Source organism: Acomys russatus, chromosome 1 (assembly GCF_903995435.1).
Source record: "Acomys russatus chromosome 1, mAcoRus1.1, whole genome shotgun sequence".
NCBI classification, from domain to species: domain Eukaryota; kingdom Metazoa; phylum Chordata; class Mammalia; order Rodentia; family Muridae; genus Acomys; species Acomys russatus.
In genome coordinates, this window is record NC_067137.1 from 36,530,086 (window position 1) to 36,601,469 (window position 71,384).

The window sequence follows — 71,384 nt, forward strand, 5'->3', positions numbered from 1 at the left end:
GCAAGAAACCTGGAAGGAAAACATTAATAAACACAAAACACAGTGGGCAGGAGGGATGGCTGGGGGCATGGCGGATGTTGAGAGCACCTGTGGCTTTTACAGAGGACCTGAGTTCAGTTCCCAGCACCATGTCCACCAGCTCACAACCACCTATAGCTGCAGCTCCAAGGGATCCAATGCCCTCTTCTGACCTCTGTGGACACCTTCACATATGTGGCATACACACATAAATGGAAATAAATCTTTTAAAAAACACAATTAAGACACCACCACATACCTTGCAGAATGACTAAATAGGAAGTAGTAATAATAACAAATACTGAAAAAGACTCAGAGAAATTAGAACCTTGTGCCCTACATGTAGGGACTATAAAGAAGCATAGTCACTTTGGGAAACTGCTTCACAACTTCTCATAAATTAACCACGCAGGGGCTGGAGACATGGCTCAGCAGTTAGGAGCACTGGCTGTTCTCCCAGAGGACCGGAGCTGGAGTCCCAATGCCTACATGGTGACTCACACCATCTGTAACTCCAGTCCAGGAGATCTCATGTCCTCTTCTGGCCTCTGCAGGCACCTGACATGAATGTGGTACACAGACATACACACCGAACACGCATACCCACACAACAAAAAAATAAAAATTTTAATTTTAAAAACACGACTAACATAAAGCCTAGCAATTATGACTTTAGGTATTATCCTATTTGGTTTACTATTGCTATGATAAAACACTATGATTAAAAGCAAGTTGGGGAGGAAAGGGTTTACTTGACTTATACTTCCACATTGTCCTCCAGCACTGAAGAAAGTCAGGGCAGGAACTCAAACAGAGCAGGAATCTGGAGGGAGGAGTTGATACAGAGGCCATGGCTTTCTCCCCATGGCTTGCTCAGCCAGCTTTCTTATAGAACCCAGGAGCAGCAGCCTAGGGATGGCCCCACCCACAATGGGCTGGGCCCTCCCCCATCAATCACTAATTAAGAAAATACCCTACAGGCTTGCCTACAGGCCACATGGTGGGAAACACCTGATCTGAGTGGAGGGCCAGGAACTTCAGGGAGGAAGAATGAGGTTGATGTGTCCCCCTCTGGGTGGAGCCATCTTCAGGGAAAATCTGGTGTGGAGACTTACAGAGAAGCAGGCACTGGAAACCCTCCTCACCTAAGAGGGACATTTGGCGGGTCTGTCCTAGTCTTACAATTGGTCACCTTGGGAGAGCACCACAAGGAAGCGATTCAGGTTTAATCAGGTTCTGATCTGCTAATCATTGTAAGAAGAGGCACCAGAGGGGTCGAGAGAGGGGCAGGGAGGAGTTCAGCAGGTAAAGGTGCCCATAACGAAGCCGGACAACTCGAGTTCAATCCCCATAGTAAAATGGGAGAGGAGAGCAAACTCCCACAAGTTGTCCCTCTGATCTCTACACCTCCTCGTGCCCCTCCCCCAACTCCCAGGCCCAAGAAAAAGGCAAAGGGGTGACACTCCTGTAATCCCAGCCACAGTACTTGGGAGGCAAAGAAAACAGCCATCAAGCTGGGTGTGGTGGTACTCACTATTAATCCTAGCACTCAGGAGGAAGAGGTAGGCTGTTCTCTCTGAGTACAAGACCAGCCTGGTTTACATAGTGAATTCCAGGCCATCCAAAGACACAAAGTAAGACACTGTTAAAAGAAAAGAGATAAGAAAAGGTAGACAGAATTGAAATTAAATAATATCCTCACTCAATTACGTCCAGCCAATGAGGGACAACCTGTCATTTCCAGGCAGTAAAATCAGCATTCTAATGAACTGAAACTTTGAATTTCTGCATCATAACATGCCACTTAAGAGAGTTAAGAAAACAACTCAGTTGGTAAAATACTTGCATGAAAGCATGAGGACCTGAGTTCAATTCTCCAGCACCCATACTAAAACAAAAACCAAGAGATGCCACTGTGCCCTGGAGGCAGAGACATGAAGATCCCTCGGGCTCATTGGCCAGCCAAGCTAACCAAATAGGGAGCCCCAGAGTTCAGCAAGAGACTGTGTCTCAAAAAGTAAAGTGGAAAAAGATTAAGGAAGTCACCTGATGTCAATTTCTGACCTAGACACACACACACAAATATAACAATATTTAGTAGAAGAAAAGAGACATAATAACTGACAATTATTTTTACATTTTTCATATTTATTACTTGGTTTTTTTTAAGATAGAAATCATATGCTGTAGGCAAGATTGGCGTCAAACTTGCAGCAATCCTCCTGCCTCTGCCTCCAGAATGCTGGGACAGGAATCCTCCACCAGGCCCAGTGACATGTATTTTGAAATGACATTTATTCCATCTTCACTCTATGCAATTTATGTCCAATAGCGATTTGGTGGTTTGGGATGCCCCTTCAAGATGTCTTGGTGAATGGGTCTATATGCTCAAAATCTCTGGAGATATCTGAGCCCCTCCTTGCCCCCCCCCCCCCCCGTGCTCCCTTCCCCCACTCCCACCCTCAGTCCTAGGCCACCACTTGACACCAGTTCTTCTGGTGACAGTGTGGTGGCTGCTTCCTGGGGTGCTTTCAGCAGCTGCAGCCTCCACTCTCCAGCCTGGGTCTCCCTCACCCCTATGGTGTCTTTGCTCAAACTGATCCCTACCCCCAGAGATAAAGAACTGTTTCCTAGCTACCACCACAGCTCCGTGACAGACCACTCAGCAGGGCTGTCCTGGGGAGTCCAGATGCAGCTGGACTCACTTTCTCACTGTAGTCCCCTTCCCAGGACAGGGATGTAAGTCACTGAGGCTGAACTGGACAGTGGCAGTCTCTCACAGCAAACCATTTTTTTTATGATTTTTTTTTTCTGTTTTATGTGCATTGGTGTTTTACCTGCATGTGTGCCTGTGTGAGAGTGTTGAATTCCCTGAAGTTGGAGTGACAGACAGCTGTGAGCCACCATGTGGGTGCTAGAATTGAACCCCAGTCCTCTGGAAGAGTAGCCAGTGCTCTTAACTGCTGATCTATCTCCCCATCTTTGAAAGCCACTCTTATCAGACCAAACTTCCACCCTTTTCTCCTCTCTTATACTGACTCCAGCAAATGCATTCTTGAGAGCTAACCCTGGCCCTGCCTTCACACATACTCTCCTACGACAGCCCAGCACAGGGAGGACTCTACCCTCTCCCCAAAGTAAGCCTTTGTCTCTCCCTGTCACTTATCTAAACAATCCCGAAACAGTCACAGAGGCTAACAGAGGTGCAAGGCTTGGAAAAGAGTGACAGCACACAGTTACTGCTAATGGGTCCTGATTTCCTTTGAGAGTGAGAAAAAGATTCTGGAACCAGACTGTGGGAAAGCTGCACAACTCTGAATGTATTTTTCTTTCAAATTGAACTGCATACATTAAATTATGGAATGTAAAATATTTTTTAAAAATATTGACTACGGAGCCAGCCAAATTGGTTTAGTGGGTAAAGGTGCTTGCTGCCAAGTCTGATAACCAGAACTGACATGGTGGAAGGAGAGAAACAACCCCTACAAGTTGCCCTCCCCTCCACACATGTGCCATGCCAAGCATGTGCACACAAACAGATAAATAAATACATGTAAAATATTCAGTGCATACAAAAAAGAGCTGAATGGTATAACCCAACATAGACACACCTTGGTACTGATGGCCTTGAGGTGAGTAGTCTTTTTCTCCTTGAAAACTCCTTTATTGAGGTAGGTACTATTTAATCCCTAACAAACCACCTAAGCCTGCTCACCTATAGCATACAAACAACAATCCCAACTTTGCTGGGTTATAAGGCCAATGTTGAGTCGCCAAAATAGTTTTGCATAAGGTCAATCATCAAGAAGAGGCGCCTCAGCTTTAAGTCAGAAGGGCACTCAGGGAAGCAGCCATGAGCCACAGAACAAGCTTCTTGTTACTCCCATACTTCCTCTCAGGGCTCATGACATCCCTAAACACACAAAGGATACTTTAAGGTCTGGAAAGATGGCTCTTCTAGAGGACCTCCGTTCATTTCCCAACATCCGCATCAGGTAGCTCACCTGTGTGTGACTCCAGCTCCAGGTAACCCCCCATCCTCCACACATGATACTAAACTGGATGATATTTTTTCTCATACATACAGCCAGTAGTACTGTCTACATTTACCATACAGGCTTCCATGCAGGGAAAGGAGGAAAACACACTGTTCAGGGGGGCCCAGGTATCAAACCCAGGTCCTTATGCTTGCAAGGCAAGCACTTTACCAATTGAGCTATCTTCCCAGCCTTGGTTTTATTCTTTCAAGCTCATAGCTACCTTGGCTAGGTCCATGGAGTAATGGTTCTTAAACCTGACCACACATCAGAGACACCCAAAGTCACATTAAACCAAAGAGTTTCTGGGTAGGTCTATGTGAGGGACCCAAGAACCCACATATTTTAAATGCTAGGTCTAAGCACTACAGTTCATGAGTTATCACAGTAGCTTAAAGGGCAAAGTTTACAGAAGACCAGTAACAAAGTCAGAAGGAAGCTTGTAAATGACCTAGGCAACTTCCTTAAAGGAGAGATGGGAACAAGTGTCTTGAGAAAAGAACCAGGTCCCTCAGGGTCAAAGTGAACTGTAAAGCAGGTTCCCTGACTCCAGAACCTGAGCCATTCGGTTACACAGCCTCGAACCCAATTTACCACTGTCTGCTTACAAGGGCACACTGATCTAGCTTTGTCCACGTTTGTAATTTTCCACAACGAAGAGTCATGAGAATCAATTGTATCAAGATTTACATGGGGGGAAGGGGGGGGGGTTCATGCTCTTAAAGAGTCCCTGAGTTCTGTTCCCAGCAGCCATGTCAAGCGGCTCACAATGACCCTTTAGCTCCAGATCCATGGGATACAAATGCCCTCTCTTGGCCTCTAAACGTAACTGCACTTATATGTACAGACACACACGCTCACACATTTGGTTTTGGTTGGTTGGTTGTTTTCTGGGTTTTGGAGACAGGGCTTCTCTGGGTAGCCTTGGCTGTCCTAGAACTCATCTGTAGACCAAACTTATAAGAGATCCACCTGCCTTTGCCTCACAAGTGCTGGGATTAAAGGTGTATGCCACCACCGCCCAGCTGCATACACACATTTTTTTAAAGTCAATTTTTAAAAAAACATTCACATTGTGTGTTTCCAAGACAGCTGAGTTTTCCCATACAAACACTGAACTACATCTCTTTCCCTCAAAAGAAAACAAAACAAAAACATTATACACACATCCATGTTTCACCAAACTCGAGTAGATAAAATTAGGGCACAAATTTCTGTTCCCAAAAACCCTTAATTTGGCAGCATAAATAAAATAAAAATTGTATCCCATATGTCCTAGGAATGGATAAGTGACTATTGTGTCCTAGGGGATGGATAAGTGACCAAAAGGTTGGTTTAAAAACAAATTATTTGCACAGAGACCAAAAGAGCCAAAGCTAGACTTTATTTTACCTCTTGTCCCAGAAATCAAATAGCTTCCTTTTTTTTTTATCTTTTGCCACCTCCTAAGAGGAGGCAAGTTTGAGATATATTTATTACCATCAGTCAGGGGTGTTTTCTCATTGTAGAAAAAAATGTGGGGGCTGGAGAGATGGTTCAGAGGGTAAAAGCACTGGCTGCTCTCCCAAAGGTCCTGAGTTCAATTCCCAGCAACCACATGGTGGCTCACAACCATCTATAATGAGATCTGGTGCCCTGCTCTGCTGTGCGGGCTCACATGCAGGCAGACCGCTGTATAAATAATAAATAAATAAATCTTTTTTTAAATGTCATTAGTACATAGGAAAGTTGTAAAAAATGCTATAGAAATGGTTAAATTATAATTTTTCTACACAATAAAATATACAATCATTATATAAAACAATAATATAAAAAAATAAGATAGGCAATGCCATAATCATTATACAGAGAATTCAGATACAAGATGATATAAATTGAGTATCTTATAATTTTGACCAGCTTTGGGTTTTGTGGTGGCATATACACCTTTAATTCCAGCACTCTCAGGGCAGAGGCAAATCACTGAAAGTTCAAGGTCAGCCTGGTCTGCATAGGCATTCCAAGGCAGTCAGAGATACACATTGAGACTTTGCCTCAAAAAAAAAATTTTTTTTTACCAACTTTTAAGAACAACCAGAATTCATTTTTATGCCAAGAAAACATACGCCAAAGAGTTCAAGTACTTAAATGTGGATAATTATAATTTCTGGTTTGCCTTTTTAATTCCTCCGCATATTTGGGAGTGGGGGTTCAGACAGGGTCTGTGTGGTCTCAGATGTCCTGGAACTCACTCTATAGGACAGGCTGACCTGGAACTCTGTCTCCAGAGCACTGGGATTAAAGGTGTGCATCACCATGCTCAGCTCCCCTATATGTTCTTTTGGTTTGTTTTTGTTTTTGTTTTTCAAGACAGGGTTTCTCTGTGTAGCCTTGGCTGTCCTAGACTCGCTTTGTAGACCAGGCTGGCCTCAAACTCACAGAGATCTGCCTGCCTCTGCTCCCACAAGTGCTGGGATTAAAGGCATGCACCACCACACCTGGCTTCCCTACCTATTCTTAAAATTTTGGTTGCAAATGTGTATTACTTCTGCCATAACCTTCCCCTGCCATATTTTCAGTATTGTTAGCTTTAAAGTACTGCAAGTTATCAGTGTATCTAGAAACCGAACCCAAAGCCAGAATTACCCACTAAACAATGTCCGACTGAGAGGATTAACAGCCTGGGGTCTTTATGGCAGGATTAGAAGTCCACAGACCCTCTGGAAGAGCTTCTCAAATCTCAGCTCCGTGGAGACCACAAAAGCTCTAAAGGCTTGCCACGCATGCCTGGTGCACCAAGCTCGGAGGGAAAAGTGTGAGGTGTTTCAAAGCAGGCTCCCTTCAGCAGATACAGGGCTGTGGGGGAGTAGCCTTGCGGTCTAGCCCTGGACTCAGTGGCTCCAATTATCACAGGGGGCAGGGGACAGGAGGCAGGGGGCTTGCCCTCTCTTAGTCACCCTCTCCTTCCATCCCATTTGAGTTTTCAGACGTGTTATTGGTTCCACTTGGAGGTTGCCTCAGAACCTCTAAATAATCCAAAACACTGAAGTCCCAAACTGAACCCTTGTGATGGCAAGTGAAATGGCAGGGCCAGATGGAGCGTGGGCACGGTCACACGGGCTCCATGAGCGGGTTCCTGAACAGAAGAACAGCCAATGCTGCATTAAGCACAGAAACCTCAGCTGGACTAGAAGATCACAACATCTGGTTAAAGTTATTAAACAAGAGTACAGATACAAAGCCACATGAAGGACAATTTCAAATTACCTACCACTCCAAGATTCCAACTGTTGTCCCCAAGTTTAAAAGCCACTTTAGCCACCTCAGTATCAAGAGGGGACAAGGTGGGATGCCGGTTTCAGACTAAAATGACTTCTTCTGACTCCATGAAGAATACTTGTACTAACGTGAGAAGGCACACAACACCTAGAGCAAATGTGTCGGTGTAGCCAAAATGTCACAGATCCTATTGTAAACTTTAAATGAACCAGAGTTCGGCATGGGAGGGGGAAGAAAGGTAGACATGTCCCCTCACCTACGAAGGTGTTTCACATTTAAATCTACTTTGCTTGTTGGAAATAAGCTTCTGGTCAAGCGTTAGAACAGGCACTTCCCAGCGGGCCCTGAAAAGCTGCCGAGACCAAAGAAACACTAAGAAAACCCAGATGGAATCTAAGTGCTGTTTAAAACACCCAATAACATCCTTTCACCAAGCACTGCAAACCTAGACCGGAACATGTCTTTTCTAAGTTCAGAATCCTCTTGTGAGGCTTCCACCTTTAAAGGCGGAAGAATATCCTTGATGGAAACAAATGAGTGTTTGTTTGGGTTAAATATACACACTCATCGTTTTAAAGGGCTAATAAATTTTTTTCATGCCCCGCCCCGAGGCAACACTTGACTCTATAATAAAAGTTGATTCAAGAAAAACTTCAGTCTATTAAGTAGGTAATTTCTTTTGGCTGCTCCTCAGGACCAGGGATCAAATGAGATTTGACAGCAAAATGACCCAGTGTCTTTCTGCATGGAGGGTCTCCTGGCTTCCCCCAAACAACCCCACCCCTGACCGCTGGTGGCCTGATGGGCTCGCACTCGCAAACACACACACACACACACACACACACACACACACACACACACACACACACACACCACTTACTTTCTCGGTCTTCAGACTAGTAGCCTTTGTTTCAGACTCCTAACTAGGATCCAGTTTTTAAACAAGCTCCTCAACCACGGTTACAGCCTTCCACGGGAGTTCTCTGGCCACTAGGGTTAGAAGTCTCGTTTCTCCCATGTCCCACGTGCTGCAGAACACACGGCTGCCACCTTGGAGATAGAGGGCACACACAGCCTTCCCAATATGGAGCCGGGGCGCACACAACCCAGAGCAATGCTGTCTTTTCCCTAAAGTTCTTACCTAGGCAAGAGGAGCTTTCACCATGTGCCAGGCGCGCTCAGGCTCTGTCTCTGTCCCTTGTTCTGGCTTTGGCTCTGAATGTCTGTCTCACTCATACATACACACACACACACATACACACACACACCCGGACACGGACACCTCCCACCCCCTTGGCGCGCGACGCCCCTCACCCCCGCCCCCCCCCCCTCCCCACAGCCATCCTCACCTCTCGCCCTTTGTCCTCGCCCTGCGTCCCGGGAGCCCGCGCTGCCCAAGCCGGCGCTGCGCAAAGCCCGGAGCCGCGGAGCCACAGAGTCCGCCGGTCCGGGTCTTGCGGGCTGCCGTACTTGGGAGGGGGGGACCTGAGATGGGGCAGCGGCTCAGTCCAGGTGTGGGCGCTGGAGAGGACTGACGGGTGTCGCGCTTGCCCTGTCCCAACCCCGCTTCACGTACCCACAGCTTCGCTGGGCTCTCAGGGGGTTCGCGGGTTGGGAGGGGTCCGCGCGGAAGTCCGCAGCTTCAGGGACAGAAGTCATTTGTCGCTTGGCTGCTGTTGCCCGAAGAGGGGGTGGGGCTGGGGGGGGGACCGCCAGTGAGTGAGACCCCCACCCTCCGGGGAGCTACACCCGGCACAGGGCGTGTCTGTGTCTCCTCAGGATGACACCCTGGCAGTTCAAGAGGTAGGGGACTGGTCTCCAATGGTGGAGGCTGATAAGCCCCCTGCAAGGAGGAACCTACCTAAGACCAGCAGAGGAAGATTCTGGAACTCTGGGGGACACGCGAGGATGGAACCCGAACTTTCCCTGGTGTGAGTGTGTGTCAGAAGGATGAAGTAGGAGAGAAGGAACAAACCAGCAATTGCCGGTGCAGACCTTTTTGGCCTCTGCAAAACAGAGGTGGCTGGCTACCAGCAGCCCGCAGAGGAAGTGGAGAAAATTCAGGAAGCAGGACAACAGAAGGGCTGGGGCTCAGTGAGTGGCTCCTGCCTGTAATCCCAGCACTCTGGGAGACAGAGGCACAGGCAGTTGGATCTCTGAGTTTGAGGCCAGCCTGGTCCACAAAGGGAATCCAGGACAGCAAGGGCTCCACAGAACAACTGTCTTGAAAAACAAAAACAAACAAACAACAGAAGGTACCCATGACCACCACCACCACATCATCATCACATCCTCCTCTACCACTTCTTTCTGGGAAGCCCTTGTGTCATCAGAACTTAGCAAAGACAAAATAGCTCCTTGTACCCTCCTGCCATTTAACAAATCCAGCAGAGCTAATGAGATAGTGATAGCTCAGTGGGTACAGGAGCTTGCAGCCAAACACTGAGCCCCAATGTTGGATCCCGGGTGCTCTCATGAGGAAAGGCTAGAAGCAACTCCCAAAAGCTGCCCTCTAACCGATTTTTAAAAATAAAATTAAGCCGGGCAGTGGTGGCGCACGCCTTTAATCCCAGCACTCGGGAGACAGAGGCAGGTGGATCATTGTGAATTCGAGGCCAGCCTGGTCTACAAAGTGACTCCAGAATAGCCAAGGCTACACAGAGAAACCCTGTCTCGAAAAACAATAACAACAATAATAATAATATAATTTGAAAATTAAGGGTATCAGCAGAGGGCTTGCTTGAGCCAGTCTTGCAGCCAAAGATCCTAGAAAAACAGAAAGATGGTCTGGCTAGGAAAGGGAGACAACGGGAGAATACAGGTCAGTCTCTCGCAAAAGTGGGCAGGCTGACAAATGCTCCCTTGTCTCCATTTTCAGGATGGCAGTGGCATCAGCTTCCTTTTCTAATTAGGAAATATTCCAAGCACAGGCTAGACTAGGGACAGTACCATGATGAGGCCTGTGCCTAAGACCCAGCCAAGCCTAACTGGCTGCAGATGGTTCTGTAATAAAAGTATTTCAAGAAGCTGAGACTGGAATCCTGTTGACAGAGTACCTAGCATGCAATGAGTTCCCAGCACTGCATGAGCATGAGCCAGCCCTCCAGGAAACGGGAGCTGGAGGATCAGACGTTCAGGGTCATCTTTGGCTACGTTGAATTTGAGGCCAGCCTGGGCTAAGTAAAACTGCAGCTCAAGGCAGAAATATGTTTTTCCTATGCAGTTGGATCCCCTCCACAGCCCTCTAGGCTGCAGCTCTTTCCTCCCACCCAACCTTCCCAGCTGTACCAAAAGGTGCTCACGCACACAGCTGCTGTAAGGTAGACTGCCCTCATCAGCACTGCAGCTCTCCGTGAAAGATCACACTGCTGCATTTTGTAACCTGGACCCTTTGTTCTGCTTTGCTCAGGAGTATGTTTGCAAGATCCACCTGATCTTAGAGTTCCTTCGTGGAACTGCTGAATATTATTCCCTGTCATGAGCCTGGCACAATTTCTGTTTCTACTCTTCTGTTGATAGGCATTTAAACTTCTCAAGAGTATGAACAAGACTGAAATGAACACTCTCCAGTTACAGAGTCACTGTTGCCTTAATGGTGACCAACACGTTTACTTCATGGTTTGGGTTAGAAAACTGCAGTTGCTTTTAAATTTGCATACATATATAAATTTAATTTATATAGTTGTATATGTGTATAGATAATATACTTTGATCATATTCCCCCACCCCAATATCCTTTCATCTTCTTCCTCCCCCTACTGGATCCTTTCTTCATAAGTTTCTCTATTGTTTTCGTGTGTGTGTGTGTGTGTGTGTGTGTGTGTGTGTGTGTGTGTGTGTGTCTGTCTGTCTGTCTGTGTGTTCCCTATGGGCATGGATGTCTGTGAATATGTATGTCTGTGGGGGTGTGTTCCTGCAGTTAATTCAAATTGCCTGCTTGATCCCTGATGGGAGAGTTATTCACCTGAAGGCACCCTTACTTTTTGACAATTTACCTGCCAAACAAATAAGATACAGAGCGGAAGTCAGCAAACTCTTTAATAAAGGCGAAGAGTATTTTAAGTTTTCCCAGCATAATTAAGGCAAAGTTCTTTTATAAATACTTAAACTGTAACCTTTTAAACTTGGGAAGAGGCTGGGGTGTTGCTCAGTGGAAGAATGCTTGCCTGGCAAGCACATGGCCCTTGGGTCTATCCCCAGTGCTGTAAAATAAACAAAGAAAGAAAGAAAGAGCACCAGACTCAGCTCATGACTGTAAAACCAGACCCTAAGAAAGCTGATCAGGCCCACCCTCCAAGGCAATTCGCTGCCGGGCCTGGTGGCGCATGCCTTTAATCCCAGCACTTGGGAGGCAGAGGCAGGTGGATCACTGTGAGTTCGAAGCCAACCTGGTCTACAAAGTGAGCCTAGAACAGCCAAGGCTACACAAAGAGACCCTGTCTCAAAAAACAAAAACAAAAAAGACTCCAAATGGCTTCCTCCTGTTCACAACCACCCCCCACCGCCCCGCCCCAAACACACAAAAGGGCAATCACTTTCAATTAAGACAAAGTACAATTGGGCTCAACATCAACTTAATATGGCCACAGTGTTGCACTTAGAGAAAAAAAAAATTAAAAACCCACTCTCTCACACATATATCCCCTTCTCCTCACTCACCCCCATCCTCAATACATTTCTTCTTCGTGCATCTGTGTATACCCAAGGATGCCTGTACACACAAACGCATGGATGCTACCTGCAAACCTTCACTGGTTATTGTAATGACTTTGGGAGAAACACTGAATCCTAACTTTGAAAATCTCTAATGAATTTTAGAAATGCATAGATTCTTACCAATTAAGAATTAATTAGAAAACAAAGTGGGGCTCACTAGAAGAGGCATTGATTGTTTTGCAGCCTAATGAACAAAGAGAAATGTGTTGGTTTCTTTTTCATGGAGCTGAACATGACCCACTTGAACCAAAACTTGAAAATAAAATAAAAAAATTAATTTCAAAATACTTTCTTAAATGAACTGAATCAACCTGATTTAAAATGTTATTGACAAGAATGGGACCAACCCCAAATCTGTGGTGGTCAACCTCAAACTTCCCAGGGAGCTGTCAGTCTGGGCCCATTCAGATCTGAGGTCTTTCCCCAGAGGCTATGAGGTCAGCCAGGCAATTAGACATGGCTTCTGTGCACCTTTGTCTCTTTGCCTAGCATTATCCTTTAAAACGTGACTCTCTCTCTCTCTCTCTCTCTCTCTCTCTCTCTCTCTCTCTCTCTCTCTCTCTCTCTCTCTTCTCTCCCCCCGCCCCCACTCTCCCTCTCCCTCTGACTCATCCTCCCAAGCATTTTCTTCTCACATATCTATTCTCACATATCTAGGGTTTGATTCCCTACACATCTATAAATGTATACAACACAATCTCTCTTTCCCACATACATCCATGGCTTTCCATAGTATTTCCTTACATACACACACACACACACATACACACACACACACTGAGATGCTCTTCCATATATCTTGTGACACAAACATTTCTCCATTTGATGACATACTTCAGTTTGTGTCCCTGTACTCCCAGCTCCTCTCATTCCTTTTACTTTTTACCACACATGTGTTTTCACATCACTTTGCCAAATACAATTTCATTCGCTAGCCTCTTTGTGCATTTGTATATCTGGACACACACACATACACATTCTCTCTCTCTTTCTCTCTCTCTCTTTCTCTCTCTCTCTCTCTCTCTCTCTCTCTCTCTCTCTCTCTCTCTCTCCTCTCTCTCTTTCTCTCTCTCTCTCTCTCTCTCTCTCTCTCTCTCTCTCTCTCTCTCTCAGTATTTTAAAATAAATAAATGGAAATAAAGCCTTCATCCAGTTCCACTTGTGGCAGTTATTAAGCAGTTGTACCCAGCATTCAAGTGGATATGGCTTTTGAAACGTGCAATTGTGTCTGTCAAGCAGTTTAGAATCATGTATGAGTTGCCTGCCACTTGTTTCTATACAAAGAAGGCTTTTTAAATGGCTTGAGGGTCCTTGAAGTTTGTTCTCTGATCTCTGTAAATTGCATCCCATTTATGTAGTTAACTGGCACTCCCGGGGGGAGGGGGAGAGTATGATTCTCTCCCCATAGGGAAACACTTACATCCAGCTTCCTTAAGTGATCCCGATTTAAGGGTGAATATTTCCTAAGGCTGCCATAACACAGGGCTCCCAGACTTACTGGCTCACAGGTAGGGACTAAAAAGATCCCAGATCAAAGTGGGGGCAGATTGGGGCCCTCTTTTGGCTTCCAGGAATAATTGTTCAACCCCTCTTGTTGGCCCTCTTCTCCATGTTCCTTCACTATGTCTTCCCTCTAAGCCTCTCTGTGTCCCAATTTCTCTCCTTCCCCCTCCTCCCCCCTCCTCCTCCCCTTCTTCCTCCCACTTCTCCTCCTTCCTCGTGATTTTTCAAGACAGAGTTTCTCTGTGTATTCCTGGCTGTCCTGGACTAGGACTGGCCTCCAATTCACAGCAATCCACCAGCCTCTGCCACTCAAGTGCTGGGATTAAAGGTGTGCACTGCCACGTCCGGCTTCAATTTCTTCTTATAATAATACAAGACATATAGGATCAGGCCCCACCCTAACAACCTCATTTGATGTTAACTTTTCCAATCTCTCCTCTCTACAAAGGCCACATGCTAAGGTACTGCTGTGACTGATGGGGGTTGGGGGAAGGGACGCTTGACCCATAGCAGCAGGCTTTTACTTGTTTCTGCATACGGTGGTTTATTACCAAGAGGTATTAACACTAAACTCTACCTTTATCAGTCATAAGTCTGGGCTGGGGATGTATCTCAGTAGGCAGAGTGCTTGTCCAGCATGCACGAAGTGCTGGGTTCAGTCCCCAAAGCAGTGTTAAACCAGATGAAATGGTGCACACCCTCCGAATCTATACAGCAAGTTTTAAGGCTAATCTGGGATTGGCCTATCACAAACAAAGAGTTTATCAGGGGCCTGATGTGGCATTTCCTCATTTAAACCTTAAGTCCAAATCTAACTGAATCCCCTCCACTCCACCTCACAACTACCTTTCAAGGGATATAGCCATCTAAAACAAAAACAAAATGAAAAGGAAAACCAGAAGGGGTGGGAGTGAGGAAGGAAGAGGCTGGACACCTGAAGTGAAGTGGCTCCACCTGGTGGAGAGCTAAGGAACTTGCCGGTGCATTCTCGGGACCTGGCAAGCTGGCCCTAGGAGATGCCCAGTAAGGGAGCACTAGGTGGACAAGCGAAGGAAGCAGAGGCAAAACCAGGATAGACCCCGGAAGCATTGTGAAGAAGAATATCAGTTAAACAGAACATATTTAGCAGCCCGGCGTGGTGGCACACGCCTTTAATCCCAGCACTCGGGAGGCAGGGCGATCGCTGAGTTCAAGGCCAGCCTGGTCTACATAGTGAGTCCAGGACAGCCAAGGCTGCACAGAGAAACCCTGTGTTGAAACCCCCTCCCAAAAAACTCAAACAAAACAACAACAACAAAAACACAGAACACATTTAGCAATTAACAGAATATCATCAAAGAAGCTAAAGTATGTGGAACAGAAAAAGACTCCTCTGAGAAGGCTCTCCTTCAAAATCTGGGTGCAGAATTGGGGCCAATTGCACTTCAGAACTGCACTTCTATAAAAGAAAAGTCACTCCAGACTGCAAATTCCAGGGCAACCTGGGCTACATAGGGAGCTCAAGATGGGCCTGAGCTACAGGCGCATCTGGGCTACAAGGTAAGGCCTGGTTTTAAAGAAGAGGAGGAGTAAGAGGCAGGGATGGGGTGGGGGAGCAGGAAGAGAGGAGGAAGAGGAGAGGGAGGAAGGAAGGCAGAAGGGAGAAGCTGGAAAAGGAGAAAGGAGTTGAAAGGGAAGAGAGGAAGAAGGAGAGGAGGGAGGGGAAGAGGAGAGGGCAAGGGAAAAACAAAGGGAAGAGGAGGAGGAGCAGAAAGGAGAAAAGGCTGGGCCCTCCGACATCAATCGCCAATTAAGAAAATGCCAGACAGCTGGATCTTATGGAAGCCTCTTCTCAACTGAGGTGCCTCTCCTATCAGATGACTCTAGCTTGTGTCACGTTGACATAAAATGAATCAGGAGACCGTCCATGTTTGTTCTAAGTCTTTAATCTCCAAATATCACATCAGAAAAGGTAACCTGCCTTTGATTTAATAAAGGGGGATTGCGTGGTTGCAGAGCCACGCAGAGCTAGTTTCTTATTTGGACAATAGGAAACCAGACCAGGACCTAGCCAGTGCCTGACAGAGTATACTCAAACCTTTGCATCTTTAGTGTGATGGTTCTGAGTAGAACCATAGAACCTGCTCCCACACATACCAGGCAGTGGCAACGCTGAGACTCATGACTCAATGTTATATGGTAGAAGAAATAAGATGTCTCTCCTGTGTTCTCATATTTCTCTCTCCCTCTCCCTCCCCTCACCCTTTCTCTCTCTCTCACTCATTCTTCCTCCCTCCAGCCCCCTCTAGACTTCAGGTATCCCAAGCTGGCCTCACTACTCACTATTTAGCTGTGGATGACCCTGGACTCCTGACCCGCCTACCTCCACCTCCCAAGTACTTGAGATTAAAAATGTGCTACCACATCTGCCCTATATAGCAATGAAAATGAAATCCAGGCTTTGTGCACACTCAGCAAACACTCTACTAATTGATCCATGCCCTCTTCGGTGTCTTTTATAAGGGCATCCCAACTCGTGAGAGGTTTTGCCTAGTTGCCTCCCAAAGGCCATGTCTAACAACCAGTTCATTGAGCACTGGTTTAAAGAGCATGATTTCAGAAGGGAATAGGAGCATGCAGTCCCTAGTGAACAGCGCAAAGTCTCCACTGGCCGCAGGCACATTGAGTCACCACAAAGCCAGTAATCGAATTTTCCAGAGTCTCTGGACCTTCACTTACTGTCCCAGATAGATCCCCTTCACAGGGTGATGCATGAACAAGTTCCCAAAGCCCCTTATTTCTCCCCGCTCTGCATTGCCGCGGTGTGTTAGACTTGTTCAGTTTGTTCTTACACTTTCTCGACACATATCTTCACCAACCTGAGAGTTCCTAGTACTCCAGGAATGTCCCAATCAGTTAGGTGTCTCTGCAGCTCCCGACCTTCGGCCCAGCACACAAAAGACGCTCAAACAAGGCAGGAAAGATTTAGCCCTCAGGCTACAACCACTTGACTGGGGGTTTTATGTGACTGTGGGAAAACTGAACCACTGTTCTCCCTCTCCCCAGCTGAGTGTTCAAGCCCATTCCTTAGCCTGGAGTGCCTCTCACCTGTCATAAGCCACACCCCTCCTTCCCAGGCTAACTCCTAGGCCCTAACTCCATAATTGACTGTAGAAATTATGGTCAGTCTTCAACAAGCTGCTCAAGGATCCGAATACCAAATGAATTATCCACCTGTGAGCTCAAATCATGTCTCTACCATGAGCTAGCTAGCCCCCTTGGGTAAATTTTGTAACCTTACTGATCTTCGATTTTTCTAATCTGTAAATTGGGAAGAAAACTATCCTTCAGGATTTTGCTGGCAGTAAAAGTTTGTTGTTGTTTTGGTTCTTTAAGACATGATCACTCACTATGTAACCCTTGCCTGTTCTCCAGCACTGGATCTCTCTGAACTCTCTCTGGCAAAGGCTCTCCTAGTTACTCTGAGAATCTCTCCACTCTGCACAAAATGTGCTCTTCCTCTTCTAGAGATAACCTCCCCACAGCTGTATTCTATTTCTACAGATCTTTGGCAAGCCTTTACTGAGCACTTGCTACCTGCCGCGCTCCAAGTTAAACACTTCCTGCCCTCACTAAGCCCCAGGTCTGACTCGTGCAACTCAGGAGGTTCCCTCCAGCCCAGAATTTCCACGTTGTGTTACCCTTTCATTCAAACACATAGGGGCTGGAGATGTGGCTTAGTAGTTAAGAGCACTTTCTGCCCTTCCAAGAGGGCCAGGCATCCATACCCAGAGGATCACAACCACTTGCAACTCCAGTTCCGGAAGAACCTGAAGCCTCAAGCTTCCAGTCACTGCACTCATGTGCACATACTCACACACATACACATAATTTGAAAGGAAATGGACAGGGCTGGATAGATGGCTCAGTGGTTAAGCACACTGACTATTCTTGCAGAGGACCCAGGTTCAATTCCAAGCACCCACATTGGTGGCTCACAACTATATGCAATTCCAGTTCCAGAGGATCTGACACCCCTAATGCACATATGCATGCAGGCAAAACACCAATGCACATAAAAATACATTAATTTTTAAATAAAGTAAATCTTTTAATAAGTATATGTCTCGGGGCCAGGTGTGGTGGGGCATGCTTTTAATCCCAGAATTCAGGAGACAGAGGCAGGTGGATCTCTGAATTTGAGACCAGCTTGGTCTACAGAGTGAGTCCAAGACAGCCACAGCTAAACAGAGGAACCCTGTATCCCAAAAAAAAAAAAAAAAATGTATCTCTCACCAAGTATGGTGACACCTGCCTTTAATCCCAGTACTTGGGAAGCAGAGGCAAGAGGATCTCTGTGAGTTGAAGGGAGCTCCAGGATAATGCAGAATACATAGAGAGTCCCTGTCTCAAACAAACAAAAAATAGCTATATCTATTTTAAGTGAATTATCCTTTAAGTCATTTGATTTACATAGAGACTTGATTTGGTAAAGAACTCTCCACTTTACAAATTTAGGCACAGAAAGACTCTTAGGAGCTGGCTTAAGACCTTATGATTTGAAAATATTACCTCATGGCTCCAGGTAACTTTCTTTTTCTAGTTTAGTTTAATTTATGTGTATAGGTGTTTTGCCTACATGTACGTCTGTATAACATTTGCGTGGCTGGTGCATGTGGAGACAAGAAAAGGGTATTAAATACCCCCTGGGCCTGGAGTTAACAGATATTGTGAGCCAAGCCACCATGATGTAGTTTCTGGAAATTGAACTAGGGTCCTCTGGAAGGGCAGTCAATGCTCTTAAACACAGAGCCTCCAGCCCCACCGCACCCTGCCCCCACGCCCTTTTAAAATGTTTTATCTATCTCCTACACTGGAATTTGAGATCCAGTCTGTCATATTTGAAACAGTATCTTCCTGAGCCTAATCCAATACTTGATACAATAAGGAATCAAAATTTGATACAGAGAAGAAAAAAAAAAAAAAAAGGTTTGTAGTTTCGCAACAAAGTATACTCTCGCGATGTACTTCAGCTGGCTTCGAATTCAAACACATGATCTCCCTGCCTGGGTCTTTAAGGGATTAGAAGCATGCGCCTTCTTGTCCCTCCAGGATGGCTTGCTTATGAGCATGTGCTAAGCACCTTTAGATATGTGATGGGTCATCGTCCCTGGGCTTTCCGCTCCGATCCCCCTGAATCCCTACTCCACCTCTTTCTTTTCCCGCGCCATCCTCTCCGAGGATCCATCCTCCGGTATACCCGGGGCGCCAGCAGCAGGCGAGGACTTGTGTGCGCGGGAGATTTCCATGGAAGGCGGTGCGCATGTGCAAGATCCGGCGCACTGCGCATGCGGGAAGATGGCCGGCCCGGGAACCTGAGCACCTCCGCAGTCACCCTGGTCCCCTCCGAGCTTGAGCGCAGCGCTAGGCGAGTGGGACCGCGGCGCTCCGTGGGTGGAGCCGCCTTGCTTCGTGGGTGGAGCGGGCGGTCCGGGCGGCGCTGAAGGGGCCGGGAACGTGCGCGCCGAGCCGCCGGGGAAGGCGGGAGGGCGCGTGGGGCGCGAGGGGCTCGGGGCAGCATGAGTCAGCAGCGGCCGGCACGGAGACTGCCCAGCCTGCTAGTGGACCCGGCTCAGGAAACCGTGCGCCGCCGCTGCCGGGACCCCATCAACGTGGAGAGCCTACTGGTGAGCGCGGGCCGGGGGCCTCCGGGGATTACGGGGCAAGCTCCTGGCGTCTGGCCCTCAGCTTCCGGTCGCTTGGTGCCCTGGGGCTCTCTCTGCGGCTCCTGATTCTTGAACCGCCCTGTTTTTACATGTTTCTATTGCTTTTACTTACTTTGTGCGGGCGGGCGGGCGCGCGCTTGGATTCCACGAGGAGCTTGTAGATATTAGAAGACAACTTGGAGAGGTCTATTCCTTGCTTCCACCGTAGTGGTTCGTGGGATGGAACTAGGGTTGAGTTTGTAGAGCTTGGTGGCAAGTGCCTTAACCGACTGAGCCATCTCCCGGGACCATCTTTGCTGTTTGACAGGGGAAATGAAAGAGCAACAGTTGCCTCCATTCTAAGTTTCCCACCGTTCTCAGGGCTCCTGATGGATCCGTCCTTTGCCTCTCCAAGGCAAGCAATAGCCAAGCCATTCTGGCCAAATAGTTCCTGAGCATAGCCTTGCCTGACTCCTCACATCAACCTTGAGATTGTTATTCTTGCCTTTAGAGTTTGTCAGACCAGTCTCAGAGATGTGCGATTTGCCCAGGCTAGGTAATGAGGTAGCCAGGAGGAACCTCAGAATGGCTGCAGGTGATGATAGCCCTTCCCTAATTTTCTGCTCAGTTTCCACTTGATCTGGCATTACCACCCAGCACTGTGCTGGGGATTTGGGTCCTATGCACTCTCTGAGATTGTTGTAAACTAGATCACTGTCGGTTTTGTCCATTCTGGTGTCAGCTTCACACCTTATCTTGTGTCACAACTAACCACTCACTTTTGGCAGACACCAGTCTGTCCCTTTGTCCTCTTCTCCTTCATTTTTCAGACACGTGGCTGTCATCCAGGGTTCTCCACAGTTTGTTCATGGAAGTGATTGCTCACTACTGCTGTCTCGTGGCCTGGAACCATGGTGGTTTCTTGAGGATTTGATAGACACTCACTGTTCACACTGGAAAAGCACTTGACTTTTCATGCTTTGAGGGAAGATAATGTTGTCCAAAGTCTTAGATATTCCTATCCAGTCTTGTGGTTTCAGTTGCTGCAAGGTAACTCCCAAATCCATGCAACTTTCCCAGGTCTTTCTAAATGTATCTTAGATGTCCCTACCTAGATCTAAGACTTTAATAATTAAAAAAAAAAAGTCTGTGTGTATGTCACATGTGTACTGGTGCCCACAGCAGACAAAAGAGGGAGTCTCACATCATCTGGAGCTGACGTTAACAAGTGGTAGTGAGCTGGCAATGGATGATGGAAACGGAACTCGGCCCTCTGGGGGAGCAGCAGGCGCTTCTAACTGCTGGCCTTCTAGCCACAGATTATTAGATCCAAAGCCAGATTCACAGTCCCCTTACCCAAGAAAGCAGCCTCATTCTTACATCCCACCTTCATGGTGCCGTGCCTACCATGGTGCCCAAGCCAGCATTCTGGGCCAGCATTACTATGGCCTTTTCTCTTTTCCAGAATTGCTCCCAGACAAGCCGACCCCAGGCCACTGAAGTTACTAACATCATAAGCTGCCACCAACTGCTGATCAGTGCTATGCCATCTTGGCCGGTTTCCTGCCACTATTGCTGCCCCTCGCTGTGGTGTAGTTTTCACCCATAACTGATGACCTCTTGAAAGTGTGTTTATGATCTAATTTGGCCAAAGGGATGAGTCCGTGATTCCCGTTTTCTGTGGTTCCGCACTCCAGGCTTGGCCTCATTTTCTCAAGCTGATACTCAGGCATACGTTTCCGAATTGTCGTCGAGGTGTCTGAAGTTTGGATTTGTGGATAACTTGTCTTTAGACAAGTGTCTTTAGCCCTTCTGTAGCTTCGAGACTGTTACTCATACTCTGCCGGAGAGCAATTCTTTACTTGACTGCTCCATCCGTCCTCTGCAGGTCTTGTGCAGGTCTGACCGTTTCATGCTGTAGTGAAGATCTGTGCACAAAAAGATTAAAACAAGAAGCTAATGAAGTCGAACTCTTGTGTTTTCTTGCCCGTAAAATGGTGACTTAATGTCAGGCATGGTGGCGCATGCCTTTAATCCCAGCACTCAGGAGGCAGAGGCAGGTGGGTCTCTGTGAGGCCAGCCTGGTCTACAAAGCAAGTCCAGGACAGCCAGGGCTACACAGAGAAACCCTGTCTTCAAACAAACAAACAAAAGTGACTTAACATGTCTGTGATTTTTAAATTGACAAACAAATGCAAACATTTAATAAGCCAGCATAAATGGCTTAAACCTGGTCTGGGCTTCGGAGCAGGGAGACAGTAGTACTGGATGGAGGTGAGCTTGGTTTGCACAGTAGAAGAGACGATCTGGTGAATGGCATGAATGCAGTCACCTCAGAGAGGTCCGTGTTCCGTGAGCTCCTGAAGGGGTATCTCTCCCACCCAGGGAGCCAGTGCAGAGAAGCCTCTGCACAGAGAGAATTAACCATTTAGGGGCAGTGCCTAGGACATTAGTCTCTAAAAGTCACCTTTTATGTTTCTCTCCCACCTTTAAAGCTTCTAGCCAGGTGTGGAGGCCCAGTTCTGTAATACCAGTCTTCGGGAGGCAGAGGCAGGAGGATGGTGAGTTAAAGGCCTACCTGGCCTATATAAGCAAGTTCCAGGCCAACCTGAACTGTACAGTGAGATCCTGTCTCCACCCTTATTCCAACCCTCCAAACAGAAGGTTCCGAAGCCACTTAAAGCTGTAGATATAGCCAGGCCGTGGTGGGGCACGCCTTTAATCCCAGCACTCGGGAGGCAGAGGCAGGCGAATTGCTGTGAGTTTGAGGCCAGCCTGGTCTACAAAGTGAGTCCAGGACAGCCAGGGCTACACAGAGAAACCCTGTCTCTAAAAACCAAAAAAAAAAAAAAGCTGTAGATGCAAGGGATGGGGCTCCGGGGATGGCAGTGTTCCACTTTGTCTTCCCCGCTGTAGACACAGAGGTTTCTAGATGTGAGAATGGAACAGCAGGGGAGTGGCTTAGGACATGTCAAATGTGCAGTTCACTTGCTGGGGCCACTGCTGAATGTTCTCTGAAAGCCCAGAGGTCTCTGTTGGTGTCCACTGGGGCCAGGGAGGAGGTGTGGTCTTCTGCCCTTCCAACCATGCAGCAGCAGAATGGCCTCGTGGCTTCACAGAGAGAGTATTACCCAGGAGTGATGAGCACACTTCTGGGGTCCCAGCACTCGGGAGGCTGAAGCAGGAGGATGGCATGTTTCAAACCAGCCTGAGCTATGTAAGGAGTTCTAGAACAGCCAGGACATAACAGCAAGGAGCTGTGGCAGAAAGAGAAGGAAGGATTTCATACCTAGGGAAGAAGACGAATGATGGTTTGGAACCAGGTTCCTGTGTCAGTGCAGCCAGTATGTGATGGATCTGTATTTATTGCAGGGCACAGGGTCTAATGGAGGCATCCTTTCTCATGTCTAACTGGAGTGCTGTCCCTGTACCAACCTGTGCAAGCCAAAGAGGTGCCCCTCTAAGGCAGATGACCAGCCAAGGAGGCAGTCTGTGTGCCGAGCTTGGCCTTGCTACTCTTAAACTAAGAAAGCTTCTGCAGCAGGTGGCTATTGAGTGCATAGTAACACTTCAAGATACCTGTTTACATGCTTTGCACATCAGGGTGAGCAGGTCGGGGAACCTTGCTATGAGGCCAGAGTGTGTGCTCTTAGTAGTGTTTACTTAGCCATGCACAGAGCCCCGGGTTCAATCCCCGGGACCAAATAGCTGGGCTCTGAGGCACGTGCCTGCGATCTTGACCCTCAAGAGATGGAGACAGGAGAATCAAAAATTCAAAGTCAGCGCAGGCTGAGTTTGAGGCTAGCTTGGGCAATATGAGACTTTTCTCAAAAAGTCTTGCAGGCCAGCATGATAGCACAATAAGTCATGGTACTTGCTGCCAGCCCAAGTTCAAGCCTCAGGAGCCATGTGGTGGAAAGAAAGAGCCGGCTCCGCAGAGTTGCCCTCTGACCTCAGCGTGTACACACCACTGCCCATACACACAGAAAATACATAAATGTAACAACAACAACAACAACAAAAGCCTTGCTTCAGTAGCTAGCCCTGTTTGTAAAAATAGCAGTGACAGTTGGTCACACTTGTCTGTGGTTGAGTTTCACAGGACTGCTTCAGAGTTCTGATGCCACTGACAGCAGTGTTGAGAGCTAGTCGCTGCCTACGGGAGAAGCTTCCAGCCTTCAGGGCTGCACGCTCAGCAGGCCTTGTGCTCATTACAATCCTCGACTTCCTAAACTGTTGTGGGGGCAGGATGTTGTCTCAAGTTAACCTGCTACCGGATGTTCTCATCCTGTCAGGGATAGCAGTCATCTGCAAAGGCTCTATAGCTCTGGTGTGAGCAGCTTCTCCGCTGTCCATTGCCCACTGCCTTGCTGGCCTGCCTGGCCTCTGGCTGCCCCCCCCCCCCCCCGGCCCCTTAGCCAGCTTGCTGTCCCACTTGTGCCACATTAATGGACCATGAACACGATTGTGTCATGGCCTTGTTCAGAAGGCTTTGGTGAGGCTCCGCTGCTTAAAGCATAAACACTTCAGCCTGGTCTTGATGTGGTTGGTCATCTTTCCAAGCTACAAAACTGGACCACTCCCACGCTGCCGTAGCATGCACCTATGCAGGGAGCAGAAACAGTTCCTAAATGGATTGCAAATCATTCCAGTTTATGGAGCTTCAGCAGGCTCCGAGTACTCGGCAGCAGCACGGCGGGACCAGCACTGGGGCTGCTGCCAGTCGCCTGGCTTTTTCAGCAATTAAATGGCATTTTTATTTCTCTATCCATAGCATGTACTGCTTCTCCCTCCCCTCGCCCGCCCGCCCCCCCCCCCTTTTTAAGGCTCTGATTGTTTATTAATGGGAATGCATGGCTGTCCGAGAGTTGGTGAGCAAATTAGCCATCTTCCTGTACTGTCTTCTCCCCAGCACCTGCTGCAGTCGATACAGGAGTGTCTGCCAGAGGTTGTTCCCACTTACGTATCCCATCTCCCACCAGCCTTCCTTTATTTACACGGAAGTACGTGTCGCCTGAGAGGGTCCTTAGAGAGGGTTGCACTACAGACAGGTGCAGGTTACAAAGACCCCTTTTCTCACATCCTCGTTAGCTCAGGATTGGGCGCGGGGGGGGGGGGGCGTACAAAAAAAACCGTATCATAGAACACAATTAAGTTATTTGTATCGCTGTTTATAAAATGCTGAGTTAATTTTTGTGTTTTTCTTTTCCAGCCGTCAAAAATAAGGATTAACCTAGAAGAAAACGTACAGTATGTGTCCATGAGAAGTAAGTTGATTCCTAGTAGGTTTGGCTTTATACTTTGAGCACCACATAGTCAACATGGCTGGTTTTGAGAGCACATAAAGTCATGAGACCAGAAGTGAGAGGACAGCAAAGGGTACCCCCGGGGGCTGAAATAAATGGCGTCTCTGCCCCTCTCACAGGGCGGTGGCAGTGCTGTACATGTCAGTGTAGCCTTCTACCCACATCGTCTCCTGTGGTCCCTTTACTCTTCCTGGCTTACGCCATCACAGATTCGTGTTTAGAGTGCTGGATGATCTCTGTGCTCGGTGACCCCTCCATTGCTTTCCTCTTGATCATGGGCAGTGTTTTCATCTGTAGATGCCCAGCTGTATATCTCAGAAACCATCTGTTGTTTCCTTCAGCATCTACCACCATCTCCCCTGTGGCTGATCAGCAAGTTGAGTCAGTTGCACCTTTGAGGTGTCTCTTTCAGCTGTCCCGCATCAACTGACAGTGACATCTGTGCATGAGTGACCAAGCTTCAGAGTGTAGCTATGGATTGTCACCCATCGGAAACGAGTAGGCTGAGCCCAGAAAGGTCAAGCAGCTCACTCTAAGTCAGTGGTCAGTCCCATGTGTATAGCTAGAGTCTTCGCCCTGTCTGTGTAGACTGCCCCCTCCTGCCAGCTCAGTCAGGGCTCTGCTGCCTCTTCCACCTCTAGTCTGGACCCCAGTGTGTGCCCGGTTCTCAGGTGCTACTTTGTCCTTCCTTGGAGTGGGGAGCACCCCTCTTCATCTTTGTATGCTGTTCCCATCACCCTCCCTCAGGAACATCCCCAGGTCTCTACTCCAGTAAAGATTGTATCTCGTGTTCTCAAGTGACTTTGAATACCACTCAGCACACCACTGTTTATGGCAGAGGTCCTTATCAGGTCCATGCAGTTCTCTTGGTTGGAGAGCTGTCCCCACAGCAGCCCTTATTAAAAATGTTCCATTAGATTTGTTCTTTATAAAATGGCTGACATCCTCAGAATGTGCTTATAACACAAGCTAATAAGACTAAAATGTACCCAATAAACATTTAGCCAGTGAGTGAATATAAAATGAGACTAGTGAAGCCTGGCTTGTCTTGTGAGCATCGTTTGAGTTTATGTACCCAAGTACTGGAACAACTCAGCAAATACTCTGTGCAGTTACATGTGCAGCCATTGAAAATAAGGAAGTGCCAGGCACAGTGGTGCACGCCTGTAATCCCAGCACTCTGGGAGGCCAGAGGCAGGTGGATTGCTGCGAGTTCGAGACCAGCCCTGCCTACAAAGCAAGTCCAGGACAGCCAAGGCTACATAGAGAAACCCTATCTCTAAAATCAAAAAAGGGGTGGTGAGAATAATGAAGTAAGCCAGGTGGTGATGTTGCACCCCTTTAATCCCAGCACTCAGGAGGAAGAGGCAGGTGAAACTCTTGAGTTCAAGGCCAGCCTGGTGTACAGAGTTTCAGGACAGCCAAGGCTACACATGTCTTGGAAACTGAATAAAGTACATTTGTCCATACAACAGGATGTTCATGATATTAAAAGAGAATATAACAAAATGATAGCTTCCTATTTTTGCTTTTAAAAACTATGTGTGAATGCCTGGAGAGACGGCTCAGTAGTTAAGAACACTCCTTGCTCCTCCAGAGGACCCCGTTTGATTCCCAGCACCTACATAGTGGCTCACAATGATCTGCAACTCTAGTTCCAGGGGATCTTATGCTGTTTTCTGACCTCTGTGGCCACTAGACACACGTATGGTAGGCACACATGCAGGCAAAACACTCATACACATAAAACAAGTAATTTTTTAAAATTAAGAAAAGATTAAAAAAAAAAACTATACGTATGTGCCGAGGACATTGCTCAGTGGTAAGGGGCTTGCTTGGCATCTGTGGGCCAGGTTCATGCCCCAAAGAAGAATGAATAAAAACTATGTACTGGGTGCTGGCAGATTACATGTGTAAAATGAAGGCATTTAATTCCAAAATAATTTCTAACCCTATTCCTGAGTAGTGAGGAGATGGCTCCGGAAATTTCTTCCTTGAGAAGAGATAACGAGACTTGTAAAAATGAGTATTAGTGGAAACTCACACTGGCCTTTATTGAAACCTGATGCCTTTGCTTAGACCAGCTGAGGCCCAATTGCTTTTCATCCAACTAGAGAAATGTTTCCATAGAAACTAGCAGTGACGGCTTGTTGTGCATGGCAGGGTGGAGGGCAGTGTTTCTGCTCTGATCCTGAGAGAATAAGCTGCTAACCAAGGGGGCTGAGACATACGGGCTCACGCAGCGCTGTGCCTCCTTTACAGAAGCTCTGAAAGTGAAGAGGCCCCGTTTTGATGTGTCGCTGGTGTACTTAACTCGAAAGTTTATGGATCTTGTTAGATCTGCCCCTGGGGGCATTCTTGACTTAAACAAGGTTGCCACAAAACTGGGAGTCCGAAAAAGGCGAGTGTATGACATCACCAACGTCTTGGATGGCATCGAGCTGGTGGAAAAGAAATCCAAGAACCACATTCGGTGGATGTGAGTTGATGTCCTCATCCCCTGGCCCCTCCCCTTCTCTGTAGGTGGTAGTTCCGTCCAGCTGCAGCAGTGTTTGCTGTACAGAATGAAGCTCTTACGGTTCTTAGGCAAAGCGTTGATTCCTTAAGGTTCTCTTGTTACCTCACAGTGTCCTTAAATGTGTGCGACTGCTCAGGGCCAAATGGGAACATGAGGTGCAGAATACCATTCACATGGTATGGAAACCTTAAATGGGAGAAGGTGGCTAACTAGTTAATTTTCCTTTTAATGTGGTGGCACACACCTGTAACACACAGCCGGGAAGCAAAGGCAGGCAGATCTCTGTAAGTTCAAGGTCAGCCTGGTCTACAAAGCAAGTCCAGGGCAGGCAAGGGTATATAGAGAAACCCTGTCCCCAAAAACTAAAAAAATAAAAATAAAAATGAAACATCTGATAATAGAGGGGATTTTTAAAATGTATTTCCATAGTGCGAATTAATAACTGAAGGCATGATTCTCATGGAGCAGCATAACAAGCCGCCAGCAGCCTAGGCTACTGGGTTGCAGTTGGGTCTTTCTGGGGAGGAGCAGGCACCTGCGTTCTCAGTGAGTATACTGAGTGATTGTGATGCCGGTAGGCTGACACGCTGCCCTGAGTTGTAAAAAGAGATGCAGTGTCCAAAAGGCCTGAAGATAAAACATGCACACACAGAAAAAAAGAAAAAAAGCTGTAAACTGAGGAAAAAGAATTCCAGTATTTGAATACATCTGAGGTACTGTAGGCAGGTGTAAAGCCCAAACAAAGTTCATCAGATGACTAAATGACTGTTAGAAGGAAGGGGTTTGTGAAAAGCACTGGTTTAGGACAAAATACAGGCAATTCTGACGGAATGTCAGTCGTTTAGATCCCAGCACTGGGGAGGCAGAGACAGGTGGCTCTCTGTGAGTTCAAGGGCAGCCAAGACTACACAGAGATACCCTGTCCCAAGAACAGAACGGGCAGTGTGAAAGGAAACACAGACATGAAGTTCTAGCAAGCACTCTGGCTTGGCCAGCTCTCCCTCCACAGACAGCCTTGCTCCCTCCTGGCAGCTGATGACCGTGTTACCTCCTTCTGTAGAGGATCCGACCTGAATGACTTTGGAGCCGTGCCCAAGCAGAAGAAGCTGCAGGCCGAGCTCTCCGACCTGACGGTGATGGAAGACGCCTTGGACAAGTTGATTAAAGATTGTGCTCAGCAACTGTTGGAGTTAACAGATGACAAAGAAAATGAAAGATATCCTTCCATCCGTGCTTTTTTAGAATTTCTGCTTCCAGAGTAGATAATGTGTTAGGGAGAGCTTGGGGCTTTAATTCACACACTCAGGATATATAAGACTAGGTGCTAAGAAGTTAGAGTAAATCAGGTTTGGTGCTGTAACCTCGGGCACACATAAGCAATCCTGTTGGCCGTAGCTTCTTTGTGCACCTCGGTCAAGCCAGCATGATGACAGCTGGCAGTGACAAGCCCAGTCTGCCGTTGCTCCTTAAATTAAGGAGTGTTTTTTGTTTTTGTTTTTCTGTAGTTTCTGTCCTGGATGGTAAAATAAATGTTTGCCAGCTTTTGTGAAAATCCGGTTTCCCCTAATCTGCGGGCTACTTTATTTCTGAAGCAGAATACACTGCCACTGAATTTGTGTCTGCACTCACCACTCCATGCAGAAGTGAAACAGGAACCGAGAAAGGCCGGTCCTCTGCACCTGCCTCTCCTGGGCCCCCACACTGTCCTGCTGTTTGTGACATTCAGTGCTCTCTGTGTTTCTGGTAATTTTGAGCTGGCCCTCGGTTCCTGCTCCCTTCACTCTCTAGGGCAGTCAAATCCTGTTACCACAGGACAGGTCTTAGAGAATCAGAGCCAAGGCTCGCAGTGCCACAACCAGCCAGAGCAACTGGATCGAGTGACGTGTCTGGCAACACGATAGAAGGAGTTGGAAGGAGGCATTCAGTGATAGAAATGCCCAGACAGGGAGACGGCAAGTGCATGACAGCGTTAAGAGCCTGCTGCGAGGTCTTCTGTTACGTAGACCTGGTTTTCCCTGCCTTCTGGGGGATTTTTGTCCAAACCCTGAGTGCTGTGCTCAGTTCTCATAGAAAGAGCTAACACTTAACACTACCGGTAAGTGAGAATTTACACCTAATGGCCTACAGGTGGGGATTTGAAGATGAAGTCAGCTATGATCTAAGAATATTAAGTGAAAATTCTAGAATTTGTCTTAAAATAACTTTCAGTATGCTGTATGTTGCAATTGCACTCTTATTATCGATTTCTTGCTGTGTCTAATTTATAAATTCAGCCGTGCTGTAGAACTGTGTGTAGGGAAATGTGTATATGTAGGGTTTGGTATTGGTTTGTGTCTTTGGCCATCCACTGGAGATTTAGGGCATCCACATCCCCCTCCAAAGCCCCTGCACCCCAAGGACAAGGGGATAGCTACCTTCATAGGTTGTGATGATGTTCAGGCCTTATTAATATTTTTCTCCAGAAATTGCCATAATCAGTATTTGGCTTAAAGGAATTCTTTGAATTACAAATATTATAAAACACCCTAAAAATCTTAAGAATTCTTTTTGAAATAATAATTATCATGTTTTGTTTTTTCTTTTATTAAATATACAGTGTTTTGCCTGCATGTACACCTGCACGCCAGAAGAGGGCACCAGATCTCAGTGGAGATGGTTGTGAGCCACCATGTGGCTGCTGGGAATTGAAGCCAGGACCTTTGGGAAAGCAGCTAGTGCTCTTAACCTCTGAGCCATCCGCCATTTCTCCAGCCCCCTTGTTTTGTTTTCTCTCACTGCTTCCCTTCGTTGTAAGGTTGCATCCCATAAAACCTAAGCTACTCTAGCACCTGCATTCATGCAAGAGGTGGTGATCTGGTCGTGTGTGGTACCAAACTCAAGAGGCAGAGAAAGGCAAGTCTCTGAGTTCAAGGCTAGCCTAGTCTGTATGGCTAGCTCTAGGCCGGCCAGTGCTAAATAGTGAGACTTTGCCTCAAGAAACAAACAAACAAAAACCCAGAGGGGCAGGGTTTGGGCTGGTAATCTTCCCGTTTTGTCAGATCCTTGACCAAGTCTCACACTTGCGTACGTAACCTATCAGGATATCCACAGCATTCAGGCTTTCCATGAGCAGATCGTCATTGCGGTGAAGGCTCCAGAGGAAACCAGACTGGATGTTCCAGCTCCCAGAGAAGTAGGTAGTGCTGCGTGCAGAAAGGAGGATGTGGGTTAGCGGCCGTGTCTGTGACCACTACAGCCACTTGTCACCTGTGTGCTTGTCAAGCTGTGTACCTGTTAGCTTAATGGTGAGTGAGGCAGTCCTTGTAACCTTCTCGGAGTTGAGACGGGCAAGCACAGAGAGACAGGAACGGTTCAGGAGCCCACAAGGCACCCAGCAGGACCAGGCACTCGGCGGAGTTTGGCTTGCAAGCCCTCTCAGCCGTGCTGCTGTTCGGTCTGGCTGCAGAAGTCTCGGTCTTCAAGTTCCAAAAGCATTAACTTAGTTCAAGAGCTTCAGTGAACTCGCCCGAGACCAAAAATGAGCTAGAATACCAACTTACAGACACACAGCCTCTGTGTGAGATCAGCCTTCCTGTCCACTGCCAGCTACTTCAGGAAAGTTTGTGTTAAGAGTAATTGTCACCAGAAGGCCACTTGGTGGGGATAGGGCAGAACCAAAGCCAGTGTCCCTTCTTGGCACAGACCATGGTGTTCTGACAGCCAGGTAGCCCCCAGGCTGCCCATAGCCAGCCCTTCCTTTCTTTTGTCCCCAACGGCACACTGTCCAAGGAGACCATGTTTCCTGACATTGGATAATCAGTCATGATGGAGCACTAGCTTTTCTCTCAGTCACATTCGGACTGTGACTTGGTGGCATTCTCTAGTTTGATGGAGTTAACAAGTACCCAAGTAACATATTTAGGATGAGTTATTCCACAGATGCTGAGACTCTTTAAATAGCCTCTAATCTCGCAGTACAGCTTTTCTTTGGGACCTGGTAATCCACTCTACGGGAATTAATGGGGTTTGGTTTCCCAATGCTCTGATCTGCTTGACTGTAATTGCTAAGTTGCTCTGGGCCTTTGAGCTCAGCCCGAGCCTCTGCTGCTCCCATTTAGAACTCAGTGGTTGAGCTCCTCCAGGCTGGCAATTCTCGGCAGTGTGCTGGCTCAGTACACACTGACTACATGCAGCTCCAGTGGCGAGCATGTGCCTGGTACAGGGCTGCCACAGTGGCCTCCAGCTACTTCTGGCTTCTTACTTGTTCGTGTAAATAGTTTTCTCTGGAGCAAAGCCGTCTGTTTAGATGCCACCCATCCGCTTTTATTCTCCCGTGGCAGAGTGAAGTAGTTGTTCCAGAGAAGCATGGCCCGGAAAGTCAGAAGTAGATACCATCTTCTCCACTGCCCATTCAGTTTGATCTGAAAACGTCTGTGGATATGTGCACCTCTGTAAATGCCCATGGAGGCCTTGGTGCTGGCTCCCCTGGAACTGGAGTTAGAGGTGGTTGTGATCATCCTGATGTGGGTCCTAGCATCCAAAAGCTAATCCTCCACAAGGAGAGTACACACTCTTGTCCAGTGAGCCATCCGTAGTTCCCCAGTAATCCCCCTTATACAGGGTGATTTTGTGACTGGTAGACTTTGAGGCCCTTTCCACTGACTGTCAGTGTTTTCTTGCATTGTGTAATGATAAAAGGGTTCCATTTACACCAGACCTGCCCTGGCTCTCCGCCTGCCGAGTACAGAGGTGATCAGTCTGTCTCAACGCTCTGGTACCAGGAAGGCCATAAGCTGTAGAGTCTCTCTAAAAAGCAGTACCTCACCCAACTTGCTTGGATGAGATCCCAGCACGGGAAGGAGCTGCAGCAACAGCAGGTGTCTAGACTGGCCTATTCATGTGGGTGTGGCAAGGGAGGATTTAAGAGCCAGACCTGTTCCCAGTGGGAAAGACAGTCAAAACTGAAACTTCTCAAGCTGGGCATGGTGTCACACGCCTTTAATCCCAGCAGAGGCAGGTGAATCTCTGTGAGTTCAAGGCCAGCCTGGTCTACAAAGCAAGTCTAGGACAGCCAAGGTTACACGTAGAAGCCCTGTCTTGAGAAAGAAAGAAAGAGAAAGAAAGAAAGAAAAAGAAAATTCTTACACATTTAGCTGCTGAATACAAGCAACCACATGTTTAACTTCTTGTGGGAAAAACGTTGGAATTTGCTCCTAGGTAAGTTAAACTGAGGCCAGAGGATAACAATCATTTAATGTAGTTCTCTTTGTGTGTGATGTTTCAAATTACATGAGGCGTGTTTTGACTTCATCTTTTCCTCTTACATCTTTTAACTGGACAGAAGAATAGACTTCCTGTGACCTCAGTCCCCCTGTACTGGTTTGGAAACCCACACACCTTATTGTACAATACGGTTGGGTGCTCCAGAGCTCCCTGCTGCCAGAGGAGGAGGAGGAGCTTCCAAGGACTCAGCTCCAAGACCAATCCTGCTCACATGACTAAGCAGAGGTCTTAACTGTTAATTGGCCAGGTGTTTAACATGTAGTGACGATGAAGGCATGCCTTTCTCAAATGCACAGTAGATAGGACTCTACAAGACTTTAGGTTCACTGTGATTTGTGGGTGCCCATGCTGACCTTGACGGTTTCTGTGTCCCTCGCCAGGATTCTATCACAGTGCATATCAGGAGCACCAAAGGACCCATTGATGTATATTTGTGCGAAGTAGAACAGAACCACTCAAATGGTAAAAGAACCGATGGAGTAAGGGCCTCTCCATCTAAAAGTAGACATCCAGAGTGCCCAGAGAAAGGTAAACACACAAGCTTTGTGTTTAGAAAAGTAGTAAGGTTCTAACACTTTGTATATTACTTAAATACATATTGTTAAGGGGTTTTTATTCTATTTTTTTGTTTGTTTGTTTAATTTTAATTGCATGTGTGCGGTGTGTGTGTGGTGGTATGTGCACATGAGTGCAGGTGCCCTTGGAGGCCAAAGGTGCTGGATCCCTTGGAGCTGGAATTACAGGCACTTAATATGCGCACATGAGCATAGGTGCCCTTGGAGGCCAAAGGTGTTGGATCCCAAGGAGCTGGAATTCAGGCACTTGTGAGGTGTGGGTGCTTAGAAAAGGAACCCTGGTCCTCGGGAAGAGCAGTGGAAGCTCTTCGCTGCTGGGCCGTCTCTCCAGCCCCTGCTTAGGATGTTTTTGTGCCTCCTGTGTCCCATGCACTCACTCCTGAAATCCCAGCACTGGGGAAGCTAAAGCAGGAAGATCTAAACTATGAGCCAGCCTCATCTACATAGTGAGAGCTAGCCTCATCTACATAGTGAGAGCCAGCCTCATCTACATAGTGAAAGCCAGCCTCATCTACATAGTGAGAGCCTGTCTCTAAAAGTTCTACATCATCTCTGTATGGTGAAGAGAGCATTAGAGTCGGTTTTGTGTAGGCACCAGCCGTGGACTCAGGCAGAGAAGGCTGTCTGCGTTCTCTCTGGCAAGTGCTTTCCCACTGCAGGCTGTAGTGCCCCTTTGGTCCAGGAGCCTGAAAAGATCATTTCTGCAGTTGGTGTGAGAATAGGCCTTGATTTTAAATTGTCAAATCATGTGCTCAGCTGATGTTATAGCCATCACTCAGTTTCTTTGTGTCTTATTTCAGAAGACAAGCCGCCTCAGTGAGGTGAAGAATCATTCAAAGTGAGCAGCTGATAGCCATGCAAAGTGACGAAGGCTTTTGGAGCACCCCGCGTAGATGAATTATGTACCGATTTGATCCTCAAGCAATAAGTCTCCGTGGAGTGCTCTGGTTCTCACTGTAAATCCGTAGCCTCGCTGAAGGCCAGTAATGTAGCTTCCCGCTTAGGTTTCCGGATGGTTTCCACATTCAAAAGTCAGCTCTTTGGATAATTCTTCACTGCCTTTTGTCAGTGAAATAACCCTCTTGCCTCCTGAAATCATTTTATCACAGCGTGACAAGAGCGGACAGCTGGACAGCTGCGTGTGGACTCTGCCCTGCTCTGGAGGATGGAGTTTGCCTCAGAAGAATTGCCTTACAGTGGCTCACATTTGCACTGAGGTGTTGTGCACTGTGAGGTGTACACACGAGGCCAAATGTGGCACCTTTGTATATATCTGTATCATGTTTAGATTGCTTATGAAGTATGTCTGAGTGACACTTCTACCCAGAACAGCCAAAATAACGTATGTAGGGAAAGTGACAGACAGATCTCCACTTCCTCAGTACCCGTAACTTATTAGAACCCTCTGAATTGGGGTGAGAGGAAATTTCTAAAGTTTTACACGTAGAAGTTTCACAGATGCCTGTACACTTAGGTTCATGTACTTAACGTTTTTCAATACGGTCCCCAGTGCTACAATTGGAGTCGGCTACTTCTTGATTCTAACTGGCCTACAGAGTCACTATGTCCCAGTAGATTGGTGGCATGCCTCAAGGCATTGGGGACAAGTACAGAAATGCCATCTGACAGTGGATCAGTTCACTACAATGTGAGTTTGGTCCTGGTGAAATTAAAAGCATTATGCTTTTTGTGAGCAGATTTTTATAATGTGTTTCTGCGTGCAGCCTTGCTCCTCAGTCCGAGGGGCTTACCTCCCATGCATTGTACCCTGCCCACGCTCCAGCTCTCATCCCGCCTTCCCAAGCACCTAGCTTTTTCTACCTCAGTGGGTAAGTCATTTACCTCTCTGTGCCTCAGTTTACTCAGTAATTTACCACTAGACTGTGAGCTCCGTGAGAGACCTTTTTTTATAGTTCTGCTCAGCACCGTGCACCATGCCTAGTCCAAAACAAGTGCCCAATAAATGCGTAGAAAAGGAGTGAGTGGGTGAGTGCAACGTGGGGCTAATGGACCCTGCCTTGTACAGGATTCTGGGATGCATCATTATTATGTTAAACCTCCTTTGCTTTACATAAGATTTAAAACAACTTGGAATAATGACCATGTATCAAAAAAAAAAAAAAGATTTAAAGTAGGGATCCAAAATTAAAGTATTAAAAAATAATACTGCCTTCCTGGTGCTTTTTATTCCTACAGTCTGAGCCAGTAATCTTTGCTGGTGTATTTCAAGATTCCCGGAAACTACCGTGTTTGACCTCTAGGTGTTCTTTCCTTCCTATGTATAGAAGGTTGTTTGAAACTAGCCAAAGAAAGGCTTAGAGCGGTGTTTCTCAATCTTTGACCCTTTTATACAGTTCTCATATTGTGGTGACCCCCCCAGCCGAAAAATTATCCATTGCTATTACAGACTGCATGGGCTCCCTGTACTAGCAAGACTGAAGTTGAGCTGCTAGTAACAAGAAGCTCCAAATAACTGGCTGAAACTAGATTACAGCTTGTTCAGGGCATCCGGAGTTGGCACGTCACTCTTTTCAAGGCTCCTCCAGGTGGTGTCATGCTTGTCTTCTACTACCAAGATGGCTTCAGAGTCCAAGAACATCCAGCCACTCTACATCCTAGCCAACAGGAAGGATGAAGGGAGGAGGTGATGCTCTTAGGTCCCTTCTGCAGGCTCAAGTGGACAGTGGTGGCCACATCTTAACCACGGGCTTAGAAATGGAATCTTGGAGGCTGAAGAGATGGCTCAGAGGTTAAGAGCACTGTCTGCTCTTCCACAGTTCCTGAGTTCAATTCCCAGCAACCACATGTTGGTTCACAACCATCTGTAATGAGATCTGGTGCCACCTTCTGGCCTGTAGGCAAAACACTGTAGACGTAATAATAAATATTTTAAACAAAGGGGGGAAAAATGGAATCATAAGGTGGGAACAGCCATGTGCCCCATGGACAAGCAGGAATTAGTGCTGCTACTGAAGAAGGGAGACATGGAGACATAGACACCAGGATGTAGTGCTCCTTACAACAGCCCTGGTCCTCCTCCCCTTCTGAGAACTAAGAGTTTCGGCCACCAGTTTTAGCCAGTTACACCATGCATCTACAAGGCACAGCTGGCCTTGAGACCTGAGGGCTCATAGAACAGATCCTCTGCCTGTCCCCATGAGGCATGAAATGTGACACATTTTTAAGATGCAATATGATCTAACCCATCTTAGCAAATGTACGTGGAGACAGCAGCCTTCTGCAGTCCAGGGAGAAAGAACAATCCAGTCAGGACGTCATCATCAGGCCAGAGTTTAAGTAAATCCCTTGGCAAACCTGGAACTGCTGTCAGTTGCTTCTGGTCAATAGGGTTGAAATAGTGGTCACCCAGTAAAGTGTCGCTGAATCCAGTTGTCCGTGGATTATAGGCAGGGACCCAACACAAGTCTAGGTGGTGGTTGCCATCCAATCAGCCACCAGTTGTTCAGACTGGATTTTCTTTTACCTAAGTAGATACTGTTAGAAAATAACTTGGCGTGGATTTTCTTGTTGGTTATTTGAGGTGGTTTTTCTGTGTAGCCCTGGCTTTTCTGGAATTGACTCTAAACCAGGCTGGCCTCAAGCTCAGATCTGCCTACCTCTGCCTAAGGCATGTACCCAGCTTAGCGCAGATTTTCAGCAGACATGGCAGGTTAATGAGAAAATTGCCATGTTGCATAGGACCTATTTTATTTGATCCTCAGCACTAAAGTTTAAAAAAAAAGCCCAGTGGTGGGATCCCTAGGACTCACTGACCAGTCAGCATAGCCAATGAGTTAGCCCCTAACCAACCAGAGATCCTGTCTCACAAAATAAGGTGGGCAGCTCCTGAGGCATGACACCAACGGTTGTCTGCGGTGCACGCGCATACACACACACACACACACACACACACACACACACACACACAACACGGGGAAATATGAGTGAGTATCAGACACTAGGCTGAGGAGCTAGCTCAGTTTCCAAGCATGAAGACCTCGCTTTGGTTCCCAGTACCCATATAAAAAGGCTAGATTCTAGGTGGTGATGGCAGCACACGCTTTTAATCCCAGCACCCGAGAGGCCCAGGCAGGTGAATCTCTGTGAGTTCAAGGCCAGCCTGGTCTAGGAAGGGAGCTTCAGGACAGCCGAGGCCACAGTGAGAAACCCTGTCTGGAAAAAAACAAAAGAGAAAAAGCTAGATAGTGGTGAATATGTAATCCCATAGCTAAAGAGGTAGGTAAAGGAGGATTCCCTGGGGTTTGCTAACTAGCAAGCTTAGATTGCACAGCACGGTCCAAGCCAGTTAAAGACCTCACTTGAGACAAGACACTCAAAGCTCATCTCTGCCCTCCGCAATGCACATACATGTGCACAGACACACATGTGCCTGTACACCTGTGAACACATACACACACTGCTGTTTGACAATTTCCATAGCTCTCCTTTTTGAACACCTCCCTCCCCACCCTCCAGCTGGTGGCGCTGTTTGGGAAAGAACTTAGGAGGCGGAGCTTTGCTGAAGAAGTTACCTCTGGGGATTTAGACCAAGCCTCACTATTCACACTGCTAGCTGATTGTAGATGCAGTGTGTCCAGCCAGCTTCCCACTCCTGCTGTTAGACCTCTCCTACCTACTACCACGCCTTCACCAGGAAGGCATCCCTCAGGAAACTAAAATAAAATAAACCATTTTTCCCCTAAAGTTGCTTGTGTGGAGTATTTTTTGACAGCAGTGGCCAACTGCCTGTAGGCAGTTTTCTGTCTTCCAGAACCTACTATGCAGAAACTTCAGTTGTCACACTGGTCCCTGACATTGACCCCGTTGAACAGGAAATAACATCTTACTTAGATGTCTTAGTAAGACATATGGACTACTGTCTCTCCCATCCTAGGTACCATCCTAGGTCCCAAGTACTGTATCCTTCCAGGGGAAACCAGAGGCCAGTTGGTACAAGAAATGAGTTACTCGGAAGTTAGAAGGCTGTGATAGCCAAAAAGGATGTTGAGGTAACACATTCATAAATCCTGAAGTGGCTCTAGCAAGGTATAACAACACAGATTTCAGAGGAAAGCCTCCACATTGCTGCCCCTTAAACTCCACAAGTAGGAGCTGGAGAGATGGCTCAGAGGTTAAGAGCACTGTCCACTCTTCCAGAGGTCATGAGTTCAATTCCCAGCAACCACATGGTGGCTCACAACCATCTATAATGAGATCTGGTGGGCAGTCACACATGCAGGCAGAACGTTGTATACATAATAAATAAATCTTTTTTTTTTTTTTAATTAAAAAAAAAAAAACATGAGCAGGAGCCACATAAAATCTTGAACCTTTACTTGGAAATCAGACCCCCTTCATATAGTTGGTGCTCAAGTCTGATGGATTGTGATTTGTCTAGTGTTCGTGTCACTAAGAGGACCACAGTCAGTGCTGGCATTCCCAAGGGATATACCATAGCTACTCCTGCAGCTGCCATGGGACTCTGGAAAGGAGCTGGTGTTCTCTTCTGTCGCCGTAGGAAGACCGATGGAAGTTGGAACTAGGAAGAGAGTTCCACCTCACACCTTTCTTTCTACTGCTGCCAGCTAGTATCCCAACCTGCAGCCAGGAAGGGAAGCATAGGGAACATAGTTGGCCAAACCTCAGTCCCAGGGCCACAGAGCAGGAGGTAAAAGGATGAACTTGGACGTGAGAGACAGTAGGAAATATTCAGCATTCCTTTCCCACTCAGCATGGCTCCATGGAGTGTCAGTCTGGACTCCGTCCCTGGCTCACTGCCACGGACACATCTTACACATAGAGATGACCGATTTGAATGATAACATGCCTTTGCCGATCTCATCCTGGAACCCAGAGTCTAAAGTGACAAGGACGTGAATTGTTCCTCAGAGATGTTCTTTTTCCCATAGCATGTTTCATTGCATGACCCAAACTGCAGTCCACGCTCTCGGGGACCAGGGCCATTTGCTTCATCTCAGTCTTCCCTGTGATAATTGGTTCAAGACTTAGCAATAGCAACATAAGGTTCCTGCACCTTGGAATTCCCAACTTTTCCCAGCACACATGCCCGAGTGCCCTCAAACCACACACCCTGCCCTGCACACAGGGCTCACTGGCAGGGCTGTGTACGAAGGTAGCAGCCTCAGCTGTTTACACTGTCCCAAAGCCCTGTGCCAAGAATGCAAGCCCACCAGCCTTCAAGCTGGACGTGCCTCAACACAGAACCGCAGCGCTCACGAATGCAGTGGCTGTGCGGTTAGGGCCTGGGAAGTGTGCCCAGGCATTTGGGTAGCATTCCTGTCAGGAAGCTCAGCACCTATCAGGCTGTGTAGGCGGAAGCAAAACAACCAGCCACCCTACATCAGATGAGTACATTTGTGATAGGTGGCTAGCCCCTAAGGGCAGTTGGAGGGCCAAACAAGTAAGCGGAAATCTGAAGAACACAACAGAATTAACGGGACAGGGACTGTTCCAGATTTTCCTCAGAGGTATGAGGAATTGCTTCTAAGTGTCTGTCGTTGACTATGGCTAATTTATTCATAAAAACAAGAACTGAGTTTGAAGCCCAGAAGTTGTTTTATTCGTCTTGTTGTTGGGTTTCTTTCCCCCCAGGAGCTAACAAGTCTCCTTTCAGTGCGTCTCTGCTCCTCTTACGATACGAAGTGCACAGATTTCTCAACTCCTCTCTAGATCGCGTTCTTGATTCCACGGTGGAAGCAGGGGAAGGAGAGGGGAAGCCCGGGCTCCTCTGTGGTGTTCACCGCATGCATAGTGGGTCCCAGGACACATGTAACTTGTCTTCACACTTTGTCATTTAAGTGTTAGTAACATAGCAGTGGTTTTGTATTTCTTTTGCTTGCTTGGGTTCTTTTTGACTGTATGTGGGGAGGTAATGGATGCATGTGGGCATGGGTGGGTGTGGAGGTCAGGGGACAACATTAGGAGAGGGTTCTTCTTCTGCCCTTACGTGGGTTTCAGGGATTGAACTCAGGTCACCAGGCTTGTGCAGTAGGCACCTTTACCTACTGAACTTTTCGCCAGCCTCGGTTTGTGTGTGTGTGTGTGTGTGTTTGTTTTTGTTTTTGTTTTGTTGAGGACAGGGTCTAACTAAGTAGCCCAGACTGCCCCTAAACTAAGAGGCAGTCCTCCTGCCAGAACCCCCCAAACGGCTGAGATGCCCAGCTGTATGACTTTATTGAAAGATATGGATTCAAAATGCAGGCCAGACTGTTCTGCTGTACCAAGGCACAGGGACTTGCCAGGGTGGAGAGGGCGTGGTGGAGGCTAAGGGGAAAAGTGGGAGAGGCACCGGACACTTTGCTGTTTTTGAATGAGCAACATCAGCTCTTCCTGATGATGGGGACATCCTGCTGCTACAGTCAGCATCCTGGTTTGGATGCTGTGCTAAAATTTTGTGACTTTCCCAATGGAGAAATTAGGCAGAAGGCACACAAGATCTCTCCATATTAGTTCTCAAAACTGCCTGTGCCTTTACAATTCCAGCAAACTAAGATTTAAACAGGAAAAAAAGGGGGAGCATGAGAGAGAGGGAACCCTTGAAGGCACCTCATTTCTAATGAGTATGTCTTTCAGGTTCTCAGCCATGTGGGTCTTCAGACCTCCCTTCAAGACATTGTTTTTCCTCTCACAAGCTCTTGCTGTGTAATTATTGATTTTTAAAATATCCATGTCCATCAATGTTTGTTTGTTTGTTTGTTTGTTTTTTCGAGACAGGGTTTCTCTGTGTAACATCTCTGGCTGTCCTGGAACTCGCTCTGTAGTCCAGGCTGGCCTTGAACTCACGGAGATCCATCTGCCTCTGCCTCCCAAGTCCTGGGGATTGAAGGAGTGCACTACCACCACCTGGCCACGTCCATCAATTTTATTTGTAGCAATTGTTCTTTTTCTGTTTCTTCCCGGCTGGCAAAAGACAACTGAGCCCCAGGGAGATGGCTCAGTGGGTAAGGTCACTTGCTGCTAAGCCTGACACCCTGAGTTCCATGCCCAGCACCCACACTGTACAAAGAGAGAACTGATTCTTGTAAGTGGTTCTCTGACCTCCACACATGCACCATGGAATGTACATGTGTTGCAAAGATGGATGCACACAAAATAAATAAGCAAGTTGGATGGGTTTAATAAATAATAACTTTAATTTTTTTCTTTTTGGTTTTTTGAGACATGGTTTCTCTGTGTAGCCTTGGCTGTCCTGGACTCTCTTTGTAGACCAGACTGGCCTTGGACTCACAGAGATCCACTTGCCTCTGCCTCCCTGAGTGCTGGGATTATAGGTATATACCCATGTCCAGCTAATAACTTAAAATTGTAATAATTATATAATTAAGTATATTAAATAATTATTTAATAAATAATTTGTGGTAGTGTGGATTCCAAAGTAAAAGCATAAAGCAGCTGAGGAAAAACAGTGTAAAAAATATTTTCCAGGAGGCTGGGGTCACAGCACAGTGTGAGTTCTTGTATAATGCCCTAGGTTTGATACTTGGCACCGAATAATGACATGGTGGCATAAGCCTGTAGTCCCAGTAAGGTCAGAATTTGATAGTTGGGCTGGAAGATGACGCAGTGGATATAGTACTTGCCTCACAAGTGTGAAGCCCAGAGCTCAGATCCCCAGAACCCATGTAAGAAAGAGGATAAAGCGGTGTACATCCATAACCCCAATGTGCCTACAGCAAGAAGGGAGCCAGAGTCAGGAGAGTCCCCAGAAGACTGCAGACTGGCGGGCCTGGCATGCACATGGTGAACAGCAGAAGACCCTGCACAAACAAGGGGGACGGTGAGGATCAACCTATAACTAAGGTTGACCTCTGACCTTCTCTCATGCCCTCATGGCACTGTGCATATATGCATATACCTTCATTCACGCTACACACACCCAACATGCTACATTACACAACCCTACTAAAGGTCAAGGTCATCCTGGCCTGCGTGGTTAGTTTAAGCTCAGCCTGTCAAAGGAGAAGGAGGCAGAAGAGGAGGAGGAAGAAGGAGAAGGAGAAGAAGAAAGAAGAAGAACTGGTCAGTCAATAGTGGAAATATATCCGAACATAAAGTTCAATCCTTTTTTCGGCCCAACTCGTGGCCTCTCCCCATTGCACACAGCCACCTTACTGATGAAGATAACACTTCTGGAGATGACCATGTTAGCCGTTCAGAGTCAGCATCCCTCATCTACGGTCCTCCATTCCCAGGCCTGGCGCTCTCAGTCCTCTTTAACTGCTGCTTATAGTCTGTTAGCAGAAGATCATGGGGATGTAATGATTGGAGACCGATTAATAAGCTTTCAGATTTCCTTTGTAGATGAGGATCTGTCTTCTCTCTAAACACAAGTCCACGAGCTGAGAAAGACCTGGAGAGCCAGGACTTCATCCCAGGAGAGCAGCTGGGGCAGGCGGCATTCACAGTGCTTAGAGTCAGACATTCAATTTCCCTGGCTGATAAAGTGTCATATGTCCTGACTAGTTCCTAAATAACTTCTGGTTAAATTAGTTGATAATATTAAGATAAATGAAAAGTTGTCTGTCCCTGTTGGGAAAAAAAATTAGTCCTCAAAGGAATATTAAAATGCTTCTCTGCTAAGCCTCATAAGTGCATTTTCATTGAACCATGATGACTTATTCAATCACAGAGTCTAATGAATGAAAAAAAATGCCGTGACTTGATGTTGAAAACAAGGCAAGACATTGCTTGCCAGTTTCCTGAAGGAGCCAGACATCATGTCCAGGACGTGACAAACAAAAGTCTTTCAGATCCTCTACCAGTTGCAAGCCAAAACTACCCTCACACCCCTCAGCTGTCTGCAGACAGGCTCCATTTCACAGCTGATGCAGGAAATCTATTTGTCAGTCTTCAAAGCATATCAAATAATCATTTGCAATCAATCTTACTTGCACTGCTTCACTGAGGCTTTTGATGCAGAGAGTTAAACTAGAGCTGGGGCTGTAACTTCTCAGGACAGGGCATGTCCAGCAGGTGAGAGGCTGAGGGTACCATCTTCTGAAACACACACACACACACACACACACACACACACACACACACACACACACAAATTCAAGAAGGAAAGTTGGGTTGAGGTAAATATATCCTGTTTAGACAGGTACTTGTGGCAGCTTCAGGCTACAATACAAATCGTACATTCCACAGCTGTTTAAAGCCATATCTACTTACAATCACCACGGCACAGATCAGAGCCACTGACTAGACTCATCCATCTTTGTTGGGTAAGCATCACCATCCGTGTTGTAGAAAGGAAGAGGACTAGGCTCTGGAGTGTGAACAAGGTGTTGGCCAGGGCTCCATGGCTGAGGAAGACTGAGCCACAGTGTGCACCCCCAAACAGGCAGTGTGATCCAGGAGCCTACACTCACCCACTTTGAAAACAAAGGTGACCTCTGGTCAGACTATGTGACTTAAGACTCTAACACCATGGAGAGAAGCCTTAATTTTCAGACAGTCCCTCATGAGTTGGGATAAACATTATTTCTCTAATTGGGACACCTGTGCTACCCATCCCATTTCTCTCACCACTAACCGCTTTTTCCATCTTCTAACCAATTTGTATGGGTATACATAGGATGGCGAGGACAGATGACAAGAAGAAATCTATCAATGGTCTTGGGAACCCCCCAACCATAAATTAATTTTTGTGGCTACCATATAACTAATTTTGCTACTGAGTGGTGTCTCCGTTCCTACGAGCATCGGAAATATGTATTTTCACTGGGCAGTGGTGGCGCACACCTTTAATGCCAGCACTCGGGAGGCAGAGGCAGGAGGATCTCTGAGTTTGAGGCCAGCCTGGTCTACAGAGTGAGTCCAGGACAGCCAAGACTACACAGAGAAACCCTGTCTCAAAAAACCAAAAAGATGGTCATGACCCATAGACTGAGAACTACCGCTTTACAGCTTCCCTCCAGGAATCAAAAGTGCTGGTGTTAACACTCATCAAGACTATTTGAGTTGAAGTGTTTTTAAGGTCTTAGGTTTGATTCCCCAGCACCACAAAGGAAGACTCTGCCACTGAGAATGTTCAAAGGCATTATTAATGCTTGAAATATGGCATTTTTTACTTCTTAATACTTCACAGAATCTCAAGTAGGATTCTCAGAACCTAGTGAAAATATGTAATATAGTTTTGTTTTTAAAAAGTTAAATTGGGGAGGCTGGAGAGATGGCTCAGAGGCTAAGAGCACGGCCTGCTCTTCCAGAGGTCCTGAGTTCAATTCCCAGCAACCACATGGTGGCTCACAACCATCTATAATGTGATCTAATGCCCTCTTCTGTCATGCAGGCAGAGCACTGTATACATAATAAATAAATAAATGAGTAAGTCTTAAAATAAATAAAGATTTGTTTATAAAAAAAAAAAAGTTAAATTGGGGCAAAGGCTAAAGAAAAACAGAAATAGACGTGAGGGGGAGGGATGGGTGAGTCCCAGAGGGCATGCTGTGCATACGTCACTCACTGCACTTTGGTCTAAAAATAATCAGCACTGCCACTTTTCTGAAACTATGGCTGCTGCTCTGGGAAACATCATCTCTTTGTCGTCGACGGACCCTCTTGTCCCTTTTGTACTTGATTCTTTCTGGCCAGCATTATGCAGGGTCCCCTTGATTCTGTCCTTCATCTGGTTTGGGGGAGAGGGGTGGGTGTTGTTTTTGTTTTTACTTTCCTCTGAGAGGTTACAAGCAGCTGGGACAATGAAGAGTCACTTGAGCTTAATAAAACAGATGACCCTGAGGAGCATTTGAGGATTCATTTGTCAAGCAGAGTTGGAACGTCTTCTGTGGGCAAGCTCATGTTTCCAATTTGGGACTCCGGAGCAATCAGCTGCGGAGCGTCTCATATCCGCTTGACGTCAGCATGGAGCCCTGTGGTATCTTTAGTAGCTCACTGTGCACAGTGACACCAAGGGATGAGCTGTCTCCTGAAAAACAGCTTGTTTGACATATGTTTATGCAGCTACGACTTGGCAGTGGTATCAGAACTCTCTTCTAGAAAATTCTATCACCGATACACACAATGGACAAATCTGAAAGGGAGAATTTCTGTTTCCTAATGGCCCTCCCTTTCCTGTCAGGGTCATGTGCTACACCCTCCTGAAACCACAACCTGGGCTATACAAACACTGACAGCATTCCTTCCATCAGCATTCAAATAGATGAGCTGAACATTTTTTTTAGTGTCCCGGTGTAGAGCCGAATTCTGTTTTGCATAAAATGTCTGCTGTTTTCATTTTGTACTGCTGTACAAATGAAAACATCAAAAACACCAAGCACAAATCCTAAAATCAATATTGTTTTGCCTTTAATGACTTTGTGCTCTCTCTCTCTCTCTCTCTCTCTCTCTCTCTCTCTCTCTCTCTCTCTCTCTCTCTCTCTCTCTCTCTCTCTCTCTCCTGAGTGTATGTGTGTGTGTTCAACATGGAGCAATGTGTATAAATATAAACGCATGTGTGTGGGCATTCTCATTGAAACCGCAAGGGGACATCAGATACCCCTCCGACGTGGGGCTCTAAGGCACAGCTATGTGAGCTGGCTTGTAAGCCCCCAGATCTGACCTGCCTGTCCCCACCTCCCCAGCACTGGGATTACAGACAGATTGTACCTGGCTTTTGCATGGGTGTTAGGGATTGAACCCAAACCCTCATGCTTAAATTGCAAGCACTTCATCTACTGAACTATTCCCCAACCTCATCACTTTTTAAAAATCCATTTTGTGGGACCAGACAGCTAACACTGTATTGCACTTGCTTTGTTTCTCATTATACATGCGCCTTAATCTTTACTGAGGTAAGGTCTTAGTCTACTTTGGCATAGTGCTTAATCTAGAAAGCGTAAAACAATGTCTTTTGTGTAGAGACTGCACCACATCCTGGTGTCTATCATGGTATTTGTTGCATGCATGAATGAATGAGTTAACAAACTGGCATATAAAACTCAGGGCAAGCCAGGCCAGTAAGATGGCTCAGCAGTTAAAGGTGTTTGCTGCCAAGCCTGACAGATTGAATTTGATTCCCAGAACCCACATAGTAGAAGGGGAAACCCCAAGTTGCCCTTTGACCTTATCACATGCAACATGGTACTAGTACACTCTCTCTCTCTCTCTCTCTCTCTCTCTCTCTCTCTCTCTCACACACACACACACACACACACACACACACACATTAAATAGACATAAGAAAAACAATAAAAAAATTGGAACAGTGCAAAATTTGTTAGACTGACCACAGCAAGGACACACATGTTTTTGGCACAGGGCTTGGCTCTAGGCAATTTTTGCTATGATGAGTTTAGCAAAGGGCTACTACATTGCTCACGAAGAAGAGGGGAAACATATTTTTAATGTTTTTATGCTGGGAATGCACTGTGTCTTGGCTTCCTTTCCTGTTGCTGTGATAAAGCAACTTAAGGGAGAAAGGATATATTGTAGATGACAGTCAGAGCCGCAGGAGCTTAAAGTACCTGGTCACATGGAATCCACAATCAGAGAACAGGGGACAAGAGCTGGGTATGGTAACACACACCCTTAAACCCAACACTTGGGAGGCAGAGGCAGTAGATTTTATGAGTTCAAGGCCAGCCAGGTCTGCATGGTGAATTCTAGGACAGCCAGGACTACATAGAGAAACTCTGTCTCAAAGAAAGAAAGAAACAAAAAAAAGGGGGGGGAGGGGGAGAAGGGGGGAGAAAAGAGGGATGAATGCTTACACATGCTCAGCTCTCCTTTTTATACAGTCTAGGATCCTTCTACCCAAGGAGTGGTCCCATTCACAATTAAGACCGGGCTTCCCATATAAATTGACATGATCAAAGTAACCACCCACAGGCATGTCCAGAGACCCATCTCCCAGGTCATTTTAGATCGTCCTGTCAAGTTGACGATCAACACGTGTGGCCTTGGGAGTCCCTGGCTGACTCTGTTTCCTTGGACCATTGGCATAGATGTACGAGAAGCACAGCATCAGACCTTAGATATTCTCAGGACTTTGCAGAATGGCGGATCACTTCTAAGCAGTTCATCTGCTTATTACCACTTAGGGTCCCTCCAGAATCCATTTCATAGTGGACCTCCTGGAATGTCCAGGATGGAATGAGCCGTGCAGGGGGCTCTGATGGCAAACACCCGTTCTGGATGTCCTCAGTAAACCTAAGTCCAGAAGCAGCTATTTCTTCAAGTGGAGTAAGTTAAAGAGGTCATTGAATTTTATAATCAGCCTAGATTTTTTTTTTCTTTCTTTCTTTTTGTTTTTCTTTTTGTTGTTGTTGGGCTTGGGGAAGGTGTTTTGGTTTTTGTTTGTTTGTTTTTATTTTTGTTTTTCTGAGACAGGGTTTCTCTGTGTAGCTGTGGATGTCCTGGAACTCACTCTGTAGACCAGGCTGGCCTCGAACTCATAGAGATCCTCTTGTCTCTGCCTCCCAGGTGCTGAGATTAAAGGTGTGATGTACTACAGCCCAGCCAACCTAGATGTTTTCTACTTCTAAGAAAGTCAAAGATTCTTAAGACTGAAAAATCTCAAGCAATCAAATTGCATTTCTCCTGTCTAGAGAAGACGAGACTGTAACCCTGGGGCCACTTTTCTTTTCACGTACATCTTTGGACAACCCTTTCATCTTGTCTAAGGCCATGGCCAAGGTGGCACTCCAATTATTTAAATGTTAAAGAAATAGTACCAAGCCTCTTCCTGGAAGAGCATAAGCCAGCTCGCATCCATCCCCACCTGGAAACTGTGGGCTTGCTGAGAGAACCCCAGAACTTTGCTCCATGTACATGAGCACCACATACCACACAATGTGGCCTTTTCCTATTCAGCGACCTCAAAATACCAAACAAAGCGCAAATTGTTCCACTGGCCTTCATTTACAACACTGGAGCTGGGTGTCCTGGCTTGAGTATGCAGTGCCCCTCTGGGGGCTCCGTGCTAAGGGCTTGGCCAACCAACCGATGGGTATTGGGAAAGTCATTGAATCCTAAAGGGCTCTGATTTCATCAATGGATTAACTAAGGGATTGATTGATAATTTCATGGCATTGTTGAGGAGTGGTGGAAAATAAGAAGTACAACCCAGCCGGGCGTGGTGGCGCACGCCTTTAATCCCAGCACTCGGGAGGCAGAGGCAGGCGGATCGCTGTGAGTTCGAGGCCAGCCTGATCTACAAAGTGAGTCCAGGACAGCCAAGGCTACACAGAGAAACCCTGTCTCAAAAAAAAAAAAAAAAAAAAAGAAGAAGAAGAAGTAGAGCCTGCTTGGGGGAAGGAGGTCCCTGGGGACAGGACTTTAAAAGACATGGTCTGTCATGAGGTGAGCAGCTCACCTGTACCCTGCTGTACTGTCTAGTTTTATGTCAATTTGACTCAGGTTAAAGTCAACCTCAATTAAGAAAAGGCCTCCAGGCGGCTGGAGAGACGGCTCAGAGGTTAAGAGCACTGCTCTTCCAGAGGTCTTGAGTTCAATTCCCAGCAACTACATGGTGCCTCACAACCATCCATAATGTGATCTGATGCCCTCTTCTGGCCTGTGAGTGTATATTCAGGCAGAACATTGTATAAATAATAATAAATAAATAAATCTTTTTTAAAAAGGAAGAAAGAAAGAAAGAAAGAAAATGCCTCCAGAGGCCAGGTGAGCAGAAGACACCCAAAGGCCATCCCGCTGCCATGCTACATGGCATGGACAGGCAGAAGACACCCAGATCCCCACCAGCCTTGTGGCTTGCCCGCAGCGGGATGTGCAACTATGTGGTGGACAGATGGGAAAGAAAGAGAAGCAGGACAGTTTGAGCACTGTCATGAACAGGAGGCAGAACTGGAGATGGCAGGGTGCAGAGGAACAACCTGCTGCAAGTAGCCTCCCTTGCCACCATGTCTGGGTTAGCAGCCATGCAGCCACAGGGGTCTGTGTCAATGTCTGTGGCTCTTATTACCACTAAAGGTCATGCAGACGTCCCGGGTCTGGACTGGTTGCAAGGGTAGAAGGCAGATGCGAAGGGATGGGAAGATGAGTAGGGCTGAGATGCATGATGTGAAGCTCACAAGGAACCAGTAAAAAGTTAAAAAGAAGAAAGGAAAATGCCTCCATGAGACTGAACTGCAGGCCAGGCGAGGTGTCGCACATCTTTAATCCCAGTGCTCAGGAGGCAGAGGCAGGTGGATCCCTGTGGGTTCAAAGCCAGTTTGGTCTACAGAGTGAGTCCAGGACAGCCAAGGCTACACAGAGAAACCCTGTCTCGGGGAGAAAAAAAGATTGACCTGCAGGCAAGCCTATAAGGCATTTTCTTTCTTTCTTTCTTTCTTTCTTTCTTTCTTTCTTTCTTTCTTTTTTTCAAGACAGGGTTTCTCTGTGTAGCTTTGGCTGTTCTGGACTGGCTTTGTAGATCAGGCTGACTTCAAACTCACAGCAATCCACCTGCCTCAGCCTCCCAAGTGCTGGGATTAAAGAAAGGCATGCACCACCACACCCAACTGGCATTTTCTTATTTAGCGATTGATGGGGAAGAGCCCAGCCCATAGTAGGTGGGGCCATCTTTGGGCACATGGTCCTATGAGAAAGACTGGGCAAGCCATGAGAGCAAGCCAGTGAGCAGCACTCCTCCATGGCCTCTGCATCAGCTCCTGCCTCAAGGTTTCTGCCTTGAGCTCTTGTCCTGGCTTCCCTCAAGGATGGACTGGAACCTGTACATTGAAATTAACCCCTTCCGGGAAGCAGATATAGCTGGTTGTGGCGGTTCATGCTGATCCAGACATGCTAATTCCATTTTCAATGAAGAACTGCTTCCAGTCACTTGGTTACCACAAGGTCCCAACAGCTGGTTTTAAAAATCCAGCCACTCGTGGGCCCATTTTACAGTTTATCTCTAACTGGCTGTGGAAGACTGGATCCACGACCACACGCGCCTGTTGTCATCGGCAGGCACCAGAATCCATGGCGAGAGTGCAACCTGCATCTGATGAGACAGGAAGGTGTGAAACTGGCTCAGAGGAAGAGCGGAGGAGGAGCCGTGTACCACGACATGGGCAACATCAATCTCACCTTCTTTACCACCAAAGCCAAGTATGACAGAATGGAGAATCTGAAACTGGTCGTGAGAGCTCTGAATGCTGTCCGACCCCAGCTGGATGTGCAGCCGACCAAAAAATTTGACCTGTTGCTCGACGGGCAGTTTAAGATATCAGGAACTACGTCAAAGATCGGCCAGACTGCCGCGTGCCACCACTGTGCCTTGCTGTGCGGTTCTGACAGGGCAGCTCTGCCGTCTCTGCTGAAGAGCCCGTACCACGGGATAAAGAGCAACGCCACGCCCAGCATCCATTCCACGGTCAAAAACCTTCTGGAAAAAGATCCCACGCTGACCTGTGAAGTTCTGATGAGTGCTGTTGCTGCAGAGTACGCTGCTCGGTCTCCAGATGGGGGACCGAGTTAACCTGAAAAACTCCCCAGATAAGGCAGCGTTTCCTGGCATAAGCAGCAAAGTGAAGGAGCTGCGAAGTTGGGAGTGGCTGTACGGCCGGACCCCCAGGTTTAGTGTAAACACCACGCTTCGTGTGCCGCATGAACAGGCACATTTGGAAATTGAGACCGCCCTGCTAACGAATCTGTTAGTGAGAACGTGTCCAGACGACCATCGCTTACACAGTAAATGGAATGTTCTGTGCGAAAAGATCAGGGGAATAATGTGACCCTAAGTGTCTTTCTTTCTACTGGCAGTTTCAGTGAGAGAATTAAAAAAAAAAAAAAAAAATCACAACTCAAAAAAAGAAATTAACCCCTTCCCCTCCAAGTTCTTTTTGGTCATGGTGTTTAACACAGCAATGGAGGAGCAAACTAGAGTAACTTGTGCTATCACACCAGGAAAATACCTGCCTGAGGCTGTTTTACAGCTGTGCATGTTCTTTTTGTTTGTTTTTTGTTGTTGTTGTTGTTGTTGTTTTTTTTTTTTTTTTTTTTTTTTTTTTTTTTTTTTTGGTTTTTCAATTAAGAGTTTCTCTGTGTAGCCTTGGCTGTCCTGGACTCGCTTTGTAGACCAGGCTGGCCTCGAGCTCACAGCGATCCGCCTGCCTCTGCCTCCCGAGTGCTGGGATTAAAGGCATGCGCCACCACCATGCCAGGCTTAAATTTTTCTTTCAGCTGTGCGTGTTCTAAGCCAAGGTTTAGTACAGCGCGTCCTCAACTAAAAGAACAACTCATCCTTGAGTTCCAGAGTGACTATCTGTCAAAATCTTCTGGCTGACTCTCACAGGGCTTGTAGGGGTTCACAGAGACTGACGCGGCAATCCTGGAGCCTGTGTGTGTCTGCACTAGGCCCTCTGAGTATATGTCATGGTTGTTAGCTTGGTGTCTTTGTAGAACTCCTAACTGTGGGAGTATGGCTATCTCTGACCCTTTTGCCTGCTCTGGGGACCCTCTTCCTCCTACTAGGCTGCCTCCTCTAGCCTTGATATGAAGGTTTGTTCCTTGTCTTATTGTATCTTGTTATGCCACATTTGGTTGATATCCCTGGGAGGCCCCCTTCTTTCCTGAAGAGAAACGGAAGAGGAGTGGATCTGGGGGAGGAGGGGGTGGGACTGGGAGGAGCAGAGAGGGGGAGAGACTTTGGTCAGGATGTAGTGTATGAGAGAGGAGTAAAGCAACAACAACAACAGTACTAACAATAACGTGGGCTTAATTTCACTAGTATGGAACTCAGCAGTGAGGAGCTAGAAGTAGCAGATAGCCCAGTGTGACATGCTGACGTGTAATCCCAAGGCACTGCTGAGTTCTGAAGGGATGCAAGAAAGCAAGGTCGTTTTTCTTCCCAAAGCACATGCCACCTAACAACTATATGTCCCCGCCAGTGGAGGAAGAGAACTCAAAGGAAACTGACTGTAGACAGGAAGAAAGCAAGTTTTACCTGTGCACTGAAAAGGAAAATGTCATGTCAGCCGCCAGCCACCCAATCTGCTTTCTACTTCAAAGGATCAACCGTTCTTGAATTGACAATGGTGGGGGGGGCAGGGTTCGACTATGCTCTCTATATAGATTCTTTTTCTTGTCATTAGCCTAGAATGGGCCTCATAATTACTATTTACATAACACTAGGTGTTAGGTACTATAAATAACCTGGACACGAGGCTAAGTATATGGAAGGTTGGTTGTAATACATAAGTGAATCTTATATCATCTGGTAAAAGAGACTTGCGCACCAAGCAAGAGTCTAAATCATTCTCCAGTGAATTTTTATTTATTTATTTTATTTCATGTATATGGATGTTTTACCTGCATGTATGTCTGTGCATCTCCAGTGCCTGCAGAGGTCAGAAGAAGGGAGTGGGATCTTCTGGAGCTGGAGTCACAGATGCTTATGAGCATCCATGTAGGCGCTGGGAATCAAACCTTGGTCCTCTGCAAGAACAAGTGCTCTAAGGCCCTCTAGTGCTCAAGTGTTCTCAAGTGCTCCCTCCCCACATCTTAAGGGAAGCCTGCAGGTAGGCAATTGTGTGCTGCTTTGTTTGAAGCCATGGTCCTCTCGTTTTCAGAATCTTTATGAAACGATGGGCACTTTCCAGCCTTTAACACTGTAGAGTGTATGAAATCTATTTCCAGACCTCTTGGGACTGCTTTGCTTGCCCATCGAGTCTACTGCCTCCATTGGCCTGAGGGGTCCTTATTTCTACTGACAACTGAAGAGGAAAATGTGGCTTATGATACTGAGACCATGCTAGAACAATGGCTCAGTCAGCACTGTAGCTCTCCCTGCTGCCCCCATTGGGCCGCCTGTTTCACTCAGGCCCATCACAACGCATTGAGCTCCATTCTTCCAATGGGAGCTGCTGGGAACCTAGGCACCTCTTAAGAATTCATTTGGAAGGTCAGTGGGATGGCTCAGTTGGTAAAGATGCTTGCTGCCAAGCTTGCTCACCTGAGTTTGATTCCTTAAGACCTCCGTGATGGAAAGAGAGAATCAATTCCCAACAGTTGTTTTCTGACCTCCACACAAAAGGACTCATTTGGAGAAGGGTTCACAGCTAATTTTTTCCCCTTTGGTTTTGTTTTGGTTTTGTTGTTTGTTGTTTTTGTTTTGAGACAAGGTTTATCTGTGTAGCCTTGATGTCCTGGACTCACTTTGTAGACCAGGCTAGCCTTGAACTCACATCGATCTGCCTGACTCTACCTCCTGAGTGCTGGGATGAAAGGCGTGCATCACTATGCCCAGTTCCCTTTGTTTTTTGTTTGTTTGTTTGTTTGTTTGTTTGTTTCTTTGAGATAGGATTTCTCTGTGTGTAGCTTTGGCTGTCTTGGAACTTACTCTGTAGATCAAGCTGACCTTGAACTCACAAAGATCTGCCTGCCTCTGCCCCCCCCAAGTGCTGGGATTAAAGGCATGTGCCACCACTGTCCAGTGCTACATTTTTAAAAAATGAACTAACACAACTATTGAGAGATGGCTCAGAGGTTAAGAGCACCGACTGCTCTTCCACAGGTCCTGAGTTTAATTCCCAGCAACCATATGTTGGCTCACAGCCATCTATAATGTGATATGATGCCCTCTTCTGGACTGCAGGTGCAAATGCAGGCAGAGCACTGTATACATAATAATAAATAAATAAATCCTTTTTTTTTTTTTTTTTTTTTTTAAGTTACAAGAACCAAGAAAGCACTCTCAGCTGGGCGCAGTGTGCATGCTTGTGATCCCAGCACTCAAGGAGGCAGAGGGAGACAGATATCTGTGAGTTCGAGGCCAGCCTGGTCTACAAAGCAAGTCTAGGACAGCCAAGGCTACACAGAGAGGCCCTGTCTTGAAAACAAAAACAAAGACAGCAACATAACAAAAAGCACTCTCAGCAGTAACTCTAAATGTCAAATAGTCCTAACAGTCCAATTAAAAGGGCACACTAACTGACTGGGTTAAAAACAAGAGTCAAGCCGGGCGTGGTGGCGTATGCCTTTAATCCCAGCACTCGGGAGGCAGAGATAGGTGGATCGCTGTGAGTTCAAGGCCAGCCTGGATTACAAAGGGAGTCCAGGACAGCCAAGGCTACACAGAGAAACCCTGTCTAGAAAAACCTAAAACAAAACAAAACAAAACAAACAAGAGTCAAGATCCAGCCGCTGGGGCCAGAGAGATGTCTCAGGTTGGGAGTGCTAGCTGCTTTTTCAAAGAACCCCAGTCCAATTCTTACCATCACATCAGGCAGCTCAGCACCAACTGTAACTCCAGCTCTGTAGGTGTGCACACATGATGCACGGAGATAAAAATAGTCAAAAACAAAAACAAAAACAAAACAAAACCCAAATCTTATTAAGTTAGTTTTATTGAAATTCCACCACCTGGAATACTCACAAAACAGCAGGCACAAATGACTTGGCCCTGGAGGAAGATAATAGATTTTGAATAGTTTCTAGCACCTTAAAAGGCATGAGAAGTAGCCCAGCTGGCAGTGTGATTGTCTGCCTGGCACCCGGGGTTAGTGCTCAAGCACTACACAAACCAGGTGTCCTCCTAGCTCTGGGGAGGCAGAGGCAGGAGGATCAGAAACTCATAGTTATCTGCAGATACATGGTGACATAGGTATTAGCCTGGGCTAAAAGCCTATCTCAGACAGAAATCCTGCCCCAACATGGTTCAGGCTTTTGAGCTGCAAAGCCGGATTTGCACCTCCAGAACAATCTATGATGACTCATCTGAAAGGCTTTCTCCTGGACCCCTGTCAACAGCTGAGTCACTAATTCGCTTAGACTGACAAATTGGGCCCATGTCCCTTCCAAGCCTTTTCTTTTCATGTGCCCCACCACTGCCAGGCCATTGCTCATCCCAGAAACAAATGCCCAGAAGGGTCACACTAGTCTCCTTTTGGCTCAACTCTTTCCCAACACTATACTGCTAAAAATAGTTGAAAGCAGACTTTGGAAATTCAGGGGTAAATCTCCAGGCTCAGACTTTCTGTGCAGCGAGTTCTCTCTCTTTGCTTTAGCTTGCCTTTCTTAGCTAGCCAGTAACTAAGGCGGTTTGCTGACCTTGCGTGCTGTCTGATATTTTTCCTTCTAAGCCAACGAAAGAGTAAGAAAACATGAGGTGAGTGTTTACAAATGCACCCCTGTATCTCACCCCATCCCTCCAAAGCAGCCTGCTTCACTTTGCTTTAACCCAGTGGTTCTCAACCTGTAGGTTACAGCCCAAAAAGAGCATCAGAAAACACAGATTTTTTTTTTGAAAACACAAATATTTACATTATGATTCACAACAGTAGCAAAATTACAGTTGTGAAGTAGCAACAAAAATAATTTTATGGGTGGGGGTCATAACACAGGGAATTGTATTGAAGGGTTGCAGCATTAAGACGGTTGAGAGCCACTGCCTTAACATGTATCCACAAAGAGAAACAATGCTGCCTCTCTTCCCCACCTGTCATCTTCCTCACTTCCCAAGGCTTACCATGCCGAATGCCAAGTTCAAAACCAGACTCAAAGTAGAGACTTTTTCAGCAAGTACTTCTTTCAAAATCTTCTGGACACTAGTTATTCTGCTCGTCAGGAGGGCAGGTCTCAGGGCTGCACAGATGGCCCCGTTGGTGAACTGCTTGCTGCACAACAAGCATGATGACCTGAGCTCACACCCAGAATCCACGTGAAAGCCAGTTCCAGCGGCATACACTTGTCAACCCAGGCTTGAAGAAGCAGGGAGGTAGAAGGGGCCCTGGGGCTCAGTGGCCAGCCAATCTAGTCAGCTGAGAAGTTAGAGTTTAAATAAGATACCCAGGCTCAAAAAAGAAGGTAGAGGGACTGGAGAGATGGTTCCTCAGATACTAGCACTGGCTGCTCTTTCAGAGGACCCAGGTTTAATTCTCAGTGCCCACATGGTGGCTCACAATCATCTGTGACTCTGGTTCCAGGGGATCTGATATCCTCTTTTTTCTTTCTTTCTTTTCTTTCCTTCTTCTTCTTCTTCTTCTTCTCTTCTTCTTCTTCTTCTTCTTCTTCTTCTTTTTGAGAAGGCTAGACAGGGTTTTGGTTTTTTGTATGTGTATAGCTCTCCTGGAGCTCATTCTGTAGACCAAGCTGGCCTCAAACTCAGAGATGTGCATGCCCCTGCCTCCTTAGTGCTGGGATTAAAGGTGTCCACTACCAGCACCTGGCTCTTATATTCTGTTTTCGATTCTTCAGGCACAAGACATGTATCTGGCACACAGATAAACATGCAGACAGAACACCTATACACATAAAGTAATATTAAAAGGAAGGAGATACGGAGGAAGAGCCAGAATATTAACCTCTGGCCTCTACACAACGTGCACACATGTGTGCAAACACACAGACACAACACAACACAGGCCAGGGCTATGTGTGGTTCGTAGGCAGAATGAATGTCTATGAACCAGTATCTACCCAAGGCCTCAGTTGGGCGGCCTGGTTTAAATTGTAGGGTAATTAGTTATTGTTCCTCCCTATTGATTTGGTGTGCTACTCAAGGCCTCACATGTGCTAGGCAAGTGTGTGCTTCTACTTAAGATACATTTTCAGCCTTTTAAATTTTCATTTTGAGACACAGTCTCACTATGTAGTCCCAGCTAACCTGGTACTCTCAATCCTCCTGCCTCAGCCTTCAGAGAGCTAAGAGGGAAGCTCACATGACTTCCCACTTCTGGCTCCCAGAACTGTAAGAGAAGTAAGTGTTTGTTTTAAGCCATCCAGATTATGGCAATTCATTATGAATTTGTCTCACAGTGAGACAGCTTTGTCTCACAGTGAGCCACACGGTGACCCATAGACCTCTAAACAGCAAATACTGACACACTGAATGAGCTCCTGAGGCCTGAAAAGGGATCTGAGGCAACAGGATGAACCTCCAGCTAGCCCCACAGACACTCACTCAGTACCACCTTCCCTGTGTGTCCCCCACCCCTCAGCCTGACCATACTCAGCTACCAGAGTTAGAATAAGACTCCGCCCACGCGCAGCCACAGGGACATCCCCATCCTTATTTCGCTGGTCCGCATCCTACTTATCTTCAGGTTTTAGGTTTAGGTGCAGGATGTACACCCGACTCCATCCTCTATCACTGTATTGTTATAGTTCTTGCTGCTGCTACAACATTCCTGACAAGAGTAACTTAAGCCAGGAAGTTTACTCTGCCTTCTGGTTGGAGTGTGCGGTCAGCCCGTCATGATAGGGAAAGCATGGAGGCAGGGCCAAGAAGCAGCTGGTCACCCTGTGTCCACAGTCAGGAAGCAGAGAGAGATGAACAACCTGGATGGATCTCAGCTGTGTCAGGCCCAAAAGAAACTCCAGACAAACGGCTTCCTGAGGTGCCTATTCGTATACCAAAGCATCTGCTGGCCTCCAGACCTGTGGCTCCTTTCTGTTCTCACCCCGTGCCCTGTTCTAAACTCCAGCCACAGCCTTCCCTTCCCCCAACACTGCCATTTTGGCCATGCGCTTTCTTGGCTCTTGGTCCCCTCCCTTTGCCTGCTCTGCTGTTTGCTCTCTCATCTTTTCCTCTCTCTCCCCCTCCCCCATCCCCTGCCACCCTCTCTCCCCCTCTCCTCTCATGGCCTGGTTCAGTCTGCTGGCCAGGTTTAGTCTCCTTTCTCTCTCTGCTTTGGACTCTTCCCGATGCTTCTGGTAATACCCACCCTTATATCTACAGCAGAAACCTTCTCAACCATGCCTTGAAGCAGCCACGTCCTCATTTTGTTTAAGCTGGCCTTCTCCTTTTTATGCAGTCTGTGACCCCAGCCCATGGACTGGGCATGCCCACATTTAGGGTAGGTCTTCCCACCTCATTTAGCCAAATCTAGAAATGACCTTCCAAACACATCCAGAGGTTTGTCTCCCAGACGCTTCTAGACCCTTTTTCAAGTTAATAATGCCGCCAGGCAGTGGTGGCACCTGTAATCCCAGCACTCAGGGAGGCAGAGGAAGGGGGAATCTCTGTGAGTTTGAGGCCAGCCTGGTTTACAGGACTAGTCCGAGGACATCCAAGACTACACAGAGAAACCCTGTCTCAAAAAAGCAAACAAACAAAAAACAAAACAAAACAAAAAAAACCAGGGTTTTTTGTGTAGCCTTGGCTGTCCTAGACTCGCTTTGTAAACCAAGCTGGCCTCGAACTCACAGCGATCCGCCTGCCTCTATTTTCTGAGTGCTGGGATTAAAGGAGTGTGTTTTTTCAAGGCTAGTAATATCAACCATCAACATAAGCAAGGATGCTCTGGGTTAGAAGTTCTCAGACAATAGGGACATTTCTTGACTTGTGGCCAAAAAAGAACAAGGATAAGTAAAAAGCTAGGTACCACATTGTCTGATGGCTCAGAGACTAGTTTCTGTGTCTTCATTCACACGCCGCAGTGTGCAGCCAGCAGATTGGAAGGCGTTTTTGCCTTCTTAACAAGCAGCTCTGGGCAGTTTCAGTGGCTCTCCCCTACCGCCACCCCCACCTCCACCCCCACTGCTCAGAGACCTTGATCTTCACTCTGATTAGTCCCACTAGGAGGGTACAGTCACTTCTGAATCAATCAACGGTGCTCAGAAGGAACAGAATGCTCAGAACACTCAAGCCAGCTGGCAGGGAGAACCTACTGTCTAGAACCACATGGTCCCTGAATAGAACTGGGTACAGTTGGACAGAATCAACGCTGGGACACAACAGAGCGCCCATCTTGTCCACACCCCTCTCTCTGTGCTGAATGCATTGGACAGCTCCTCCACTAAGACCCTGAGCATCCTTGTCAGGTATTTTATTTCAGTATCTGTACCTTACTCAGGAGGCTTGTTAGTCCCTTGGGGGCGGAGCCTTTCGTCATCATATGTAGGCTTCAAATGGACCTTCCATGTGGCTATTGTTCAATCAAGTTTTATTGGAGTTAATTATAGTGTGTGTGCGCGCGCGCGCGCGCGCGCGTGCGCGAGTGCGCGCGTGCGCGAGTGCGCGCGCATTCTTGCACACATGGGTGCGCATAAACATATGTGTTCTTTCTTGTGTATGCAGGTGCATGATGTGGCAGAGTGAGGTCAAGTGCACCTGTGTGTTCACGCAAGTGGAGGCCAGAGGTCAGCCCCAGACATTCCTCGAGCGCTGTCCACCTTGGTTTTTTGAGGAAAGGTTTCTCACTGATCTGGAACTTGCTGGTTGGACTAGTCTAGCCAGTGAACCCTTAGGGGACCTCCTGACTCCGTCTCTCCAGTGCCAGGATTCAACTCAGGCCTCTGTGAGTGTACAGCAAGCACTTTACCGAATGAGCCGTATCTCGAGCCCTGAGTGACAGTTTTAAAAGGAAAGAAAGAAAAGCTGTTTACATACTTCCAAATTCCCAAAGGACCCTGTCACCCCACCCCCCATGATTAATCCCCTCTCCAGTAAATGAGGACACACACAGGCAACAGAAAAGCTCCCAAGTGCTGTAACTTGATACATTCAGAACATTCTCGCCATTTTAAAGTTAAGTCCCATGTCCCCTGCATTTTTTGTGCATGAATGTGTACAGATTTATAAATAGAAGTGGAAAAACAGTAAGACTGTGTGAACTCAATTGGCAGGGGCCCTGGATTTAGACCCCAAAATATAGCTGGATGACAATCACTATGAATAGGCTGGTTTTTTTTTTTTTAATTCAACTCAGTACATTAATTTTATATGTTCTGAGCAATCATCCTGAATATTTATTCAATAGTACATTTTTTCCACATTATTTTTTTCCCCAAGTGTGTGGCTTTTTCTTTAAAAAGAGATGAGAATCTCAGGCACAGATAAATATACACTCCGGCACTTGGCTATAATACAATTCTCTATAGGCAGTTTTGTCTCATGTCTGTGGGGTTGGTTTAAATTTGGAAACTTCCGGAAGGCCTAAGTCTCTCTCTTGTTCCTTTTCCCACAACTTAAGTTGGTGGCAGGAGTCCTGAGAGTGAGACAGACAGAAAGAAGCTCAGCGCCGAGCTTCTCAAGGGCAAGGACCCAGAGGATGCTTTCATTTATGACCCATCTGGTGACCATCACAAACAGTCAAGCAGTTCCAGAACTTTCCCAGCATTCTCACACTGTTGTTCCACCTACGTTTTTTTCCTTTGCTCACCCTGCTCCAAACCCTATACATCTCCCAAGAGCTAGCCCCACCACCGGATGGGACCCGTCTGATTACAGCTGACTCAGACTTGGCCTATGTTTAAAATGTAAACCACATCTCAAGACTTTGCCCTGGCTATCATATGTGTATCATAGGTAGGGGTTAGGCTTCTAGACCATACATGTCTATCTTAGTGTCTTTTCCTGCCACTGTGATAAAACACCCTGACAAACCAACTCAAGGGACAAGGGATTTTTTTCTGACTCACAATCTGAGCTACAGTCCATCATGGAGGGAGCTCTATAAAGCAGGAGCTTGAAGCAGCTCTTCACACTCTACCCACACCAGGAAGCAGAGAGTGATAAATGCCTGCTACTGCTCTGTTCCCGTTCTCCATTCATTCATTCATTCATTCATTCATGTGCATTGGTGTTTTGCCTGCATATATGTCTGTGTGAGAGTGTCACATCCCCTGGAACTGGAGATACACTTTGAGCTGTCATGTGGGTTCTGGGAATCGAACCCCAGTCTTCTGGAAGAGCAGCCAGTGCTCTTAACCTCTAAGCAATCACTCCACCCTCACCCTCGCCTTTCTCCATTTATTTATACAGGCCAGGATCCCACAGGGAACAGTGCCACCACAGTGGGCTTGTCTTCCAGTCTCAATTAGCATAATCAAGCTAATCCTTAGCAGAGCTTCCCAGAGACCTGTCGCCCAAGTGATTCCAGACCCTGTCAAATTGACAGTTAATACTGGCCGCCATAGTATCCATGTTGCCCAGATGGGCTAGTGGTGCTCTATGGGAGATTTGGAAAAGGAACAGACCTGGCTAACTTCATGTAGCCCTTCTTGCTCTGTGGTTCTCTATTCCCATCACTGATGCTTGGTGGATGCCAGGGATGAGCCACCAGGAATCAAAGGCTACATATTCCTGGGGAGCCGAAACAGTCCTGGCTTTGTGATGTCTAGGTCTCCTCATAAGTAGGAAAGGGGGGGCTGGAGAGATGGCTCAGTGGTGAAGAGCACTGGCTGCTCTTGCAGGGGACCCAGGTTCAATTCCCTGCACCCATATGGCAGCTCATGATGATGATCTGTACCTCTGGCTTCAGGGGATCTAACATTCTACACACAAAATAAAATTAAATAGACTTTTAAAATACCTTTTTTTTTTTTTTTTTTTTTTTGGTTTTTCGAGACAGGGTTTCTCTGTGTAGCCTTGGCCATCCTGGACTCACTTTGTAGACCAGGCTGGCCTCGAACTCACAGTGATCCGCCTGCCTCTGCCTCCCGAGTGCTGGGATTAAAGGCGTGTGCCACCACGCCTGCCTTAAAATACTTTTCAAAAAAAAGTAGAAAGCTGTTTAAATCACCCACCATTTCTTCCTACTTGGCACAGCAAAGCACAGTCCTATACTGACTCATGACATCTTTCCTATGACTTGGGGCCCAAAATATCTTGGTCATAAGGAGGCCTTTGATTGACTTCACTAGTCCTGGTGTCCTTCTATGGTCATCCTTGGTAGGGGATAGGACAATGCAAAATCTCCATGGGTCAAGGCAGAGGAGCATTTGAAAGACATTCCCATGTTTTGAAATGGTCACAGGGAACTAGAAGTGTCCTCAAATGCTCTTCTTTTCAGCTCTGCAGTCATCCCAGCTTCCTGCTGGCCATGAATAGTCCATCAGCAACTCTCACTATTCCAGGAGGCTAGAGTATTTGAGGACCTATATCAGCCAGTACTAAGCTAAGCCCTGCCCACCTGCCACTCGGGTGCTTCTCTCATAGCCTGCTAGTTTCTTTTCTTCAGTAAAACACGATGGCCCAAAGTAATTTTGAAAAGGAAAGATTTATTTGACTCACAGTTCCAGGTTTCAGTCTGTCACTGAGGGTAAGTCAAAGTAAAAGCCCACGTGACATCCAAAGTCTTGACCCAGGCAGTTCCTCAGTTGAGGCAGGCTTTCTAGACGATTTCAGGTTGTGGTGAATTGACATTTAAAACTAGTCAAGGGGTATGTGAGATGGCTCAGCAGTTAAGACCATCTATCTACTGCTCTTGCAGAGGACCCGAGTTCAGTTACTCGCCCCTACCTTGGGTAGCTAACAACTGCCTGTAACTCCAGCCCCAGGAGATCTGATACTCCTCTTCTGGATGCCTCAGGCACCTGCACTCATGCATGCATGTGCACTCCTGCATAATCACTGTGCTAGCTAGTTTTATGTCAACGTGACATAAACCTAGTGTCATCAGAGACTGAAAAAAAAATGCTTCTGTAATATTGGGCTGTATACAAGCCTATAGGGCATTTTTTAAAATTAGTGATTAAGGGGAAAGGTCCAGCCCATTGCTGGTGGTCCTAGGTTCTATAAGAAAACTGAGCAAGCCGTGGAGAGCAGTCTAGCGAGCAGCACTCCTCCACGGCCTCTGCATCAGATCCCGCCCCCAGGTTCTGTTCTCACTGCTTTTGATGATCAACAGTGCTGTGGAAGTATAAGCCAAATAAACCCTTTCCCCCCTCCAAGTTGTTTTGATCATGGTGTTTTATCACAGCAATAGTAACCATAAAACATATACATAAATTAAAAATAAAATATAATTTTTCTTTTAAAAACTTTATTATAATTTATTCACATTACATTCCAATTGTTATCCCCTCACTTGTATCTTCCTGTTCCCAGCCTCCCGCCCTCTTCTGCCCTATTTCCCTCCCCTAAACCTCTGACAGAAGGGGACCTCCTCCCCTACTATATGAGCACAGCCTATCAGGTCTCATCCAGATAGCCTGCGTCCCATTCTTTTGTATGCTGCCGCAGCACCTCCCCATCAAGGGAAGATGATCAGATTGGGACGCCAGAGTTCATGTCAGAGTCAGTCCTCACTCTTCCCACAACCGTGGAGAATGAGCTGACCATTGGCTAGATATGAACAGGGGGTTGAGGAGAGTAGGGGAATGGAAGGGCCCAGAGGGTTCAGGAGCTCCACAAGGGGGCTGTCAAGCCTGGTGGATCTGGACCCAGGGGCCCTGCACAAACTGTCATATCAACCAATAAATCATTAAAACAAACAAACAAAAACTTAGTCACCTATGGTTACAGGCTGGTTCTCAACTGCCTCCTGTCCTGCATGCAAATGGCACGGTAGCCCTAAAGACGGGACATGGGCTGCTCTGAGGGACTGTAGCACAGACTTGTGCCCTCTGTGGCATTTACCAAAGTATGCTATCAGTCCCTCTGAGGATTTTGTGCTGTAGCCGATCAAAGAGTGTCATCTTACAGTGCATAGGGCATTTCAGAAAAACAAAACAAAACAATGTTGTGATGTTGCTAGAGGGAGAAGAGTGGGGCCGGAGGGATCTGTGGGCCTGGGTGATCTTTTATTATTATTATTATTATTATTATTATTATTATTATTATTATTATTATTATTATTATTATTATTTTGCTTTTAATAATGCTAGTGGTGGGGTCAGTATTGTGTGTTTTTCCTGGAGTGTTTTCATATAAATTCAGTCATTTGATTTTCACAATATCAACCTGACATAGGACAGCCTTGGACATTCAGTGAAATTGAATGAAGAAACAGGGACTCAGAGAAGGATTGTGGCTATGTAGGAATCCACAGGGAAATCAGGCTTAGTTGTCAAGCTAAATAACACTAGGATCGATTGAATCACAAGCCCCCTAGCAGGTAGCCATAACACGCTGTAAAGAGGAGACTCGTCACCACAGCCACCATACCCACAACTGCCAGAACTGCTATCACCAATGCCACTACCCTCACAACAATCACCATCACTTCATGGCAAGCAATGAAAGGGCCCTTTACGAAAGTGTGGTTAGGGCCAAGGGAACCCATGCAGGGTCAGTGATGGATCAGGCAGAAGAAACAGGAAAAAGCCCTGGCCACCCATGTACCTGGAGGAGCCAAAAGAGAGGGCGGGGCCTGGACCCACAGTAAGAGCTCTGCCTGTAGGACCAGGCCACTAGGAGAGATCTGGGAGAAGCGAAAGAAACGGCTTCCTTCCTCCCATTCCTCCAACTTCCTGTTGATGCCTTCCATTGGCCAAAAGCAACTGGAAGCGTTGAGTCGGTGAGATCAGCTTCCCACAGCCTCGAGCCTGTGGATAAGATTGCGGAGCTGACCAGAGGAAATGGAAGGTGTCCAACAATGACCTACCATGTGCTCGTTTCATGGCAGAGACCACACCAGGGAGTTGGCCCGGTGGTTTCCTGCCACCTTTGTGTGTGTGTGTGACCTCACCCTGTGCCAGGCTATGGGATCTCAGCTGCTCAGCTCTGGAATATGAAAGATGAAGCCTTATTTTTCTAGAATTTTATTTAATTTCTATATAGAACCTCCACTCTGGTGAGGGGCAGAAACCTTAATCTCCACCCACACATTAAAATGTTTTTATTAAGGATTAAGGATTAAACCCAGCGCTTCCATCCACTGTGGTTTTGCCAGTGACAACACGAACACATAGTTTTACCAAGGGCTTCATGTGTCCTCACAGGGCTTCCACGGGGTCGAGTCAACATTTGCTTTCATTCCTGTATCAACAGCAGCATCTTTCACGGTGCCTCTGTTCTTGTCTGGATTCTTGTCACTGGGTCAGTCATGATGACCTGCCTTATTTTATGACCTTTCTGGGCTCTATTCTCCTTCTACCCTTCAGGGAACTCAATTTTCTATTGTCCTTAATGTAACAAGGGCGTTATTGAAGGTGCTTGTGGCGGTGGAGACGGACGTGGCAGAGGACATGCAGGAGTAGGCCAGTGACTCAGGCTTTCAAAAGAAGCAAGAGGGGTGCAGAAGAAGAGAGGTGCCAAGTGATAGAACTGACCTTGAAGAAACTCCTACGTAGGTTGATGGCCTGTGGAGTAAAAGCAGTCAGAGTAGAAAAAGACCAAGAAAGCCTTTGATCCAGTCTCTACCCAAGCCTCAGCCAAAGGAATATGAAATAAAAGCAGCTCACGTCCCAGGCATGGGGTAAGAATGTTCCATTTGTGCCCCTTAAGTAACTCAAGGATGATTTATTGTATCTCCATTTAATTGTTTGATCTGGTCTCTGCAGAAACCAGGAGGAACCTGGAGAAAGACTGTAGGGGAACCACAGACTCAGCCAAATATGGCCCCGGAGTGACTTTGGAAGATATCACTGCTCAGGCATGTGGCCTTTGATTTCTTTCTTTCTTTCTTTCTTTCTTTCTTTCTTTCTTTTTCTTTCTTCTTTCTTTTCTTTTTAGGTTTTTTTGGGACAGAGTTTCTCTGTGTAACAGCCCTGGCTGTCCTAGACTTGCTTTGTAGACCAGGCTGGCCTTGAACTCCCAGAGATATGGCCTGCCTCTGCCTCCCTAGTGCTGGGATCAAAGGCATGTGCCACCACACCTGCTTGGCCTTTGATTTATTGAATGCATTCTTTTTCATGCCAATCAGAAAGGATCAGAAACATTTTGCATTCACATGGACTAGACAATAATACACACAGTTCACCTGGGCACAATTTGGCTCACTTAATTTCTGTCGTAAAACAGAGTGAGGAAATCTGGACCAGAGGTGCCACAGAGCATCATACTGACCCCTTTTCAATTGTTCTGTCATTTTGTTTTTGAGACAGCGTTTCTCATTATGCAGCCAAGGGTAGTCTGCAGCTCCCTACATAGTTTTGGCTGACTTCAAACACAGACAGTCCTGCTCACCCTCCCAAGTACTGGGATTACAGTTGTGTGCCCCAACATACCACAGATTCATTGTACTGATGGGTCCTTCTGCTTAACAGGATGAGAACAGGATAGGCAGCCTGTGGAGCACTCAATAATGTCCATGTGATTTTGAAGATTTAGAAACCAACATATCAACAAAGCTCTGATGGAGGCAGTGGCCAGAGTATGTTGGGGTGCTGCTCCAAAGACAGACAGAATTGCTGCATGTTATAGCTCCCATCACAAAGGAATCACACAGGCTTCCTGGGCTCCACAACTAGGAGTATGAGTCAGGATGAAGGCTGCTGACTCTAAATGGTCCTCAGCAGGATGGGCTCTGTAGCAGGTTCAGGTTGTGGTGCAGTCTTCCTGCAGGGACCGTGTAAATGAGCCAACCCTGTGGTGAAGGAAGTGATGACGGAGAGAATGCGTAGTTTTTGCTAAATAGCTCCTGCTGTGTTGTTGGGCCCCAGTAGGAAGGGAAGAGCTATTCTTGGAATGTCCCGTGATCTGAGTATGTATCAGGTGATGGGAGAGTAACAGGTAAAGCCTGGGCTGAAAGAGATGCATCAGGAAAGTTGTTTGAACAGGCATCCAAAAACCTGTATGTGATGGTTAATACCATCACCTTGAATGGATCTGGAATCACCTAGGATGCACATCTCTGGGCTTGTGCATCGGGAAGTTTTGTGACTGAGTTAACTGTTGTGAGAAGACCTACCCTGAATGTAGGCAGAAGCATTTCATGCCCTAGGGCCCCTGACTGCACAAAAAGGAGAGAGTGAGCTGGCACAGTGTTCGTGACTATGGATGCAGTGTGACCAACTCCCTTTCCTACCATGACAGACTTCATCCTCAAACTGTGAGTGGAGACAGACGCTTCCTTCCTCTTGTTGCTTTTTTGGGGGGTACTTTATTACCACAGTGATAAAAGACATGACATGCTCACAGTTGTGTCAGCACGCCTTTCTCTTTGCAGCATTTCTATGGCCATCCATCAAGTAGGAGAAAGTGGGGAGTCATAGAAGACTGGCTAATGGACAAGGAAGGGCCTGAATTTGATTTGCAAACGGGTTGGGTTTGCTCATGGATGCAAGCTGGAGGACAGTTGCTCGGAGAAACATTGCTGGTGGGTCATTACTGACCCTGGTAAGAAGTCCTCACAATAGTGGACATTCAAGCAGTGTCCCTAGGTATGCACTGTGTGTGTGTGTGTGTGTGTGTGTGTGTGTGTGTAGGGAGAGTCATTTACCAAAGGCAAGAAAAATATGACCTTATGGTAGTGGCAAATGTCCTGGCAAGCTGGCCAGCCTAGAAGGCAGAAGGATAGAGACAGTAGGTCTGGGAAAGGGACATATCCGTAGCTGGAGGACATGCAAATGGACACAAAGATCCCAGGTCTTTGCATCCTGTTAATAATCAGGAAGCATTAATCATGGTATTAAATAACCAAGTAGGTAAAAAGAGCTCCCGCATTGCAGCATGAGCCTGGAAACTGGCATGACAAACACACAAGCAGATGGCCGCAGAGGCAGAAGCTCCGGATGAGTTAACCACAGGGCTCCCACTCACCAAGCTCATGCCACCTTTGTGGACTGCGCTGTTCAGCTCTCCCTTCAGGAGAAAGTTTGCTCTCCTGCTACAAAGAGCACAGGCATGGGACTGAGGCTGAGGACACTGTCATTCCCTACAGCTGAACCTCGAGCAGTCCTGCAAGAGGCTGAGCCCCGGAGAAATTTCTGACCCTGCACAACCCTTCAGCCAGGCAGCCTGTGCTCTGCAGCTGCCCTCCAGGCTGCCCGTGAGTTAGTTCACAGAGCCTGCATGGCAACGGGGAGCTGTCACATCCATTTCGACTCTCCGCCTTCCAGCCTTGCCAGGTGTCACACCTCTTGACCCTTCACAAATATGACTTCCCCAGTGAGCCAAACCCCTCGGACCCTCGCTCTGCTTCAGAATCTGCTTCTGGGAGGCTGTGACACGGTGCCATGGTCCACGTGACCTGGGATTCCTTAGTAATGACATCAGTCAGGCCAGCTGTTAACAGGTTCCATAGGGGCCATTGCAAAATCTTGTCCTAGAGACTAGCCCACATTCAGCTGTGCAAACGCCTTGGATGTGGGCCAGAGAGCTACGTGCAGAGGACCTGTAATTAGATTTCAGACCCAGACTGTATGAGGCCCCTTGTGGGTGCAAAAATGGTGTCTGCTCCAGGAGAAGGAGGCAGCAGTGAGCTGCAGTGAGAAGCCAGCTTTCTCATTTGACATATTCTCACAGGAAATTCTGAGGATTCCGAGAATTCTAAATCTGAATCTGGCCTTTCAGGGTGTCGAGGTAGGTGGATGGAACATTATGTAAGAGTGTCTTTACTTGACTGATAACTTTCAAGTATTTATTTTAAATGTTTAAACATCTAAAAATGTTAGGAGTCAGCCTTGGGATTCATCTCATTAATTTCATTTGGGTCAGTGGGATGCAGTGACTGGTGTCAAAATCACTTCAGCTATCACTAGCCATCCTGCGGAGAGAAGGGGCTTCTACACAAATCCTCCTGAGATCTGCCATGCCCTCTCACCAGGCATAGAGGCAGTGTAGGACTTAAATGTCACACTGAAATGACCAAAGTGGGGTGTAAAGTGAAGCAACAAATCAGATGTTCATGGAAAAGTCATCCAAAAATGAAGACAAACTGAAGCAGAAGCAAGAAATTTGTTTCTCATACACATAATTAAAACTCTCGGAGCTGGGGGGAGGGGTAGAGTAGCTCAGTGGCAGAGTGCCTGGCATCTGCAGGTCCCTGGGTCCCATCTCCAGCTCCACCAAACAGAAAACAAACAAAAGCCAACCAAGGCTATACAGCAAGATCCTATTTAAGAAACAAACAAAACCTTCTAGGCCTGGGCTGCAGCTCAGTAGGTAGTATGCTTGCTTAGCATGCGTGAAACCTGGATTCAATTCCTAGTACCCTATAAAGTGAGCAAGGTAATGCAAGCTTACATTGCCACCACTTATGAGGTGTAAGGCAGAGGATCAGAAATTCAAGGTTAAAGGGTTTAAGGCCAGCCTACTATACATGACACCCTGCCTCTATATAAGTAAGTAAGTAAGTAAGCAAAGAAGCCAAAACCTTATAATTATTGATAATAAAAAAAATTTGGGGGGGACTAGAGAGATGGCACAGAGGTTAAGACTACTGACTGCTCTTCCAAAGGTCCTGAGTTCAATTCCCAGCAACCACATGGTGGCTCACAACCAACTATAATGAGATCTGGTGCCCTCTTCTGACCTGCAGGCAGAATACTGTATACATAATAAACAAATAAATCTTTAAAAAAATAACAAATGTTCATCAGCCATATTGATTAAGAGACTGATTTAACTTAATCTACATAAATTTTATCTTATCATTGTCATATGAAGAAGCAACCAGCTGTAAGCATCAGTCCAATAGTGTAAGCAAAAGTAAGGATGCTAGAGAAATGGATTTTCAAAGGACCCAGGCTCAATTTCCAGCACCGACCTAGGATGGTTCACAACTGTCTGTAGCGTTAGCTCCAGAGGATCCAATGTCCTCTCTGGCCTCTGTAGGCACCAAAGCACAAGTGAGCACACACACACAGACACACAGAGACACACACAGACACACACAGACACAGACACACACCACACATACATAAGCACCCGGGAGGCAGAGGTAGACAGATCTCTCTGAGTTTGAGGTCAGCCTGGTCTACAGAGTGAGATCCAGGACAGCCAGGGCTACACAGAGAAACCACATCTCAAAAAAAACAAAACAAAACAACACACACACACAACCAAATAAATAAATAATAAAAATAATAGCCTGATATTGGTGCACACCTTTGATCCCAGCACTCAGGAGGCAGTATCAGAGGGATCTCGTTGAGTCTAGACTTTTCTACATAGCAAATTCCAGACCACTCAGAGTTATCTAGTGATATCTCGTCTCAAGAATAGCGGTAATTATCATCATCTAAAAAGCATTTTAAAATAATTATGTAAAACAGTTATACACATAGTTGTTTATTTTGGTTTGTTTTTTATCATGTTTATATTTACTATTGTGTGAAAGAGACTAGATGAGAGTGCATGTGCACCACAATGTACACGTGGAGCTCAGAGGGCAATCTTCTCAGTCAGTCCTTGCTTCCCACCTTTCTTCTGAGGGAGGGTCTCTCATACTCTGTCTCTGAGTACTGCAGGCTAGCTGACCTGAAAGCTTCCCGGAGACTCTCTTGCCTCGTCCTCCCATCTCACAGTAGGAGTGCAGGGATTGTATCTATGAACTATCACAGCTGGCTTTCTGTGCATTGCGGGGATCGAACTCAGGTCCTCAGGCTTGCCTCTGCTGATGCATCTCACTGATCCTAGATTTTCCCTTTATGATGTAACTGCAATTCACTGTTGATGTCCCCTAAGCAAATACTCCTTTCAGGACTGGGATATAGCCTAGTGGTGGAATACTTACTTGCCCAGAGTGTGCAGGCCCAGCACCCTTCCCCAACCAAATCCCTTTAATGTTGCATTACAAATGTGTCTCTTCCTTCTCTTAACGGGCCCTTCATAGGGACTAAACTTCAAGCCTCACTAAGCCTGTGATTTTGGGAGGTAGAACAGATTGCCCCTGGTCCACAGAAAAATCAGAGCTGGGATGAACTTGCTTACTCACTCCGAGTCTGGATGGTGTCTGCTAGATTCTGATATCTTCAGATGTCAAGATGTCCAGTTTGTATGTGTGTGGACCCTCCGTCTACTCCTACTCCACAAGTTCCACAGGGAAAGCCAAAAGGGATCTTATAAGAAAGAGGTCTCAAGTTGTGCTCTGTAGCACATGCCTATAATCCCAGCCCTCAGGGTGGCAGAGGCAGGAGGATCTCTGTGAGTTCGAGGCCAGCCTGGTGTACAAAGCAAGTCCAGGGCAGTCAAGGTAATACAGAGAAACCCTGTCAGAAGAAAAAGAGAAGAAGAGGAGGAGGAGGAGGAAGAGGAGGAGGAGAGGAGAGGAGAGAGGAAGAGAAAAAGGAAGAAAAAGGAAAAAGGAAAGGAAAGGAAAGGAAAGGGGGAGGCCTTGATGAGTAGGCTTCTGCCAAGAGGGTGCTATAGCAGCCAGCTCTGCTACAGCCCACACAGGGAGGTGGAGGTAGGGAGACAGAAACCAGAACCAAGTGACTCAAACCTCCAGCTTCTTTCAGAGCACAAGACAGGTGCAGCCTGGAAGTTCTGCATCCCAGACAAGGACCTCAGTGAAACACTGCTGTGGCTTCCACATGATCAAGGTGGGCAAAGAAGGCAAACAGCGGAAGGATTTCATGTCTGTACATCCTGGCTCCTGAAACAGCCCAGCTTTGAAAAAAAAAAAAGAAGAAGCTTGGTTGTGCAGAGCCAAGGCCACACCCAGCTTCAGGGTTGCAGCCAAGGGGCCTGACTGACCACTCATCTTTGGCCTTGGGCCTGTGGACACTCCTTTTGTTAATCAGGGCTCTTGAGAATCACGAAGCCTGTCCTGTGTAAGCCCACAGATTCGATTCCTAATACAACAAACAAATACATTTTGAAAGCAATAAAGTTGTAAGAGCATTGCCTCAGAACAAAGGACCTAAATGTCACTGGAGGGTGTGATTCTTAAAGGGGGGACTCTGATGTAGCAATGACAAGGGCAATGAAGATGAAAATGTGGACAAGAGGCTGGAAAGAGAGCTCCAGCTATCAGTGGTTAATACTTCTC

The 71,384-nt window shown here is 46.8% G+C and overlaps 2 protein-coding genes and 1 pseudogene across 2 annotated transcripts in view; all 3 read left to right on the plus strand.

Annotated features, from left to right (window-relative positions):
* The first annotated feature begins 18,844 nt into the window (after nucleotides 1-18,844).
* On the plus strand, nucleotides 18,845-35,005 carry E2f6 (E2F transcription factor 6). The gene is made up of 7 exons (XM_051143715.1): nucleotides 18,845-19,198; nucleotides 24,429-24,483; nucleotides 26,785-27,001; nucleotides 28,101-28,256; nucleotides 30,098-30,212; nucleotides 32,683-32,830; nucleotides 33,678-35,005. The coding sequence occupies exons 1-7, from the start codon at nucleotides 19,091-19,093 to the stop codon at nucleotides 33,695-33,697; spliced, it is 819 nt and encodes a 272-aa protein (XP_050999672.1). The 5' UTR covers nucleotides 18,845-19,090; the 3' UTR covers nucleotides 33,698-35,005.
* Nucleotides 35,006-49,641: 14,636 nt separating this feature from the next.
* LOC127187601 (lipoyltransferase 1, mitochondrial-like) lies at nucleotides 49,642-50,642 on the plus strand (annotated as a pseudogene).
* Nucleotides 50,643-67,073: 16,431 nt separating this feature from the next.
* Nucleotides 67,074-71,384, plus strand: part of LOC127197733 (60S acidic ribosomal protein P1-like) — a 5,258-nt gene continuing 947 nt past the window's right edge. Inside the window, exons 1-3 of the mRNA XM_051155913.1 lie at nucleotides 67,074-67,091; nucleotides 67,332-67,439; nucleotides 67,853-67,972. Of these exons, the coding sequence (XP_051011870.1) occupies nucleotides 67,074-67,091; nucleotides 67,332-67,439; nucleotides 67,853-67,972 (246 nt within the window). The remainder of the gene's footprint in view (nucleotides 67,092-67,331; nucleotides 67,440-67,852; nucleotides 67,973-71,384) is intronic.

Excerpts from the sequence above, each read along its gene's own strand:
- E2f6 (XM_051143715.1), top strand. The coding sequence starts at position 19,091 with ATGAGTCAGCAGCGGCCGGCACGGAGACTGCCCAGCCTGCTAGTGGAC. Across the intron at positions 28,257-30,097 it reads GATGACAAAGAAAATGAAAG|ACTTGCGTACGTAACCTATC; the intron begins ATATCCTTCCAT and ends ACCAAGTCTCAC. Across the intron at positions 32,831-33,677 it reads TCCAGAGTGCCCAGAGAAAG|AAGACAAGCCGCCTCAGTGA; the intron begins GTAAACACACAA and ends GTCTTATTTCAG.